The sequence below is a fragment of the Pollachius pollachius genome, assembly GCF_949987615.1.
Source record: "Pollachius pollachius genome assembly, chromosome: 5".
In the NCBI taxonomy this organism is placed as follows: Eukaryota; Metazoa; Chordata; class Actinopteri; order Gadiformes; family Gadidae; genus Pollachius; species Pollachius pollachius.
In genome coordinates, this window is record NC_136938.1 from 24,827,494 (window position 1) to 24,899,433 (window position 71,940).

The window sequence follows — 71,940 nt, forward strand, 5'->3', positions numbered from 1 at the left end:
AGGTAGGTAGGTAGGTAGGTAGGTAGATAGATAGATACGCCTATGGGAAGATGGATAAATGGAGATTGATTAATAGATAGACTTGTTACCTAAACGAAAAAATAAAAAAAAATCCCAAGAAAAATAAGCAGCCTTGGAACATTTACATCAGTTAAGAATGCGTGCATTTATTAATGTGGTTATTTGTACATCCCCTTCGATCGGTTCATCGATTTTTGGATTATTCTTGGTTATAGTTGCATTTGCTCCAAAATAAGGCTATTTTGGAGAGATCTGCCTGCACAAGAGTCTGAGATGAGGTCTCGACTGTCCAATAGCATGACAATCGACTCAGAGAATAAAAGGAGACTGACACTGCAAACAAGGTCGGTTACTTTTATTATATATGCATCAAAGTCGTTTGACTCAAGTAAACTTGGAAAGCTTACATGTTTTAACAATCAATTATTCAAATAATAAATACAATTAGGCCTATAAGATAAATCCCAATAAGTTATTATTCAATTCAAAATTTATTTCCGGTCTGCTATGGTCCAACGGGTCTATCGAGTATTTAATGTAGGCTATTTTAAATCAATGCTGATGGCTGAATGAATAATGAAAATACTGACTTATATTGTACTTAACCAACAGCCTGCCAAGGAGGGCATAGCCTATAAATGTTAACAGCACCACCTGATCACCGCATAAAGTAAAGTCATATAAATTATCACACAGAAATTAATAGAGCACTTATGTGCACTTATATATTAAGACGAGATATTATACATCTCGTCTTAATATATAAGTGCACAGTAGCCTATGACACATTAAGTATTAAAGTTGTCACCATCTACTCCACATTTTATAATTTGGATAAAACCACTGCTGGAACGCAGCGAGTGTTGCGTCGTCGTCCCCGCCCCCCTTGACGCTATTGGCTGAGAGGAACAGCTACTCCGATTATATTGGCTGAACCGGACGCTCCTCAAACAAATGACGCTATTGCTGCCTTGGACCAGCTGATGCTGAGGCTGTACTGAGCGCGGAGCGATGGGCAGAACTGTTGATGTCGCGGGGACGATGTAGACCCTTATTCCCCCTGTATTCCCGCGGAACTGCTTAAACCCCCCCAAACTGAGGATCCCGGTGAGTAATTGGGTTTCGCTGTGTGAGCAGGCCTCGGTGCCGTGCGGGCCTGCCATTGCACGTATACGCGGCGTTTGACGCTCCAGATGAGCGTGCCTGGTTTGCACATCTTCATTTTCTCGGGCATGATGTTTCGCGTTTCACGGATCCGGGATCTCACGTAAGTCACGTATTCAAGCGATGAATCAGATCGCCAGGTAGAGGGGGGGAGGGGGGGAGGGAGGGAGGTTGTGGGGGTGTCGGGGGGAGGGGGGCGGGAGGTGAAAGCTTCAAGGTGCGAATGTACACTCTTCCATTCCACCGAGGGACGTATGGCGATTCATTTTCTTCGTGCAGGGCTGTCTTGGCCGTGGACGAGCTAATGCGTTGTGGCGTCTGCACGGGGTACTGTGTAGGATGGGAGAGCGTGGACAGCAGCCGTGGAATGGTGGTGTGTTGCTCTGCGCGTCGCATCGCTCCGGTGCAGATAGCAGCATTTACTACCACATCTCTCTCTCTCTCCTTTTTTCTATCTCTCTTTTTCATTCTATCCGTCTGTCTTTGACAACCACACACACACATACACACACACACACACACACACACACACACACACACACACTCATCCGCGTTCACACACGCCTCTGCCACCCTCTGCATCTATCTATATATCTCACACATACACATACACACGCATCGCACTTACACGCACGTACACGCACATACATACTCATACACACCCACACATGAAGACGCACACACACACATACACACACCCACCACCACCAACAAACATGCACAGGAACCAGGCAGCTCACACGCACTCTCACACAAACACACACGCACACACACATACAAACACACCCACAACATGCACCAGCAAACACACACACATGCCACACAAACGCACCTATCCATGCATGCATATCATAACCGTGTCCCATAAAGAGTGCATGGTAATAATTACAGGCTTTATTGCAGAATATATATATATATATATATATATATATATATATATATATATATATAGAGGGAGAGAGAGAGAGAGAGAGAGAGAGAGAGCGAGAGATATCGATGCATATCATAGTAAATATAGTCATATTTTCCCACTCTGTTTAAACATTCTCGGAATAAATGTACCACTAGGAACGTACATTTGCTGTGAGGGGCTGCTTCCATCTCTACTGATGGTGTCATTTGGGGACTGAGCCCTGTTGTGGACTGGCTAGTACTCAGTCAGGACAGTCTACGTATCACACGGGCTGTACCATACAAACCATCCTTTTGTGTTAGCATTCCAGTTCACTCCAGCTTTCAGCCGCTTTTTCTGGGCTTCAACAAGTGGAATGCCAACTGTTTTCCTGTTCATGGCACAAGAAACAAAATGAGACCGCTGAGATAGCAGTAGCTCTGGAGTTAGAATGGGTTGACTTTCACCCAGAAGGTTGCTAGTTCGATCCCCGGCTCTGTTGAGGTGTCCCTGAGCGAGACACCTGCTCCTGACGTGCTGGCTGTCGCCTTGCACGGTTGACCCTGCGTTGGTGTTTGAATGTGTATGAATACATGTACGTTTCTTTGGATAAAAGCGTCTGCTAAATGCCCTCAATGTAAATGTAGAAACATCTATCTACCCATATTCAATGTTTGAGAAGAGAACCTGGTGGACGTCATACGTACAGTGAGAGTTTATGGTGCCTTATACATTCATGACTGTTTGAGTCCTTTCATCAACACTTTTATCCCAAAAGACTCACCAGGAATTCTGATGTTATTAAGGAGCAGCTAAAGGTGGTTGGGGCATCTTGCTCATGGATGCCTGCAGTTTTTATTGGGAACACTGGGCATCAAACCCAGACCCTTTCAGCTGGAGATTGAGCACTGTACTATCCCGATGGCTGTGTGGGTTAAAACAGTGTAGACTACATCCCTACCCAGCCAGGATTCTGTCACCAACACGCAAACACTTGACAGAATCCCAACAACCGTGGGCAGTCCTCCTAATGTAGCTCGTAACAGCAACCTGTTCCACTTTGAATCAACACGTAACATGGTATTTCTTACATTTGTATTCAAAGCTATTAATCTCCGATTCATATCATCGATAAATTGAACAATTCGTATCAGGCTCAAGCTTTTTCCTAAACGGCTAGCTAACACCGCAACCCCCCTCCTCCCACCCTCTCTGCTGCTCCAGCACTCAGCCGTGTGCTTCCTGCATAGGAAAACGCCCACACACGCACACGAGAGAAATCTACAGCAGGCCCGCTCTCGGAATAGTTCAAAGAAGGATGTTTTAACCTGTGAGGAAAGTCATCAAGTTTTCTACAATGAAGGCAGTCAGGGTACAGGAGGGACCGTCCACAACACCCCTGGACTTCTCTCCTCTGGCGCTGTCCTTTAGATCGACTGTGTGTGGCGTACAGGAAGTACGGTCGCACGGACCAACAGCGCATCTCACATATCTAAGAGACACGGGCAGCTGTAATACTGTACAAGAGCACAGTAGTGTTTTGAGAACGGAGCAACGTGTTGCTATGTATGACTGTACTTCCTCTCTGTACTGGATCCGTTGTCAAAACGCTTTTTTGCTGTTTTACAATATCACAGCAGTCCATTTCTCTTTGATGTGTGAGATGTGTTTATCTACAACGTGTGTATCGCCTAGAGATGGGTCGATGTAATGTTGTTCATACGTGCAAACCTCATCAACAGCTACTATAAGTGAATGAACAGGCAATATTGTTCTACCCTCATCGATTGAAAATATCCTGGGCTGATGACAACAACAGTGAGGTTAACACGACAAGCCAGCCTTGTATTTACGAATGATTCTAACATTGATTTGGACAGGTGCTGGATATTTACAGAGGATAGCGTGACCTGTCTATGAATCTAAATCTACAATGGAATCCTCCTTAAAAACAGTGAATAATAAATGGCCTGATACATGTTTTATGTTGTCAGCGCCTGTTCCACAGTGGTCAGAAGTGTCTCTGTGTGCTCTAGATAGACGCTGGTGTGAGAGCATCTCTCTGCAGCACGCCGGGAGAGCGTGGGGGTGGCGTGATGATGGCTGATTGGACAGGACGGCTTCATGAACGTCATGCTTAAATCATCCATCATTTATCACAAGCCTCTTGAAGGAAATGTTGACTTACTCCACGTTTACTTGACCCAGTTAGCCGCCATCTGTGCCGGGAGCACCCCGATGCCCCAGCTATGAATTATGGGAAATTGGACCTGGGGATGACCCACTCGTGAATATATATGATGTATTATTCCTCAAGTTCATCCTATTCATTATTGTTTCTTTGCTTGAATTGTTCTGTGTGTGTGTGTGTCTCTCTCCCCCTTCCAGGTTCCACGATGGGGATGACTTCTGAGCACCCTAGCGAGCGAGTAAGGAGGCCCGGGCAGGACAAAAGGGTATGAGTGTAGCGATCGGTTGGAAGTGGCAGCAGTGGCAGCAGCAGCAGGCTCCGTTGGACCCCAGCGAGAGCGGCGAAGTGAGTCAGAGCTAATAAAAGCAAGGAGGTGGCAGACACACAGCGGACGGACGGCGAGGAAAACCGACACGAGAACCGCAAGGAACAAACGCAAGGGCTCGAGAAGAACTGGAGAAGAACAAGAGCCGAGGAGGAGCTGGTGTACAGGAGCATGGTGGAGGTGGCGATGGGACGGGCTGAGGCTGCGACGGCCGTACCTCCTCTCCTGGACGCCGGCCTGCGGCGTGGGCGGGTGTGTTGACCAATCGGGGGCCGTTGTCGTGTGCGTTGCCCGGACGGAGCCGCTCATTACCCCCCGCTGGACGAGACCCCCCCCCCCTGTGATGTGATGAATAAGTTTGAGGTCCTTGGCATCGTCGGGGAAGGTGGGTGGCTTACCCTTTTACCCTGGAAGTTAACAACAATGAGTGCGTGTGCGTGTTTGTGTGGGGGTGGATGGGTGGTGTGGCTCCCTTTGGAACAGGTGGTGTGCCCGGCAAATACCATAACCCGGCTGTAGAGTGTGGGCCGATGCATAGCGCGCCGACAGATGGCAATACGGCATATTTGTTAACCACCGACAAGCACCGACAGATCTGGCCCACGGGGCCGGATGTTGGTGTGTTTCGGTGGTTGTCAGGTCGGTGCGCGGCTTCGCCTTAAAACAAACACAGTGATTAAAGGTCTGATGTACCGACAAGCGTGGCCCTTGTCGTAGCCGTGGCCCCAGGCCCCTTGTTCCTAGAAACTTGCGGAACAAACCCTGGACCCCACTCTGATGCTTCGTTGGACAGACTGCTAGCCATATGTTGTGTCCCCTACCATACCAGGTCTGACCTCCCCAGCGGCCCACTGTCTATGTTCTGCTGTCAACCTATGTTATCCCACAGTTGAACCAAACAAACAAATTGCATTCATCCTCAAAACACTGTCTTTTGCCTGTCTTGAACCATATAGTTCCCTTAGCCTTATACAGACATATATGTATCCTAACCCTATATGGTCATGTACTGTAGGTTTCTTAAATATATGGTCATTTAGCTCTCTTAACCTTATCTAACCAAATAGGTATCTCAACCATGCATCGTGATATACTCTGGTTTCATAACCCTATAAGGCGATATACTGTAAGTCTCGTAACCATATATGGTCATATAATGCAAGTCTCGTTACCATATATGGTCATATAATGCAAGTCTCTTAACCATAGATGGTCATATTCTGTAGGTCTCTTGATCATGTGTGGTCAAATATTATTTAGGTCTGATAACCAAATATGGGCATGTGGTCTGTAAGCTGTATATGGTCGTTTTAAGTGGAATTGATAATTGCCGGGATGCGCTTTTAGGGAGTGGGCAGACAGTTTATAGATGCTGTTTTGCAATAACCATCTCTATGATGAATAATGGATGGAAGATTACATTTTTTATGGACCAATTTATTTTATGGGCTTTTTGTGCATTTATTGACTGGACAGTGAAGAGGGACAGGGAAATTATTTGAGAAAGGGGGAGAATGACATGTAGTATAAGACAACAGGTGGGAATGAGCTTTTCAAGCTCGGCTAGTATCCATCTCCTACCCAGTCATCTTGACTCCCCAGTCACCCAAGCTCGTGTGTAGCTGAGCCCAGTCACACCAACGTTCAAACCACTCCTAGGCCAGAAGAAAGTCGCTGAGTCAGAATGTTTTCATTTTAACTTTTAGAATTCATGCAACCAGACAACAAGCTAAAGACCAAAACCAGACAACAAGCTAGACAAAGCAGACAACAAACTAAAGACAAAACCAGACAACAAGCTAAAGGCAAAACCACACAAGCTAAAGACAAAACCAGACAACAAACTAAAGACAAAACCAGACAACAAACTAAAGACAAAACCAGACAACAAGCTAGACAAAACCCGACAACAACCTAAAGACAAAACCAGGCAACAAGCTAGACAAAACCACACAACAAGCTAAAGACAAAACCAGGCAACAAACGAAAGACAAAACCAGACAACAAACTAAATACTAAACCAAACAAACAAACACACATTTGTATTTATCTTTTATTCATCTCGTTAATTATTTCTTTATTTGGCTACTCTTCAAGAACAAAAGGTTATCTTTAACATTACCATTCTAGCATCAGCATGGGGGGAGGGGAAAAGTGCTCTCGTCGTAGGAAAGACATGAAGGGATGTTTTATTCATGGCGTTGGTGGAGATAAGCACATTTACACTTAACCATGGTCTGCTTACCCAGAATCTACCTAGTCAGGACTTCCTCCCAGCAACTTAAACACTTGAAGATAATGAAAGGCATTGCTGCGGGTCCCCTGGGTGTAACTGAGCATCAGGGGGAATGGAGAACTTTGTTTTAAACAATTAAAAACCAAATCAATGGGGAACATGATGTACAGTAAACAGTGCACAGGCTGACGTGCTAGTGTTAGTGTATAGACAGAAGTAGTGTTAGAATATGGCTTAGAGATGCTTTGAAGCTTAGACACTATCACTATTAAAGTTATGGACAACAGGATCTAAAAACATAAATCATAAAATAACCAAGCCATATCACAGAGCGTCGGCGATGTATCAACTACACACCTCCCCAATTCCTTCTCAGGAAAATCAAAAGAGAAAGTATATTAATATTAATCTCAAAGACAGCCGATACATTTGTTGGATATTGTTGGAAAAACGCAGGATTGTAGGGGATGTCGTCTAAATCCCTGTTGTGTGTAGATTGTACTTTCTCGGAGTCTGAATCGCTGTTAGGTCTGAAATGCTGCACCGACGCCATTATGTGAGGGCCACGTTATTGGGCTGTAATTGGTGACTCGCTTGGCTATGTAACCAGGAGGGAGAATAGACTCCACCCATTAAATCAGCGTGAAGAAATAGAAAGAAATCAATAGACTGGAATTACGTGAGATTGCAATGGATTTAACCCTGGTGGAACATCATGTTCTGCTGCTTAATGCACACCTTGATAGCCCTTAATGACATCAATAGTGGTGGTAGAGACGGATTTCAGCTGTCAATCTCGTCAAGTGTAGTTTACCTATTCAGCCCTACTAATACATTAGTCAGATAAGTAACGATGTGTACAGTCAGGGGCGTAGGAATGAGTTTAACATTGGGGGGGACACATATCGGAAACCTGACAGATCCGGTATAATTTTAGGGTGGGACAAATGCGCCTGTCTCCGATATTGGAGGGGACACGTCCCCTCCGTCCCCCCCGGTTCCTACGCCCTTGTGTACAGTTATTTGAAAATGACACGCAATTGTTATTTTTGTAGAGAAATCATTAGAAAATATGCAGCCATAATCCGTCTTAAAATAAAATTCACACATGCATATGAAAAGGTGCTACCCGACCATACTATATTTGCATTGAGTCATGAAATCGGATGACATGACTCGGGGGGAGAGGGGGGCGGGGGCAGGGTAGTCTAGTGGTTTGGGTGTTCGACTCCTGAAAGCTGAAAGGTTCTGGGTTTGATTCCTGTCTCCCTGATGCTATCCCAAACCTTATCCCTCCCTTCTAATTAATGACAAAAGTAAGTATTTAAAAACCAGATCACTGTGATTGGCATTGGAAACAGCCATCTGCTTACTTAGGGTTAGCTGTATTAACCCTATCAGCATTGCATTGTATCAGAAATGTGTTCTTGAGGATTTGGATCTAGGCTGGTATATACCACTCATGTGTTGGATGGGGGGATAGAAGGGGGGTATACACAGTAAAGGCCGGCCAGCATCTGAAATATGAATGAAGAACTTATGGAACACCATGTGCTAAACAGAAAGCAACAGAGTAACTGTGTGTGTGTGTGTGTGTGTGTGTGTGTGTGTGTGTGTGCTTGTGTGTGTGTGCGTGCGTGTGTGCTTGTGTGTGTGTGTGTTTGTGCAGGAGCATATGCAAGCCCATATGCTGGGTTGTGTTTACTGTGTCATTCCTGCATAGATTTCTGAATTCGTTAAGTAATTGATTCATTCCTTTCCAATGTTATGGCAAACATCCCTCCTGCTGTGTCCCAAATAATGAATACATAAACATATCTCAATCTAACGTCAAATGTTGATCCTGTTCCACTCTAATTTTCTCCCTCCCCCCCCCCCCCCCCCCCCCCACCCTCTCTCCCTGGTTTCAGGGGCGTATGGAGTGGTGCTTAAGTGCCGGCATAAGGTAAGAACCGTGTTCCCAGGGCTGCTGTATAAAACATGATCACGCTGTTTGTTTTTAGAGGGGGAGGCTGAATAAAGTGACAAAGTGAGAGGCAGGACACTACCTCCTGACATGTACACACCTGGGCAAGACTCCTAGCGCTTACCTACTCCTTACAAACCTCTTTGTGAGGTCTTGCGGTAGAGCAAGGCATGAATACTCCCAGGGTTAGGGGTTGAATTCCTACCGGGGCCACCCATCCGAGCACATTTATTTTTGTATTGGTAGACTCCTTCGACAACGGTGTCTATAAGACAGTGTCTTTACAGCAGTATCAATGTTAACAAATCCTTTATTTAACCATTATAGGACAGGGGGTTGCAGTCAGGATATCATGGAGAGTGATAATGACCGGCATGTCCTGCTTATTACATGGCTACAAAAGAGTCAATCTAGGGATACACTTCACTCTCTCAAAGCGTACCTATCTCTCTCTCTCTCGCTCTCTCTCTCAATCTCTCTCTATATCTGGATTTCTGCGGCCACAGAAATCCATTTGATTTGATTCACCTGTCTTAATAGAACAACATGGCATTTAAATCACTAGAGATTTAACTGCTGCCAGTTTCTAAATTCTGAACATAACTGAGTACAGCAAAAAGAGCTGTAGTTCATAAAATATTTTACTTTTACCACTACAACTTTTTTAAATTTTAATTTAATCTATGCTACTATAGAAGTAACAGCAGCTGTGATACAATGGAGATCGTACTGTAACCAGGAACTAAAGGATTCACCTAGCTCATATGAGATGTAGCTGCTACCCAGTAAGATGAAGAGAATAACCAAAAGGATGGAATTTGCTCTGAATTATTTACTTTAATAAGAATATTAATTTCAAACATAAACATTGACGTTTTAAACGTGTAAACTTAACTTCAAATATCTAATAGAGATCCTAAAAGCAGTGCCAAGGAGTTATTGTGTGTTTTATTTTTTATACCGAACACTTTAGTTGTATAGCACGTTTTGAACTCGATAACTGCAGCTTAACATGCCTTACAGAATAATTCAGAATAACCTACAAATTAATAATGTCATTTCCGGATTAAGCCCATGTCTAATTGAGTCTTCCATGCCCACTTCCCCAACCAACGTTCAAACCACACATTCGGCAGCCCGGTCTTCTCCATGTCTAAATCATTCAGTACCAAGCCAAGGTGGAACCCCTTTATGGTTCATGTCTGTCAGAAGTATGGAACGCCTCACACATTTATAGCATTGAAAATGATCCTTGCACGCACGATACCTTTCCCAATTTATTATTGAATTATCTCCCAACCTAAAAGTACCTTATCGTGTAGAAAATGGACAGATTGGGGTGTAAGGCTTCAGAATAGTCCAGAAGAGGTTAGGGTACTATAGGTTCTGGGATAAACCCCAGAGTTCCCATTCTACCTTTTGACTTCCCTGAGCAAGATCCCTGAATCCCTACCTACTCCTTACAGTTTTTCTTGATTGTATACACACAAAAAATGGAACTATGCACACAATTCTGAAAACTTGAAGCTCATGTATCAACTACAACACTCCAGACTGCTAAACTCTACGCACAACTCCACTGTTAAAAAAGGTTTAAAAAGAAAGCTATTTCTAAACAATTTTAAAAAGTGAAAAAGTGTTTTGAATTGATCACACCAGTGTTTAATTGATGCTCTCTAAGAGATATTAATTTGACAGCTGTGTTTACTGTTTGGTGGAAAAAAAACAGTTTTGAGAAGAATTTGTGTAGTTTTGACAAAATGATTAACTCTTCTCAGGTTTGTGTTTAGAGTTTTGAGAAATTGAGCTATAGTTTCAGAAAACGTGTTTAAACGATTGAGAAAAACTGTGATTACATCCTAATTCACAATAATTTGATTGGGATAGAAGCATGGACAGAAATGCTAATTAGTAAGCAAACCTAATTAAATAGGGAATATAGAATATGAGCAACTGTGTTTCAAATGGTGGGATTCAACAACATGACCTTAGAGAGAGAGAAAGAGAGAGAGAGGGAGAGAGAGGGAGAGAGAGAGAGAGAGAAAGAGAGAGAGAAAGCGAATGAAAGAGAAAGAGAGAGAGAGAGGTAGAGAGAGAGGGAGAGAGAAAGAGAAGGAGAGAGAGAGAGAGAGCGCGAGAGAGAGCGCGAGAGAGAGAGAAAGCGAGTGAAAGAGAGAGAAAAAAGAAAGAGAAAGAGAGAGAGGGAGAGAGGTAGAGAGAGAGGGAGAGAGAGAAAGAGAGAGAGGGAGAGAGAGAGAGAGAGAGAGAGAGCGAGTGAAAGAGAGAGAGAAAGAGAGAGAAAGAGAGAGAGAGAGAGAGAGAGGTGCAGGAGCTAATGAACTGGTAGCTAGGCAACATTCCTCAGGGCTAGCTAGCTGGAGCAGCCAGCGGGACAGCCAGGAGATCAGTGGAGTCAACGTTGGAGGAGTAGGCAGGAGAAGGAAGGAACTTTGAAATGTTTATTAGGCCAGCCTGTTCTAAGCGGTTCCAAGCTGTTCTGATGCAGATTTTCTTTTTGTTTACATCTATAAATATAACGGTTGCAGTACAGTGTATGAGATCGTTTTTACAAACATTAGGGTACAAACAGTTTTCTGAATAAGTTGCAATGCAACCTAGAGCAGAAAGGAAGTAAAGTAACATTTTGACATTGTTTGGCAACAAACTGTTTTGAAACATGTGCTTGTTCACTTTTGAAATCAGCATTTACTTTACCTGCATGAGGAAAAGCTGTTAAAGGAATAAGTAAGATTTGTGATACATGCTATTGTTTTGGTTCCCACATTCAAATGTATACACTAATCCAACCCTAGTTAAGAAAGAAAGCCTATATCCAGAAATGTTGGCATATTCCTTTAAAACTTGTATGTTTCAACTGTTCAGTGCAAAACAGGCTTTTCAGAACTGCAATGCTTTTTATAAATTACCTTGTGTTTAAAATAAATATGGGACATCGCACGACATAGAGAGAGAGGGAGAATGTTGAAATATATTAAACTATTATAGAGAGCTGCTGCAGCTGAACTTGTCCCCCCTAGCTTCTCACTTCCTTTCATTTTGAACAATTTCACATCACTTCCTGTGTGATTAGTTGACATCTACATCATCTCGCAATGTCACTTTGCATCAGTGTTTCCCAACAATTGTCTAGGGAGTTGGGAGCCATTGTCGTGTCGCCAGAAATGCAAATGGTGAGATAAAATCATACGTTTGGTCATTTAATAGAGAACTTTGTTATTATAAATGACACAGTTTTCAAAATAGAAAACAACAGTAATGATTAGAGTTTTGAAAGGTGTCATAGAAGTCTAAATAGCATATTACAGTCAGTTAACCAACTCATGATAAACATCATCAGTTGGTTCCCAATTAACGGTGGGATTAGGACGCTGATCAAGGGAAGAAGTTGACTGGTTTAATATTTTGTTCCAGGTTTACTTAATTAAATGTTAGCGGGTTGGAGTGACAGTTATCCGAGGTTAAGTCCATTTAGAAAATCCCAAAAGGTTGGGAATCAGATGGGGTCTGGGCCCACAAAGGTTTGGAACCCCTGCCTTATTTGTTCAACTTTCACTTTCATTTCCTTGAGCCAGTGTGTCGTTTCATTTCAAACATTTCTCCATGCAGCCCGCCTGCAAACAATAGGACAGCATAGACCCTAGCTGCCAAGGCAAGGCGGCCACGGTGCCGGGTGATTGGTGGAGTACAGGACTGGTGTAGGACGTGCTTGCACTGCGCTACAAGGACCACTCTGTTTCAGAGCACCCAGTCGCACTGTGCTGGAGATTTGTAGCTGTTTGAATTCAATGCTGCTGTGACAAAGACAGAGCTGTTCCTTTCAAAGTAAAAGCGTGTGGTTGACAGAACTTTTTGAAGAAATTTGGAAAATGATACACCTTTGTTAAACTGTATGGTCAGCTTATTGTTTAACCATATTATTGGATCATTATTTCAAAACAGAGATAATCATTAATGATTTATGTTGTGTAGTTTTTGATGTTAGTTAAGTAATGTCTCGGTTTGTCATATTACTTAACATAAAATTAGGAATCTTGATCAGCACTAAAATACGAATGGGTTAAATACAGATCCATATATGGTTTTGTAGCAGTTAATAAACGGAACGGGGTGGAGCCACAATAAATGACAATCAGGGGCGACATTCATATGAATAAATCCCACCATTGTAAATTGTTTTGTAAGGATAACAATTATTGTTATTGTCAAGCAAATTCACTCAGAAGTATAAAAAGTAAAAACTGTAAATCAAAACAACAGATGTGTTGCTCTCACACGAAGGGTAATCATATATAATTGCCATAATTCCAGAGAGCGAGCGAATGCGTCTCTCGTTGGCTACAAGGCTATCTCTGTGCTTCCCTGTTGTTCTGATGTAGCACGACCTTGCCATTGATGGACGTCCCTGACAATGGATTGATGGCATGTGTTCCTCTTACATAACAACTCATTTCCTCAAGGGGGGAGAGAGAAGGAGAGACAGACAGAAAGAGCGAGAGAGAGAGCGTGAGAGAGAGAGAGAGAGAGAGAGAGAGAGATAGTGTGAGAGAGAGTGAAGGAGAGACACAGCAGTAGGAGCTCTTTAGCTGGTCTCCTGAATCTGAATGGTTATTTATACTGTCTAAAAACAGGCCAGAGGAGTGAGAGGAAGGGTGTCAGAGAGAGAGAGAGAGTGAAGGAGATAGAGAGAGAGAGAGAGAGAGAGAGAGAGAGAGAGAGAGAGAGAGGGAGAGAGGGAGAGAGAGAGGGAGAGTGAGAGAGAGAGAGAGAGAGAAGGAGAGGGAGAGGGGGAGAGAGTGAAGGAGATAGAGCGGGAGAGAGAGAGAGAGAGAGAGAAGGATAGAGACAGAAAGAGAGAGGTTTTCCTGAAGAGAGAGAGCAAGATAAAGCATTTCAGGGAAATAGGCTGTAAGGATGATGTCAGAGAGAGATGAAAAAGGGGGACAATTTGTGAGGGTACAGCTGATAGATACACTCAAAGCGGGAAGAAAGGGAGGGCGAGAGACAGACATAGAAAGTGTGTGAGAGAGAGAGAGAGAGTTGTATTCATATATTAACCTATTCTGTGGTTAACTGGGTCATGCCGAGGTCTGGAAGAGAGGTGCACGGATGTAGAGGAGACCTCGGAATAAATGGGCTTGCACGCCGCCAGCAGAGCTCTCCACGGAGACCCTCCTGGGTGCTCCAGTGTGTCGCTCCCTTCAACGCTCCCCTTTACTTTGGTTCTGCTTTTGACATGAATGCATCACCTCTGAACCCTTCACGGTGTAAAGTGTAACCTGCGTGCTGAATAAGAGGGACCTATGCTGGCTTGTTCAACGTCTGGGTGCAGGTATTGCTGCGTTGCGTTGCGTTAGTTATTAACACGTAGGGTTTAGAACACACCTGTTTAGCGTCTCGCCACCTCAGGCCCATTACGTGCCCCCCCCCCCCAGCACAACACCAGCCCATTGCCAACAAGCTGTCGGAGCAAGCTGACCCTCAATCAGTTCACCAATCTTAAGCCAACGTACAAAACTGTTTTCAAGTCCTCTACTCGGTAGAGGACTTAAAGAGGCATGGTAAACTCCCATCAACCTCCCACGCTCCACCTGTTTGCAGTTTATAGTATTTAACCTGGATAAGCTAATTCTAAAATGAATGTAAATGCCTCCAGGGTACTGATAACTCTGATATCAGGCTGAGGGCCGATTCTGTGCCATTACCCTGGAGGGCTCTAGCTGCTGCTCAATGAACACAGCAGACCATGTTACTACAAGACAAAGGTTCGGAGTTCACATTCAATTATTTAACGTACAATGTTTTTGAATCGTGGACCCACTCGTCCTCAATTGAATGTCAGGGAACTAACTATGAGCATGATCATGGAAAGCAGGCACCATTGAACCTGGGATTAGTATGTTTGTGCAGTGCTGCCATGCTTAAAGGCGCCTCCATCAGCAGGATATTAGCATATAGCTCTGGGCTATTTATAGCAGCGTCTTCTCCAGCGCCAGCATCAATCGATGGGGGTCACAGCGCCGCACCCTTCTGACGGGTGACGCAAGGCCAGGGCGAGACCACCACTACAACCGCGGCCTCTGTTGACGGCCAAATCAGACAGAACCCCCACAGTGAGAAGAGGGTGCCTGTGAAGGAACAGTCACACCATAGAGAGACGCCAAACAACGGAGAGGAGGGGACACCGCGTCGTGTTTAACCCCTCCCGGGGATGTTTGGAGACTGATATTCTGTCTTTGTATTGATAGAATATCATACGATCAGGTTATGTAATATCGTTCAACATCATGTCTTATTTAATACGCTTTAATTACTTTGATGAGTCGTCTAATAACAATATCTTTAAATTAAACTCTGCTCTTGTCTAGCTTGACATGGCCTCACAGGACAACACCAGACTTCGATGAATCCATCGTTACCGCCTCTGCTGGCTTCACTGAAACATCCATTACCAATATCATTTGTCAAAATGACCTCCTTGTACCTTGTGCCTGTCAAAAAACATAAATAATAGCAATATAGTGCGTGAGTCTTTAAGGAGAACAGAGTTTGTGGACAAAACCAGCAAATTGACATATGAGTACTTTCAAAAACGTCTTTCCACAAAGAAGAAAGTGCTACTGCTATTGTTTACCTTCGTGCCTGTCTCTCAGTAAATGCTCTTCGGCAAGCTCAGCACATATTAAGAAATTATGTTGGTGACTGATGTTTTAGCGCCGCCAGGAGAGGCAGTTAAGACGGTCTCATCAAAGACCGGTATTGTTCTTTAAAGGACAGAATGTCTTTTCAAATGTCCCTCGCAAAAGTGTAAACAATATATAACATTGAGCCTTCTAAGTGGTATATTTGTAAAGCATTGTGGTTTAACACAGGACTTCTATTCCAGTAGTGCTATTGAGTTTCACTTATTGCTTTAATGTTATTTAGTCAATACTCAGTCAACCCAGAACCAATTGTGCCCACTAGACTATCCTGACCACAATGCTTATGGATGTCCTGGCATTCAGTGTTCATCTGCACATCTGATCCTGTTAACTGATGTGTCTGTTCTCTCAAACCTATCGTGTAACACTACCCTGTAATTACACAAGCAAGGGCTGAGCTAACCTTTAACGGACAGCATTTGGATGGCATTTATATAGCACTTTTCCCAGCCAACTTGACCGCTGAAAGCGCTTTTGCAATCACACACTCGACACCCGAACATCAACCGCGAGAGGCGGCTTTGCGACGGAGCCAGAGCTCAGGTCTTCAGATCTGAGTTCCAGGACACATTGAGTAAACAGCGTTCCGCCCGGCACGGGATCACACCTGCGATCCCACAGGTGTCGTGATAACACTGCACCACTTCAGAAGGAGCTGCAGAAAGCACAGTCATGAAACGTATCCTCAGCCTGTTAGATGGGGCTATAGATTGGGCTGAAACCACATTTTTCCCGCTTTTTATGTGTAATAGATTATTATGTTTTCCTTATTTGTTAATTGGTCCGGAAATCTATTTGATCCCCAGCAGTGGGGAAGTTGTTAATGTAGAACACCCACCTGACAAAGTCCCAACAAGGTCGATCAAACTACAAGCAGACGAAGGGAACACGATTGCATATTAAAGATGCCAGCATGTTCAGCTGTGTGTGTGTGTGTGTGCGTGTGTGTGTTTGTCTTTGTGAGTGATGTGTGCGTGTGTGTGTGTTTGTGAGAGTTTGCCTTTGTATGTGTGTCTTTGTGTGTGTGTGTGTGTGTTTATATGTGTTTGTGACAGTCCTTTGTGTGTGTGTTGTGTGTTTGTGTGTTTGTGTGTGTGTGTGTGTGTGTGTGTGTGTGTGTGTGTGTGTGTGTGTGTGTCTGTGAATTGGCTTGGTTTTCCTCTTGGCAGTGGCTGGAAACTTGGGCAGGAATCCACAGCAAATATTTTATGTTTAGAGTGGGCAAGAAATGCATTTCAATATCTCTTGCCTCTCTTTTTCTTATTCTCTCTCACTCTCACACACACCTCCTCTGTTATTCCACTGAATCTTTCGCCATTTCTCTCTATCTTTTATCTATCTATCTAAAAATCTATCTATATATATATACATATATATATATCCACCCATCTTACAATGCACCGACCCACACATCTTTTTATCCATCCATCCATCAATCAATCAATCAATCAATCAATCAATCAATCAATCTCTCTCTCTCTCTCTGTCTCTCTCTCTCTCTGCGTATCTCTCTCTCTCTCTCTCTCTCTCCCACTGACTCACTCTATCCGTCCATCTATCTAATGTCTACTCCTGCTCTCATCTTGACAGGAAACCAATGAACTGGTGGCCATCAAGAAGTTCAAGGACAGCGAAGGTGAGCGCTACAACGTATTCCGACAACACCGCTCAAAGCTCCACTATGTAACTTCAAACTGTTTAGGCTTTAGTTCAAAGTAAGTTACCGCAAGTCTACAAAATAAAACATTCCAATCACGACATCATGGCCCCAGGTAATCCTACCCTACGATTCAATTTGGTCTGTGCCCCCAAATGACAGGAAAACAAAATGAGAGTACGTGACGTCAAAACTAATATTAAGTCACACATAGAACCAAGTTCGTTTTTTGGTTCAATAACTTCCATTTTAATTAATTTAGGTCGATTTCACTCTCCCCTTGCTTGAAGACACAGTTGCTACGTGTGTCGTCGTTTTTTGTCGCCCTTTGTGACAACTATGATGACGACAACGTCACAGACCCTCTGCATAGCCCCCCCACACACACACACACCTCTCTTATGCACTTATTGTACTGTATGTTGTACGTCCTTGCACTTAAAAATAGTACTTAGCATTGTGTAGCATCTTACCCTAGCTATCATTGTTGTGTACGGGGAATGGGTTAACCTAGCGATTGTTAGTGCTTGGCGCTTGGTTCGGTGAACATCCTCACTGTTCCGTCAGCGACGTATTGTTGTTTCTCTTTCTCCTGACAAGTGTACTTATTGTAAGTCGCTTCGGATAAAAGCATCTGCTAAACGCCCTAAATGTACATGTCCCAATAGTCTCAACAGCTTCTCGTTAACTCCCCCCCCTCCTGGTGTTCTCTCACAGAGAATGAGGAGGTCAAGGAGACAACGCTGCGGGAGCTCAAGATGCTCCGCACCCTGAAGCAGGACAACATCGTGGAGCTGAAGGAGGCCTTCCGCCGCCGCGGGAAACTCTACCTCGTCTTCGAATATGTGGAGAGGGTGAGCTGAAACGGCGGAGGGACGCTCACTGGCCGGGGTTCTGTGGGTTCAGCTGTTTCTGTTTGTTCTGTTGGTCTGTTGGTCTGTGGTCTGTTGGTCTGTTGGTCTGTGGTCAGTTGGTCTGTTGGTCTGTTGGTCTGTTGGTCGGTTGGTCTGTTGGTCTGTTGGTCTGTTGGTCTGTTGGTCGGTTGGTCTGTTGGTCGGTTGGTCTGTTGGTCTGTTGGTCTGTTGGTCTGTTGGTCTGTTGGTCTGTGGTCTGTTGGTCTGTTGGTCTGTTGGTCGGTTGGTCTGTTGGTCTGTTGATCTGTCGGTCTGTCGGTCTGTCGGTCGGTTGGTCAGTTGGTCTGTTGGTCAGTTGGTCTGTGGTCTGTTGGTCTGTTGGTCTGTTGGTCTGTTGGTCTGTTGGTCTGTTGGTCGGTTGGTCAGTTGGTCTGTTGGTCAGTTGGTCTGTGGTCTGTTGGTCTGTTGGTCTGTTGGTCAGTTGGTCTGTTGGTCGGTTGGTCGGTTGGTCTGTGGTCTGTTGGTCTGTTGGTCGGTTGGTTCAGTTGGTCGGTTGGTCGGTTGGTCTGTTGGTCTGTTGGTCGGTTGGTTCAGTTGGTTCTGATGATTCTGATGGTTCTGTTGGTTCTGTTGGTTCTGTTGTTTTAGTTAGTCTGTGGTTCTGTGAAACACACTTTCCCATCCTTCTTCACGGTCTCTCCACAAAGGCACCAACGCCTTTAAAATATGTAGACTGCATACTGCATGCAAAAATGATCAGCTGTAACTTCATTGTCATGGAACTGGGACAGGGTACAGAGATAGAGTACGGGAACAGAGTACAGTAGCTAGTACAGGAAACGGTACAGGGACTAGTACAGGGACTAATACAGGGACTAGTACAGTGACTAGTTAAGGGACTAGTACAGGAACGAGTACAGGAAACAGTACAGGGACTAGTACAGTGACTAGTTAAGGGATTAGTACAGGAACTAGTACAGGAACTAGTACAAGGACTAGATAAGAGCCTAGTACAGGGACTAGTGCAGGGACTAGTACAGGAACTAGTACAAGGACGAGTTAAGAGCCTAGTACAGAGACTAGTGCAGGGACTAGTTAAGGGACAGAGACCAGGGACAGAGTACAGATACTAGTGCAGCAGTAATTGTCATGGAGCAAGAGAGTGCCAGTGAGTGACAGATAATGACCACTGGGAGGAAGACGTACAAAGCAGTCCAACGCCACGGCTCATTGCTCCCTGGGTCGCACCATTGATTAACACCACCTGTTAATTTATTATTACAATTACCTGTTAATTAATTACATCACCTGTTGGTTTGACAACCGAGATGTCAGGTTGGAGGGGGGGGGGGGGGGGGGGGGGTGCTTCCGGTTAGTGTGTTAAAATTACTCACATCCTCTGTGTGGTTGTGTGTTTGTGTGTGTGTGTGCGCCGCCGCAGTGTTGACTAATAACTCCATTCCACCGTGTCTAGTTTTCCTGCTGTCAGAATGTCCGTTTAGTCATAAATAGCATCACCAAGGCAACGTGACACGTTGAACTCCACTGCTGCTAAATAATGGTATTTCCTACTGTGCTGCCAAGGTATCTGGACAGGCCATGTGTGTGTGTGTGTGTGTGTGTGTGTGTGTGTGTGTGTGTGTGTAAGTGAGGGTGTGTAAGTTTGTGAGGATGTAGACGTGTGTGTGTGTGTCTGTTTGCGTGTGCATGTGTGTGTATGTGAGGGTGTGTTAAGTGTTTGTGGATGTGTGTCTGTGTGTGTGTGTTTTCCCATCATGCACTTGACAATGTTGGAGAGTGGCTGCAGCTAGGAGACATCTTCTCAGGGTCACTGTAACATAGAGAGTGCCCTATGCTCCGTCCATTCAGGTTGAAGAACTACATTGGTTTTCTTCTTACTTTAAAGATGCTGTTGGTAAGATTTAAGAGCGATCATTGAATGTAGTTTGCTAGAAATGACAGAGCAATTATCGAGGTCAATTTGTACCACTCTCGCCTCACTTCTAAACAATCAGGGCATCTTTTCCCTGATCGTTTCGGAGAATTGTCTTTCCTGTCAATACAGGTTTGTTTTTGTAACACAACTCAATGGCTGAGAAACATAGTGAAAGAGGGAGGAGAGAGGGAGGGGAAGTTTTGTGAGGGTTGTTTCATTTCAAAAGCTTGCAATCTTGCTACTAGCGGCTCTCTTTTTTCACCACTTCTGAATCTTAACTACGGCTGTTTTAAACTGTTTGGATGAGGCTGAACGTTAACGATGTCATTGGGCCATACACAAACCAATCAAAGCACGTTCCTCCACGGGGCTGGTACAGGCCCCGCCTACTCAAGACGAAGCGGTCATGTAAAACTGTTGTCCTCCGTTAGGCTCACCTGGGAAAGCCTGGCTAACAGCCGTCTCATGTGTTAGCTGTGGACAGTTCCAACAGCTTTCACATTGCAGGCCTGTACGGCGTGGACCATGGAGTTGCCATAGCAGACCTGCAGACATAAAGCCAACAAACTTCAACGTTTGTGCCCTCAGCGACAAGTCATTTCTGCTGCGTTATATATGACATTAAGATGCGTATGTTGACATTTCTGTTCCTCCAGAACATGCTAGAACTCCTAGAGGAGCTGCCCAATGGCGCGCCCCCTGACAAGGTCAGAAGCTATATCTACCAGCTCATCAAAGCCATCCACTGGTGTCACAAGAACGAGATTGTCCACAGAGGTATGTTTCGGTCCCCTCCAGAAATCCATGAATCGTAATACATGTAAATATGAACTGGCTTCATAGGTTTGTCAACCAGCGTAAGCATTTAAACGTAAAGTGAGTCAACTTATATAGACGGCAACGTTTACTGAGCTCATAGTGGGTCATGATTTAGTTTCTAGCATTTTCTTTTGCATAAAAGCATCAAAAGAGGATTGCCCTAGTTTTTATTTGAGATTATATACAAGTTATTACAGATAACAGTTACATGCAGTGAATCAGGGAATCTACAAAATAAAATGAGTCAAATAATAGCCCCTTTATTATTAGTAGTAGTAGTATAAAACGTATTACTATTATTATCATTGTTATAATTATCATTGTTAATATTATTATTAAAATATTTTAATTTCGTTATTTTTCTGTCATTGTTGTTGTACTTATTTGATTATCCTACATGCATACTTTATCTATTTTGTTCTATGGATGTTGAGTTGGTGGTTAAAAGAGGATAATGGTGAACTGTATTAGGCCTATATCCGTATCCGTATATTTGAATTATTTAGCTCAGAATAGTAGAACAATATAATGTGATGGAATTTACGCGTGTTGTCTCTGGTTCCTCCCAAGATATCAAGCCTGAGAACCTGCTCATCAGCTCTGAGGACGTCCTCAAACTCTGTGATTTTGGTGAGATCTGTCGGTTTCTTACACACGGCAGGGTTGGGTTCCTACACACACTGCATGCGTATAGTACTGTACTTAAAAGTGTGTACAGAACACACTGTATACCAGTCCCTCCAGAAAAATGCGGCGTTTTTTTGCGATTGCTGAAAATCCTTGATTATGCGGCACGTTTTCTTAAAAAAAAGCGATGAAATATGCGGCATTTCTATGCAATTTTATGCGATGAAATTGCGGGAACTTGCAAAAATTGCGTGAACTTGCGAAAAATGCAGCTTTTCGATGACGTTCACGTCGCGTAATTACGTCACTTCATAACGTTCCCATGGCAACAGGGGGAAATGGCTGCTCTTGTGTGACGTAAACGCAACATTTTTCAACTTTCTGCTAAGATATATGTGACTTTTTGGCAACGAAAATGCGGGAATTATGAAATCATGCAAGCCCCGCATATTTTGCGCGGAAATCGGCAATTTATGCAGTGAAAGTGCGGCATATTTGAAAAAATGCGGCCCCGCATGAATATGCAGACCACAGCTGATTATGCGTTGAATTATGCGATCGCATAATCGCGTTTTTCTGGAGGGACTGGTATACACACTGCGTGTATATAGTACTGTACTTACAGGGCATAAAGTATGTACAGAACACACTGTATACACGCTGCGTGTATATAGTACTGTACACACTTATAGTAATGCCCCATCTCTGAGACCGCCTCCCTTTGGAAACATAGGAGTATAGGAATGTATTGGAAGTAATCATCTTTTGGCCATTGTTTAGTAATTCATTGTGAGGTAATTTGTTATTATGGGAGACATTGTTGTGTTTGAAGCTGCCGTAGCGGTTCTCGTGTGAGACGTGGCAAAACATAGTTTTCATTAGCAAAATGCAATTTGTGAACTCAAAATGGCTGTGTTCACAAATAGTGTCGCTAACCAAAAGCCCCATGATGTGTTCCGATGTACACGCACTGTTGACGTATATGCATGTTATATAAATACATTGTCTGGTTGTTTAATTGTATATTGAGATATTTCCACATATTGGTGGAGTTTTATAAGCTGTTTAGCTATCTATGCGTCGTCATAGCACCCATGTCAGTACTGAGTCAGTGAGATGTGGTTGTTATTCACTGTCAGAGCTGGCCTTGGCTTTATTGTGATATCTACACCCTTAAAATGGACCCACACTTCATTAATTATTTAAGTCCTCTTCTCATATACCAAAATCTCGTAAAAACCTCCGTATCAGAATTGGATGATTGCTCAAAGTAGGCTTCATTGCCGTATTGTGCGAACGTAGTTGTTCTCTTGTTGATGATACAGTATCTATTATTTGGAGATATGGTTTATTTTTCTGTATCATAAAGACAAAAGTGTGCTTGCTTTGGCAGTACATGCATAATATTCTCATCCTAAAAAATATTCTTTACACTTTTGGGACCTTATCTTTATTGTCTCTTGGAGCAGCAAAAAATAATTAAAATGATTATTGACCAATAATGCACTTATCAACAATACCTTCATCTACTTTAAAATATAGAGAGCGACCAAAAAGCTGCAACAATTAGGGCTAAACTCAATGGAAACATTTGTAAGAATGCCATTGAAACATTGTTTAATTCATGGACTTTCTTCTAAAGATTCAAGTTTTGACATATGCACTGGTTGCCATTCAAAATGCCCTCCAGTTGAGAATCACTGTCCTAGCGCACTTTGTAAAAATAAATTGTTTTTTTTGGTAACCATTTAACTTTTTAAAAGGTGCTATATTCATACAAACTTATTAATATTCATATTTCTGCTGTGGTACATCAAACCCTGAATCGATACGATGTGCCAGTCCAATCACTCTCTTGAGGGGGGATTGTCCTGTCAATAGCACAGATCAGACACCTTTCACTTCACCTGGTGATGTGAGGGCGGATTGCACTGTCAATGGCATAGATCAGACACCTTTCACTACTTACCTTGACAAAGCTCATACACAGCCGCCGTGTCTACGATAAACTGAAAGCAAAGGACGGTTGTTGTTTTTGTTATGATGCAAAACCTTTTGTTACTTCTTCCTTCCCTTGAACATCGAACTGTTCTTTACGAGTCATGCTACTATATTCTATAAAGTAAAAGATCTATCTTGTCTCTGTGACTCAGGCTTTGCTCGTAACCTGTCAGAAGGGACAGACGCCAACTACACTGAGTATGTTGCAACAAGATGGTACCGTTCTCCTGAACTGCTGCTCGGGTGAGTGTGTGTGTGTGTGTCTTGATCTGTTAAAGCCTGGCATTGTTTGATTGTGACATGAAGCATAAATTGCATAAATCTTACTAGGAGTATGATTCAGATGCTTTTATTCAAAGCAAAATGTAGCGGCTGTCATTCTAGGGCAGGTAGGGGTCAGGGCAGCTCAAGGACAACCTACAGGGAGACTGCGCACGTGGGGGATCGAACCCAGAACCTTTTGGCTGGAAGTCAACACCTATACTGCTCTTTCCATACTGAGTGTCCTGTAGCTGGCCAGCTGCATCCGGATTAAGAAGAAGCTATGGAAGGTTTACATAGGCAGTGTTCAAATAGGGCCTGATCCATACACTCACACACACGCACGCACACACACACACACACACACACTCAGCCTGCTCCTCCTGTTAGCACTTCCAGGCCAAGATGCGCCTCTCTCTTCAACTCCGTCTTCATCGCTGTCACGGTCGTCTCCTCGGCATCAGACTCCGCTGTGATTAATGTTATTATCTGCATTCACATTGGAACCGCTAGCATTAGCATTATACAGTTATTATCTGCACTGAAGTATAAGTGATTACACCCTGTTTCAGCTTGAATACGAACACTAAGATCCATACTATTATTACAATTAATATGGTTGTTATCTGCAATCACTTTGGTTCTTGTATTACCAATTTAAGTCCCTGAGCAAGACACCTCGAGCTATCTGCTCCTGACCAGCTGCTTGTTACCTTGCACCGCACTCAGTGTATGAATGGGTGAATGAATGTGAATGAATGGGAGACAATATTGTAAAGCACTTTGAGTGGTCACTATCTGTCTATGTATGTATGTATGTATGTACGTATGTATGTATGTATGTATGTATGTATGTATGTATGTATGTATGTATGTATGTATGTATGTATGTATGTATGTATGTATCTTTCTATCTATCTGTCTGTCTGTCTGTCTGTCTGTCTGTCTGTCTGTCTGTCTGTCTGTCTGTCTGTCTGTCTGTCTGTCTGTCTGTCTGTCTGTCTGTCTATCTATCTTGCTATCTATCTAACTGTTACTCAGTCAGTCTCTGTCTGCCTGTCCGTCCGTGTGTTGGCCTACCAATGGCTATGAGTAATTAAGGTTATTGTCCTCTCTCTCTCTCTCTCTCTCTCTCTCTCTCTCTCTCTCTCTCCCAGCGCTCCGTATGGGAAGGCGGTGGACATGTGGTCGGTGGGGTGCATTCTGGGGGAGCTGAGCGACGGCCAGCCCCTGTTCCCTGGGGAGAGTGAGATAGACCAGGTCAGTGAGAAGAACCAGACCCCCCCACCCACCAGGGCTCCCTGCCCAGCGATCCTCCACAGGCTCTCTTACACCTGTTCAGACAGTGGCCACTAGGGGGTGCTGGATCACCAGACTCACGCACACAACACGGATGTATTTTCAGCATTTTTAGCTCTCTTTTATTTCCTGTGATGGATAGACTGCTGAAAGGTCAATGTTACACAATGTATGGATTTCAAGGAGGAGATACCTTTATCCTAGTCTAACAAACCAGACTTTATACTAGAGGAGGAATATGAAACAAATATACATTACCTAATCATAAAATTAGCATTATATGTCATCAGAGATTAAGGAATCATGCTCAGTGAAAATACTAACCCTAACTCCTCAAACATCAACGCTAGAATGCTCTCCATTGAAATGTCCATTCCGGATCGGAGCGTTTCACTGGTCACAATTTCTGGAACAGATCTTATCAAAAACACATCTTGCTGCAGCCATGTGACAAGCAATTGTCTGGATGAACTGAGATTGTCCCTGATTATACCCGACCCTAAAAGCCTCATCATCTTTTTGTTAAACAGTGGTTAATATTGGAGTTGCATTAGAAAGATAGAGACAGCTTTGAGCCCTGAAAGATTTCGAGACAGATGCAGCATGAGCTGGTCTATAATTTGCTAAAAATATTGGGGGACACACACAACTCTCCAATATTGGGAATTTGGACTGCACTACAAACTGAACAATCAGTGTCAGTGTCAATGATTGTCCCTTAAAGATCTAGGACAGGGTTCCTTAGACACATGGCCTTAGAAGCAGGTGTAGGGGTGGGGCCACTTGTGTTACTATGTAGTATTCTTCCATTGTAAATAATGAACTAGTACTGTACTATACAGATACTATACACAATAGCAAACATCTGACATGTGCTGCACCGTATTGCTGTTTTCTGTTCTGTGAACTGTGTGCTTACCATTCCAACTAGTTCTTCATGTCTGTTTGGGTCTTCTGTTCTGGTTCTATATGTTTTGTTTCTCCGGGTTTCTCATGTTCTACATGGTTCTCATGGATCTTCGTTGATCTTCATGTCTGGTTCTTCGAGGTTCCCATTGGTTCTCCTCTGTGTGCTCTCAGCTCTTTACCATCCAGAAGGTTCTTGGGCCACTCCCGGCTGAGCAGATGAAACTCTTCTACAACAACCCACGCTTCCATGGAATCAGGGTAGGACTGGCCCTTAGCCCTCTCTCTATGTCTCCTCTCTTTCTCCTTCACTCTCTCTCCCTCTCTCTCTCTCTCTCTCTCTCTCTCCCTCCCTCTCTCTCTCTCTACCTCTCTCTCTCTCTCTCTCTCTCTCTCTCTCTCTCTCTCTCTCTCTCTCTGCCCTTGATCTCTCCTTCAGATCTCTCTGTGTCTCTTGTTATTGCTCTTATTTATTCCAGTCCCTTACTCTCTTCTCGCTGGACCCCCCCCCCCCCCCCCCCCCCTCTTTCACTATTAAGTCCTGTCACTCCCCCATTCTCTCGTTCTCTGTCTCCCCTCTCCCCCTCTCCCCCTCGCCCCCTCCCTCCCTTCTGATTGCCCTGCTGGCTGCTCCGTGACCGAGAGGATTTCTGTGACTCATGATTGGCTGATGTGAACTAAAGCAGCCAGGAAACACGTCCCCAAAGGACCCAACACGTGTGTGTGTGTGTGTGTGTGAGTGGATGAATGCATGTATGTATGCATGCTCGTGTGGGTTAGTATCTTTATGAGTGGGTTTGTGTGCCATGCATATATGTGTTTTTGCGTGGGTAAGTACGTGTGTATGTGTGTGTGCCCGTAGGTTTCTGTGTGTGTGTCCATGAATGTAATCGTGTGTGTGTGGGGGTTTGTGTTCATGCACGGCTATGTCGTGGAGTGGGATCTGAGGAGCTGGATCACCAGCCAGGTGTTTAGTGGATTAGCACATATTGCTAAACCACATTGAATCGGAACACACCAAAAATAAAAACATGCTTTCGCCTCTCTTCCTCTCGATCTGTCTTTGCCTTACTGCCTCTGTCTCTTCATCCCTCTCTCTATCTCTCGCTCTTCATCTCTCTCTCTCTCTCTCTCTCTCTCGCTCTCTCTCTTCATCTCTCTCTGTCTCAATCTCTATTTCTCACAATCTCTCACTCTTCCTCTCCCTTGCTTTTTCCTCTCTTTGCTGTTAATTTCTCCTCTCTCTCTCTCTGTCTTTATCCTATATTTTCTCTATATAACTCTCCCTCCCTCTCTCTCTCTCTTTCTTTATCCTAGATTTTCTCTACATAACTCTCCCTCCCTCTCTCCCTCCAGTTCCCCTCGGTGTCTCACCCCCAGACGTTGGAGAGAAGGTACCTAGCCATCCTGAGTGGCCTCATGTTGGACCTGATGAAGGTGAGACCACATACTTATCCTTTCCTCTCTCTATTTATAGTCATCACAAATAGAGAGGGAGGTGAGAAATGGAGCCATATGTTCAGGCTCCATCGCTGGTAAGGTTGTCTGTATCGTTTTGGTTCAACCAAACCTTTTCAAAGATCAGACTAGACTCAGTTTGACCTCAAGCCCGTTCAAAGCATCGCCCCCCCCCCCACGATGAAAAAGGAAAGTGTAGCATTCAAAGCAGTTTTATCATAAATAGACTTAATAAAGACGTTCAAAGATTAACAGAGTCTGCACAGAATACTTTTCACAGAAGAGATTAGGTTTTTGCTTTACTTCCAACCGGGTATGGCAAGAGTAAAGATAGTCACTCTCTGATTGGCTGCAGCTTTGTGAACAACATAAGGCTGCATCCATATTTGGGAATCATTATCAGTCTGGCCTCCAAACCAGTTGAGGCCAGACTGATATTTATTATGAGCGCAAACTTGTGTTACACAGCTAGAAACGCTAGTATGGACAGAACACTCAAACTCCTTCTCTTTCGCTTTCTCCTCCTCCTCCTCCTCCTCTTCCTCCTCCAGAACTTGTTACTGCTGACTCCGCCTGAGCGCTACCTGACGGAGCAGAGTCTGAACCACCCGGCCTTCCAGCCCCTCAGGCAGACGGAGAGACCTCCCCCCACCTCCCCTGTCCCTCCTCGCTCCTCCAAGAGGAAGACGCACCACCACGGGGAGAACACCGTCCCCACCAGGTAGGTCGGACCGCCCCCACCCTCACCACTACCACCTCCACCACCTCCACCTCCACCACGGGGGGAACCCCGCCCCTACCAGGTAGGTCGGACCGCCCCCACCCTCACCACTTCCACCTCCACCACCTCCACCTCTACCTTGGGGAGAACTAACCCTACCAGGTAGGTCTGTCCTGAGATGTGTGTGCTGAGTGTTGTTAGAAGATCATTGGATCATTGGAAGCTCATTGGAAAACCTAGAAGTCTTCTTTCTATTTCACCAATATATTCGCTCAGTGGTCGATGTACTTGTACACTTATTTAAGACTTGGGCGTACCACAGAACAGCCTGAATGATGGGTGGCATGAAACAGGCGTACAGATTCTGGTCCAACATATTCATCATCTTGCAGGTTCTGAGCATTTGTTGGCTGCACATTCATGAATCTCCTGTTTCACCAAATCCCACAGCTTCTCCATTGCGTTGGAGATCTGTACTGTTGAGCTCATTTAAGTAGAAACTGTAATGTTCCTGGGACCGCAAAAACATCTTTTGGCTTTCAGACTTTCTTTCTCTCTTGGGTTTGGAGTTTTTCTTTTTACACCTGCTTTTGAGGCACTAATTTGGGTTCAACTGTTTTCCTGTCCAATTATCTGTGACATGAAAGACTTAACAGCATTAATAGAACCTGAGGGGACTTGAATAACAATAAAAAAACTGTATGTTAAGATACATTAACATCATGAGCGGTAAATGCTTTTCCCAGGGAAACTCAGTCAAACAGGATATCAGACCTGAGGACATTTTGCTTTGAGACTCTTCAAGGATTCTTCGCCACTTCATGAGAAACCTGGTCGTTTTTTAGTTCTTGCTTAGAGTAGCATGTTCAACAGGCCAACCAACAGATTGTTGTTGTAATTAGTTATTAATTATAGTTTATTGTTCCTGTTCACCCAGGAGTCACGCTAAGAGCACCAGCCACCGCCACTCCAACAGTAAAGAATGTTCCAGCCTCCCGCGCCACGGTGACCTGCACCACCTCAGCAACAGCAGCTTCCTGAACGGCAACAAGCCCGCCCCCTCCAGCCTCAGCCCCACCCTCCACCCCAAGAGCCAGTACATGTCCCAGACGCTGAACCGCTCGCCGGCCAGGAGCAAAGACCTGGCCAACAACAACCTGCCCCACCTCCTCAGCCCCAAGGAGCTCAAGGGGAAGATCGAGTTCGACTTCAACCTGGGGCCCTCTTCCAAGCTCCCCGACCAGGGGCCCGGGGCCAAGTACGGCCACGGGAAGTCCGGCTCCTCCCGGACTCAGCCGCCGCCCCAGCCACAGCAGCCGCCGCCGCAGCTCCCTCAGCCGCCCACCAACCGCAACCCCTTCCTGGAGGGCAAGACCAACACGCTGCAGGGCTCCGGGGCCGACAAGCAGCACGGCCGCGTCCCCCACAACATGGCCGACTCGGCCCACGGATCCATGTCTTCCTCGTCCAAGAGCTCCGCGTCCTATCTCAGCCTGTCCAAGAGCCACAGCGCCCTGAGCGACGCCAAGTCGGTGGGGAACCTCAGCGAGGGCCGGCTCCACCCGGACGACACGGGCTCCAACGCCGCCGCCGCCGCCGCCGCCGCCGTCGGGGTGGGGGTGGCCGTGCCGGGCGCCCGCTACTTCCCCTCCAGCTGCCTGGACCTGAACGCCCCCGTGGGACCCCCGGCCCAGGGAACCCTGCCCGGGAGCCCCTCGGCGCGGCACAGCGACCGGTCGGGACACAGCCCCGCCTCTCGCAGCGGGGGCAACGGGCGCCTGGAGAGCAGCACGCTGGACTCCTCGTCCAGACACAAGTCCAGACACAAAGCCATGGCTCCAGGTCGGTCCGCGGCACGGGGGGGGGTGGTCTAGGGTTCAGAGTGTTGGGCTGAAGGCCGAATGGTGTTGAGTTTTGTTCCCCAATGTCTACAGCCTTAGCTGCAGGCATCATTTAGCAAGATGCCCCCTTACCCCAACCTGTAGGCATCATTTAGCAAGATGCCCCCTTACCCCAACCTGTAGGCATCATTTAGCAAGATGCCCCCTTACCCCAACCTGTAGGCATCATATAGCAAGATGCCCCCTTACCCCAACCTGTAGGCATCATTTAGCAAGATGCTCCCTAACCAATACCTGTAGGCCTCCTAGAGCTAGATGCCCCCTAACCCCAACCTAAATCAAGAATTTTAATTTGACCCAATCAGGGAAAGCTATTTGCCGCATCATCTGGATTGTCATTGAATTCGGTTTCTCTGAAAAGATTTCTGAATACATTTAATAGATTACACTGAATACACTCAAAAGTCTTCATTTTCAGACTTTTGACTCTTTCGGGCCTTGCATAAAGACTTTTGTTTTGACCCCTGCCTCTGACACAATTCAACCACTTCCTGTCTCAGCATCTGGGGCAGGAAGTGCTACAGAAGGACCAAAGTCTAAAAAAGTACTCTACCTACCTCCTGTGCATGTACAATACCTGCACTATGTCAGCATATTTCATGAGGCACTTTCTAGCTATGTATATTTAATGCATATGCATACATAATGTACGTTTTCTATAAATGCACTTTTTATTTATTTAGATACATGCACTTTTTGTACCTTTTTACCGTATTTCTGTGCCTTACTCTACTATTCGTGTTTGTTGTATTTCTTCCTTTTTTTTTTTAACTCCCTCCGAGTTATTTTTGGTCTATAAGCTCGAGCAGAGAAAGTGTAAAGCCGACATTTCCCTCCCGCAAACCTCCGTGTCCCCCCACCCACAGAGGAGGCCGTCACCCCGGAGCTGCTGGACCCAGGAGGAGGAGGAGGAGGAGGAGGAGGAGGAGGAGGAGGAGGAGGTGCGGCGGGGATGCCCCCCAACCACACCCTGCCGTCCCCTCACGAGTCCTACCACTACGGGCTGGGCTACACCTCGCCCTTCTCCTCCCAGCAGCGGCCCCACCGCCACTCCATGTACGTGCGGCGGGAACGCCAGCGGCCCCACGCGGCCGAGCCCACCATGGGTACGCTGCCCCCACCGGGCCAGGGCCTGGCCACCCGGGCCAGCAGCCTGCAGCTGCTGTCCCCCCAGCTGCACCACCGGGCCGCGCTGGCCGGCCACTCCGTCAGCTCCTCCCGGGAGGACTGCAACGACGACACCATGGCCCGGGTGAGTGCTGTGGCGCGTGTGGGTGTGTGTGTGTGTGTGCGGGTGTGTGGGTGTGTGTGGGTGGTTGTGTGTGGTTGTGTGTGTTTGTGTGTGTGTGTGTGTGTGTGTGTGTGTGTGTGTGTGTGGTTGTGTGTGTGTGTGTGTGTACATGGGTGTGTGTGTGTGTGCGTGGGTGTGCGTGCGTGTGGTTGTGTATGTCTGGGTGTGTGTGTGTGAGTGTCGGTTTGTGCGTGTGTGTGTGAGTGTTTTTGTGTGTGTCTGTGTGTGTGTGGAATGCGTGATTGTGGTGTGTTAGTACAGGTGTGTTAATGTGTTTATGTGTATAGGCGTATGTGTGTGTGCTAGTGCATTCGTGAATTTAGAACAGGAGTTTGTGACGGTCTGGGACTGTGTTCGAGCAGGAGTGTACGCCCTTGTGTACAATGTTTTGAGCGTGCTATACAGCTGCAAAAGACGCACTTGGATGTGTTTGTATGTGTGTATGCGTAGCTAACTGCGTGAACCACTGTTACCGTTGCATGATATAAATGTGTGTGTGTTTATAACGCCACGCACTTCTCACCTCAGCTCCATGACGTAGTACCACTGTGAGGGAAGTCTTCCAGGTGTGACATCTTCACTGCCATCGCTCCCATCTTTCACTCCCTGTTTCCAACACACCCCCCCCACCCCCCACCCCCCACCTCCCACCCAACCCCCACAGACTCAGCAGTCCCCTAAAGACATGAGCCGCACTTGTGCGCCTCTCAAAGATTCGGCGAGGGACAACGCAGTCACTGCTTTTCATGTTCAGCGACCAATAAACGAGGTCCGAGCGCCCCCGATCCCACTCGCACCTCCTCCTCCTCCTCCTCCTCCTCCTCCTCCTCCTCCTCCTCCTGCTTGTTCAGCTCGAACAGCTGTCCTCACCTTTATCTGTTCTGTTCTCTCAGGCTAGACGTTGTGTGTACACTGCATGACGCTCACACACTGTCTAACTAAATGTCTCGTATACAGGATAAGGGTTTGGGTTGCCTGGAGTCTAAAGGGTTTCTATCGTAAACTACGGGCTGTGCTGTTGGTTTATGGAAGTCATCTACCGGGTTGGGCAGTTGTGTTAAATTGGGTTTAATTATCCGATAGAGTGATTGAGATAGGAATAATCGTTTCTGTTAAATGTTCAATAGCATGTGTGTCTACGTGTGTGTGTGTTCCTTGGTATTTGTGTGTGTTAGGGGGGGATGTATCATGACTACCACGGAGATGACGGAGGTTCCTCCAAGGAGAACCGTATGATCTTCAGTGAGTCCATGCCGCGCAGAGTCGGCAGCTTCTACAGAGGTAAGAACCCAAGAACAATATATCGTTGTTCGGGCCCGAACGCCCTAAATACAGGAACATGCAGTGTTAACAAAAAGGGGTTTTATTTGACCCAAATACATATAGAACAGGCTGTGGACACAAATAACCAAAAAGATTATCAAGGTCAGAATAATATCAAGATGAAGGCAAGGCAAGGCGACTTTATTTAGCACAGCACTTTTCATACACAAGGCAGACTCAAAGTCCATCACATAGAAACATTGTCATAAAATAATAGAATGGACGAAACATAGGCAAAGTTTAAAAATGAATAGAATAGATAGAAAATAAAGGCAATGAAGGAAAGAGCCCAGCATAAAATGTACCATCAACTAAGAAGCAGTCACTGAAACTCAACAGTGACCTTCTGCCATGGAGACATGAGGGAGACTTTACACTGGATGGGTTAGACCAACTGGAGCAGGAGGGGAGGAACGCAAACAACAAAATCGATTTATAACATATAATAAGTTACAAATATGAATATTATCTCTATATATTATTATAATTATTATAAAAATATCATGTATTTTAAATTGAAGATAATATACATTCCATTTCCCCTACAATAACAATTAAATAGACTCCCAATTAGCTTAATTATACACACCTGTAAGTTAACCCAGCTGCTGTTATATATATCACAAGCAAAAGTGATGTCCCCTTTTCCCTCTAAATAAGCACCCACCGACGACAGAACCGTGTTAGTGGTTAGGGTCAGTGGTCCTGCTGGGTATCGAACCGGCAACGTCGGGTTCCTCGGCGAACTCTCTGTTGATGGAGTGGGCTTTGGAGTCGTGAGCAGAGCGCTGCAGGTGGCGTCTCAGGTTTCCTCTCAGGAGCTGCGAGAGCTCAGTGTTTCCTCTCAGCCGCTCGCCACTCCACGGCTGATCTCAGTAATTACCACACTCCAGGCCCGTGGAGGAGGGGCGGATCAGCGCGCAGTTTACCCACTTTACAACCCCCTTGTGCGTTACACACACACACACACACGCACGCGCACCCCGACACACACACACACACACACACACACACACACACACACACACACACACACACACACACACACACACACACACACACACACACACACACACACACACGCACACACAGCTTAAACTGAATATCCCAAAATGCTGAAAGGCGGATATGCTGACAGACTGCGGTTTCTATAAATGCCTGATTTCGTTAATTAGTTTAATTGATTTTTTCGAATCTTGTTTGTATTTGATCGGCCTTCTCAAGTCTTCACCGTGCCACAACCGACACTTCCATCATACACCCAGGCATGGGCGAGTCGACCTGGTCCACAGACCCCCCAACCCCACACCACTGTGACCCTGAGAAGCAGATAGGCCACCATGCAGATTTTAGTTGTATGATAGATAGATAGAATCGCTTTGTTTAGTCTTGTTCTATAGACCGGACATTGGACAACATTTCACACTATTAGTTTGCTGATATTCCAGGCCATTTTTTTTCCTAATATCAAGGACATGGTATGTGACACTCGCGGATCTATGTGTGAAACATTGTACAATGTGTACTCTTCAAAACAAGACTATTCTAAAATACATGGAGAATAAATCGTAATGTCTATTAAGTCTGGTCAGACGCAAGCCAGTGGATAAATGATCAATTAGGATTATTCAGGATATGATGTAATAATTCTCCCTACTTCCTGTCTCTACCCCTTAGTGCCCTCCCCCAGACCGGATAACTCCTCCTCCTTCCACGATGCCGTTGCCCAGGGTCGGGGTCCGGTCGTACCAGTTGTACCTGGGGACCCGGTTGCCATGGTGAACCACTCTAAACGCCAGACCGCTTTTGACTGGTGAGCTGACTCACTGTAACTTATCCTGATAAATGATCTTCCTACCCTGATAGCCCATAATGATCTGTACTATTAACGTAGTAGATGGAATAAGGTGTGTGTGTGTGTGTGTGTGTGTGTGTGTGTGTGTGTGTGTGTGTGTTTCAAGTGTATTTGTCATATCAGCATTACATATGTAGTACAATGATAACAATGGTAGGAGTCGTTAATGGCCATTAAAGGCCTGGACTTCAGGGTATCCTCAACTGTGGAGTGCAAAGTGCTGGAATATATACATGAGCCAAGTTGAGAGGGAGCCCACAGAACGGCAGCCCTAACCCCAGCGCCATCTTGTGTGTGTTGATGTATTCACCTGCTGCACTTTCACTTTCACTCCTGGAAACCCCTTCCCGTAGGTCTACGGCTGAAGCCATGGTCATGAATCCCCCAGAGCCCGTCAAGGAGAAGGAGAAACAGGGCTTCTTCAGGGCCATGAAGAAGAAAAAGAAGAAGACACAAATGGTAAGGAACTTCTGACGTAGCTTTATGTCGATCTGGCTCACAGGGGGTTGTGGGAGATGGAGTTCTGGGAAGATTATGTTTTTATTATCTTTCCCTCATACCTGACAATGTATTGATCTTCTTTTCTGCAATGGTTTTAGGGTTAATATATTGATGCCTATTTGACCCACACTATTTGATTCATGGAGGTTTTAAAGACGGTCAAGTAACAGCAGTTTCGAAAGCCAGGTGGCAGGTTCTGGTGTCATTTTTCGTTTTTTCACATTTTGTTTTTTGTTTCTTGATTGAAAGTTATATTTTTTTGCACCCGTTTTCCCGTTACCTTTGACCAGTGTGCGAAACACCCGCTGGCGACAGGGGGATTCCCTGGTGTTCCAGTGGGTGGTGTTTGGAGAGGATTTCTGCGAGCACCCTAAGGGTGCAATCGTTAAAGAAAATAACAGCGTGATTGAGAGAAAACAGGTGTAAATTCAACGTTCTACTTAGCTCCGGACTCAAGTTGCCTCGCTAAAATAGGTATATTCTTGACGATTGAAAGTGACAATCTTTTAAGATTTTCCCATTCCCACCCCCCCCCTTGCTGTTGAGGCATTCAGGGGGTCTCAATTGTCAATCAAGGGTTTCGGACCCTCAGACACCGCCTGATTTTACACCCTCCCTTAACCATATATTGCTACCATATCAAAACCATACAACAAAGTTGTAGAATTAGCAAACAAAGTTTGCTAATTCAAGCAAAAAAGTCAAACATGTGGGCCAGCTGTGTGAGTTCTCAGTGAAAAGGTCAACCAGTTGTACCAGTTGGGTAAGTCCTCAGTGAGCCAGGACTACCAGTTGTGCCAGTTGGGTAAGTCCTCTGTGAGCCTGGACTACCAGTTGTACCAGTTGGGTAAGTCTTCAGTGAACCAGGAGTACCAGGAGTACCGGTGTGGTAAGTCCTCAGTGAGCCAGTAGAACCAGGTGTACCAGTTGGGTAAGTCTTCAGTGAACCAGGGGTACCAGGAGATCCGGTGTGGTAAGTCCTCAGTGAACCAGGGGTACCAGGTGTGGGTGACCTTGTGTTGAGCGTGTGGGCTTGTTCCTCTTGTGCCCCACAGACGGACATGGAAGAAGGGAGGAACCCCAGCATCAGGAAGAGCCTGTTCCCCCTCTTTAGCTCTAAGAATAGCCTAAAGCACAGCGCGGCGGCCAAAGCGCTGCCCGTAGTGGCGTCGCCCATGGTACAACACCAGCCCAACGCGGCCTACCCTGCCTCTCCAGTAATCTAACCATCACCTTACCTCTGCATGCCTCCTCTGCCAGTCCCATCCTCTCACACCGCATCGGTGCCATCGAAAGCGTTGAAATACTCTCAGAAAAAGTCCTCTCAGGGCAAGGCACAACTTTTCTGAAAGTGATTTTGGATCCCTGATCTGATTCTGCAGCGGGCGTTGGCGTCCAACCATCCATCAAACCAGCATCCAGCCATCCATCAAACCAGCATCCAGCCATCCATCAAGCCAGCATCCAGCCATCCATCCATCCAACCCACCCTCCATCCACCAATTCATCGGTCGGTCCATCCATCGATCCACCAATCATCCATCCACCACCCAACCATCCACCCACTACCCATCTACCCATTCATCGGTCCGTCCATGCATCCATCCACACACCGTCCATCCACTATCCATCCGCCCATTCATTGGTCCATCCATCCATCCACCATCCATCCACCTTGTGTTTGTAGTGGCTGCACTGGGCTGCACAGAATGTACGGTGAACGATTCAACACACAGGCGAATGCTTCCATGCGTGTGTTGCTCTGCAGTACGTCTAACGGCCTGATGTCGGACACCACAGCCTGAACTTAGAAATCACCACAACCGCCTCACCGTGTTCTGGCTTCATTAGCATATTCAAACATAGATGCATACACACATGAATGTACAGTATAAAATGAACTATGCTGTAAATTATTATAACTTGCTGCTTGAGGTCTGCATGAAGTATTTTTGCAAGCTTTTCAGATGTCATGATTTCTTTCCACAATGCTTGTTGATGGTTGTGTTGTTGTTGTTTTTCGATGGCTTCCTGATCTCTTCCAGTTCATTATAATCTCAAATGCTGAAGTCCGAAGCTAGGAATTGTCCTATTCCCATGTTCAAAGATATCTGCCACTTCACCAAAGTGGCAGTTTATTCTCCATCTTGTGATCTGAGGCTGAATGAAAGAGATCAGTTGGTTGGGTCAACTGGCTTTCAACCAAACCGTGTCAATGTTATAACAGTAATAATGACACTCATAGTAACCACATTGTTAACTCTGCCGTCTGTCCGTCCGCACCGTTAGGTCAGCGGTAACGGCCAGGAACACCTCTCCCTCCAGCGGGGCAGCAAGTCCTCGTCACACCACAGCGGCCGCAGGAAAACCCGCGAGCGCTCCAGAGACCGCGACCGCGAACAGAGTCGAGATCGCGACCGGGAGAGGGAGAGGGACAGCAGGGGGAGAGAGAGAGAGCGGGTCGGGGAGTGGCCAGCCGAGAAGCCCGTGGACTCCCACTCCCAGGTCAGAACCTCCCGACATGAGTTTCCGTTGGGCTGAAGGTCCCATGACACGCCACCGGGTGTGGGTGTGATTGGCCGTCACAAGCCCTTTTGAAAATCTGCCCCTTATGACATCACAGGAGGGCGTGTCCACCTAGATGTGCGCCGGATAGGTAAGTCTACCGGCCTACCCGGTGGACTGTGGCAAACGTTGCTCGTCTATCCGTCACACATCTAGGTGGACACGCCGACTTGTGATGTCATAAGGGGCCGATTTTTGTAAGGCTAATCACACTCACACCTTTAAAGGGCCCTCATTGTACCACCAGGCATGAGGGTTGATTGGTCATCACAAGAGTTCACAGAGTTCATCTCGACTCTGCATAGAAACCAATGCACAGCCACCATTGAATGTTGTACGTCCTGGCACTTGTACATTGCACTTATTCAAGGTACTTAATTGTGTAGCATCTACAGTAGCTGCTATCGCTGCTTTACACGGGGAATGGGTTAGCCTAGCGATTGTAATACTTGCACTTGGTTCTATGAACGTCTTTACTGTACCGACAGCGATATATTGTTTCACTTCTTATGACAAATGTACTTATTGTAACAAATGCACTTATTATAAGTCGCTTTGGATAAAAGCGTCTGCTAAATGCCCTAAATGTAAATGTAAATGTAAATCACAACATTGTCATACATCTGGAAATGTATGTTGTCGTGGTCTAGGATGTTCCGTTCGAATGCACTATTTTTTTGTTATTTGACAGCACGTTACCTTGCGTTCATACCTTGTGAACATCACGTCTGTCTGCTTGTGCTTGTTTCCCAGAGCCAACCGCTGAGGTCCCTCCGCCGGCTGCTCCACCTCTCACCCTCCTCCACCCAGCCCCAGGTGCCTCCACCTCCTCCCCCCGACCTGCGCTTCCAGCAGACCCTCCCCAACCTCCCTGCCTCCTCCAAAGGGGGGTACCCCTCCGATGGCAGGGGCCACACAGACAGCAGGGGCCACCAGGACAGCAGGGGTCTTCAAGATAACAGGGGCCACACAGAACCCAGGGGCCACACCGACCTTAGGGGTCACACAGACCTTAGGGGCCACACAGATCCTAGAGGCCACCCCGACCCTAGGGGAAACCCTGACCCTAGGAGCCACCCTGACCCTAGGAGCCACCCTGACAACAGGGGCCACAAAGACCCTCGAGGCCTTCAAGATAACAGAGGCCTTCAAGATAACAGAGCCCACACTGAGCCTAGGGGCCACTCTGACCCTAGGAGCCATTCTGACTCCAGAGTCCTCCAAGATAACAGGGGCCACCAAGATAACCGGGGTCTTCAAGATAACAGAGGTCATCAAGATAACAGGGGCCACACTGAGCCTAGGGCCCACACAGACAGCAGAGCCCACACAGACCTCAGGGCCCACACAGATAACAGATCCAACACTGAGCCTAGGGGCCACTCTGACCCAAGGGCCCACTCTGACCCCAGGGCCCACACGGATCCCAGGACCCACACAGACCCCCGATCCCACACAGACCCGAGGGCCCACACAGACCCCCGATCCCACACAGACCCCAGAGCCCACACAGACCCCCGGTCCCACACCGACAGCAGGGGCCACACAGACAGCAGGGGCCACACAGAGAGCAGGGGCCATCCAGAGAGCAGGGGCCACTCTGGAGTCAGCAACTCTTCCCAGGCCAAGAGCCGCAAGCCCAGCTACCCCATGCCGGGGCAGATCGAGTCCAACTGGCACGCGTCGGCCCTGCAACGGGCCGACGGGGCACAGTACACGGCGGAGCAGCTGGGCATCAAACCCGGACAGAACGGACCCACCTTTACGCGCGCCTCACGTCCCAGGATGCCGAACCTCAACGACCTGAAAGAGACGGCACTGTGAAACGGCCGGACATCCTCACACTTCGCTCCCTCTCCCGATATTTGACTGTCTGTAGACCGCCAGAGACCTAGCTCGCTACGGCTAGCGTTTACACCACAGTGAACCTTGAAATCCCTCAAGTCAACCGCTCAGAGAAGACAAATATCTCCAAATATTGTATCGCCGCACTTCATTGTTTGATGAGGGAGTAGTCCAGTGGGACTCTTAAGGTAAGGTATGAATGACAGTTTATTCACCTCAGTGGTGCAGCAGTTTGTATGTACTTAACTCTCTACAGATATTTAATGGTGTTACATCAGAGGACAAGGACAAGATGGCGTGGGATCTGCCCGTCTTCAGTCGCAGACACTGCCCATTCTGGACTCTATGCTGCCGCCTGCTGGTTCATAGCAGCTACTGCAGCGCATCAGAGCTAATGGTCTGAAGTGACCCAGAAAGTTGTGTGCGTGTGTGTGTGACTGTGTGTGCGAGCGTGCGTGTGTATATGTTTTTCAAAGTCAAATATTTGCTAATAAGAAAGAAAAATATATATATATCAACATAATTTATGAAATATTTATTTGTTTTCAACTTAAGGATATAAGCTATAAATGACACAGTATGTAGGCTACATGGAAAAAAATTAAAAGGTATTATAGAGTTATTGTGTAATTGCAAGAGCTATAGACACAAAAAGATATGCATAGATATTCATGTGTTTATAATTCAATATGTCACAAGAGAAATATAATGGTGAATGGCTTTTTTTGATTACCACAATTTAATATTATTATAACAGTATCAATGTTATTTTTCAGTTGGTTAATATGTACAAAAATATCAAGAACATTTTTCTAAGTGGATGAGATTTGTTCCCTGTGAGAATCACTCCCCACTTTCTAAGATACTGTAATATTCCTTTTATTATAACAGTGAAGATACTGTATTAGTCCTTTATTATTACAGTGAATCTGACTTTTTTGTTATGCTATCATTGTCACATGTTTACACTTCATAGCTTTCCTACCTATCTTTTGCCTTCAAAATACTTTTTTTTTTTTATTCCATTCATCTATCGGTCTATCGAGGGTCTATCGGGATGTGTTGGGCATGAACAGGGCATTATAATGGAAATAATCATAAAAGTGACCCCTCAAACATACACATGTGCTCATGCAAGGTAACACACACACACACACACACGCACAAACACACACACACCGAAACTCACACGCCGACACACAAACACACCTATATGAGTTTGTTGCTTCTGCAACAATCTGCATCTATATCAAGCATTCAAGGGGTAATTTCTGTATAAAATGGAAATGGTAAAGTTCAGGTATAAGCTCAACGAACGCAGGACTTTTGGGTTAGAGTTGGTCAAGGTCGGGTAAGGACGGTTTGGACAGTGTGGGTTAGAGGTGAGATGGTAAAGTTCAGATTTTGGATCTTGAACGGTTTGGTGGGTATGTGTATTTGGTTAGAGATGGTTATGTATTAGTTGAAGGATGGTTAGAGATCCAAGCATTGGGTTGAACATTACAAAAGTTCAGTGGCAGATTGTTATGATGAGCTGTGATTAAGGTCAAGCCTAGGTATTGGGTAGAGATTGTTGAACGGTGATTAAGATCAGGTTAAGGATCTGTAGGAGAGTGATGTATCATGGGAATAAATACCAGAAAAGTATGCATATCCTATTTCAGCTGCTAGCATACAAGCTATCAACAATGTGAAAGACACAAAGTGTTACAACATTCAAATGTATTAGTTCCACTGATTAATTCTAAAGGTTATGTATTGAAACACCCAAGTTGTTACAGTATGCAACTATCCCAGTCGTTTACTACATCATCTTAACTTTGACATTGGCTGAGAAATTCTTCAAAGGTGTTTTCTGGAAAAATAGAATCGCACAATTATCCACATAAAAATAAATATAAATAAAAGCCTAAATGACAGGAACGGTCTGGCAGATGTAAACAATTGCGATATAGAACTTTGGTCTTTGTGATGAGAAATTTTGTGAAGTAGTTGTGTTGTGATGCACTGTTACGTTGTCCACACACTCTATACTGGCCGACGCACATTGATCCCAAGGGACCAAAGTGCCACATGGCTGTTGTTTACAATGAAGCAGGCGCGCAAACGATCAAACGCGCACCGCTATTGGGCAGAATCGGTAAAACCAGGAGGGGCGTTGTGGTGATTTGATCACCTACAACGGCACGGTCCTTTAAAGCTTATTCTTTGTTTATTTCTTGCGTGATTGCCTCTGTTCTCTGGTTTGAATTCAACACAGTGCCAGTGTGCCCTTCACCAGGGAGCCGAAATGAAGACCAGTAATATTGTGACAGGGAGGAGAGAGCAACAGATCCTGCGTTAGCAGATGTCTCCTGAAGTTATACAAACATTGGTATTATTATTGTCAATAATATAATCCTACAAAACAAAGATAACTACGTGTGGGAAACTGAAAGCAATAACCTTCCTACTAACGATGCGAGTTCTGTTTTAACGCCGACGTTGAAGAAAATGTTTTGGGCTGCGACTACCAAGTTGTTAACAAAGTGGTTTGATTCTCTCCACGTATCGTCAAACTCACTATAACACTACACACACAGGCTAATGGAAACTAATAATGTGATATTGAGGGTGAAGGGCCGCAATCAGCAGAGCGCGTGATCATTGAGGTTCAAGACGGGAACGAGATGAAATAAGCCTGAGTTCAACTAACTGCTAAGAAGATAGAAGGGGCTCAGCTTCGTACACAAGAGGTGAATGTGTTTAAAAAAGCATACATTTATTATTTTATTTTATTTTTTCATTTAAACTGTTCCCCACTTTTTACAGGATGTACATAAAGTGTATCTTATCCAACCGCCCTACCGTCAATAATAAGAGTATCAAAATAAAAGCCCACTGTACATTTTTAAACGGTTCCGATGGTTGATTTATTTGGATCTCAGAATTTGTACAATAAAGAGACAGCGCAGGGTCCACCATGTGTGTTTTTTTGTTTTATAGAGGAGAGGTTTTAAAACACAAGAATTTCCAGAGAATGAAATTTGAAGCAAATTCCAAAGCACCATAGAAATATAAATGGAGGTATTACTGTCACTGCCTTGACACGCAATGACCCCAACACAACACAAACATCCAAGTACAACACAGCTGAGAACGATCACTATACTGTAATATCAACTGACAAAAAAAATCTCGATTGCATTTTAACGATATAAATTAAAAAAGTTCACAAAAAAAAGATAGAGAGATAGAAAGAAAAAGAAACAAACCAGAACATTGCTCAATAGGTCATAATTTAAGACAAGAAGAAAGAACAGAAATTAAAGAAGAAGGAAGAAAGTTACTACAAAAGAGGTGTGAAAGAGTTTGTATTAAAACAAATAATGAAATAGCTAACAGTTAAAATAGCTAACGACCATTGCATATTCCTAGTCCGACTCATGGAATAACAGCCTGGAGTATCGTTTTAATTGAACTGAAAAAAGTTTTGACAGTGGTTCCAAAGAGTTGCACTAGAAAAAACATGTTAATGTATGTTGGTGGTGCTAATTATAAATAAAAACAAAAGAAACTAACAGAGTGAGTCAATAAACTAACATACCACAAGATGTACTTTACAAATCCATGACATGAGTTGACGAATATGTCAATCTATCTCAAGAGAAATAACAAACACACACACACGACGTGACGACATACAGAAGGATCTCAACTGAATACATGAACAATAATACTGATGAATAATTAATGATAATGCCTCGGAATGGAGGGATGAGGAAAAGAGAGATTTTAGGCTGGAGGGGTGAGGGATGAAGGTTAGAGGGATGAGGTGGTGGACAGATGAAGGGATGAGGGATGAAGGTTAGAGGGATGAGGTGGTGGACAGATGAAGGGGTGAGGGATGAAGGTTAGAGGGATGAAGAATGATGGGATGAGGGATGAAGGGTGGAGGTAGGAGGGATGAAGGTTGGAGGGATGAAGTGATGAGGGATGAATAGCGGAGGTATGAAGGGTGGAGGGATGAGGTGGTGGACAGATGAAGGGGTGAAGGGATGAGGGGAGGAGGGATGGAGGGTGGAGGGGTGAGGGGTCAGACAGATGAAGGGTGGAGTGATGAAAGGTGGAGTGATGAAGGATGGATTAATGAAGGGTGGAGGGACGAGGGGGAGGAGAGATGGAGGGCGGAGGGGTGAGGGGGAGGAGAGATGGAGGGTGGAGGGACGAGGGGGAGGAGAGATGGAGGGTGGAGGGACGAGGGGGAGGAGAGATGGAGGGTGGAGGGACGAGGGGGAGGAGAGATGAGGGGGAGGAGAGATGAAGGGTGGAGGGACGAGGGGGAGGAGAGATGGAGGGTGGAGGGACGAGGGGGAGGAGAGATGAAGGGCGGAGGGGTGAGGGGGAGGAGAGATGGAGGGTGGAGGGATGAGGGGGAGGAGAGATGGAGGGTGGAGGGATGAGGGGGAGGAGAGATGGAGGGCGGAGGGACGAGGGGGAGGAGCCTCAGACACACTTGCTCATGCAGAGCAGCAGCTCTATGCGCAGGGCGATGCGCGTGTGCCAGCCCAGCGGCAGGATGCGCAGGTAGCGCGCCACGATGGGCGGCCGCAGCAGGTTCTGCACTGAGGAGGAGCGGTCCGAGTTACCGTAGAACACCTGCAGGGGGAGGGGGGGGAGAGAGACAGGGGGGGGGGGGGGGGGAGAGAGACAGGAGGGGGGGAGAGAGACAGGAGGGGGTGATGGGGGGAGGGGGAGGGGGGGAGAGAGAGACAGGAGGGGGAGAGAGAGACAGGGGGGGGAGATGGGGGGAGGGGGAGGGGGGGAGAGAGACAGGAGGGGGAGAGGGGGGGAGACAGGAGGGGGAGGGGGGAGGGGGAGAGGGGGGGAGAGACAGGAGGGGGAGAGGGGGGGGAGAGACAGGAGGGGGAGAGTGGGGGGAGAGACAGGAGGGGGAGAGGGGGGGGGAGAGAGACAGGAGGGGGAGAGGGGGGGAGAGACAGGAGGGGGAGAGGGGGGAGAGAGAGAGGAGGGGGAGGGGGGAGAGACAGGAGGGGGAGGGGGGAGAGACAGGAGGGGGAGAGGGGGGGAGAGAGAGACAGGAGGGGGGGAGAGAGGAGGGGGAGAGGGGGGAGAGAGAGGAGGGGGAGAGAGACAGGAGGGGGGGAGACATAGGGAGAGAAGATGGGGAGAGAGACATCGACAGAGTGAGGCAGGAGTGAGAGAGCGAGACAAAGAAACATTGAGAGGGAAGAGTGGTAGGGAAAGAGGGGGGAGGGACATAAAGAGAGAGGGGGAGAGGAGGGAACGAGGTACAGAGAGAGAGAGCACATTAAACACTATGAATTATGAATTCACGTTATGAATCACTGGTTATTCCAAGGATATCATGAAACATTGATTCTCCAATCGCGTAACATACAATGTCCTCTGCACACCCAATCCCGGGATGTAATCTATGTCCGCCACTGCGCCCCACTGTCCAGCAAACACGGTCATCAAAACAACGGTTCCCTAGACGTATTCCCCCGCCCCACTGACCCTGTTGTTGCCGGTCTGGTCCTTGTAGTAGATCCAGTTGAGCTTCTCGTCGGTGCGGTACTGGACGCTGTACTTGGTGACCCACTCGTCCGCGTCGCAGCGGCCCTGTGTCAGCAGGCCTGACACCACCATCACCTCTCGCAGGTCCACCTGCAGCCACTGGCTGTTGTCCTGGAACTTGGAGAGCCACGCACACCTGCAGACGTGCAGACGGGTTAGGGGGGGAGAAGACGTGCACATGAACCCCCAAGGGCTTTTTTTTTAAAATAATAATTCCTGATTTATGATTCTTTTTAGGGAATAATCTGGTGCTATTCACAAGCTAGAAGAGTGGCAAGATTGAGCAAAATAAAGTCAATAAAGTCACTAATTTTACTTGTAATTGTGATTAGTAGTCTAATGAGTATTAATGGCAGTTTGTAGGATCGTTTTTTATTCCGTTATTCTCATTACATCCATTCATATGAAAGGTAAGGTCATCTTTATTATCCCAGAGGGGAGTTATTGCAGAGACAGCAGTAATACAATCATCATCAACACACACCAATCAAACAATCAATCAAAGTAGGCCATTGATTGGTGTTTATTATCGCATCATCTTAGACTGAATAACGGTTATTCCTTATGGTGTATGTTAATTAATTTATTGTATTGACATCAAACTACTTTGTTTATTGTTCCTTCCCCGTTGGGTTCATTTGGGCGTATCAGAACACAGAAATGGCACTCGGATGCCGACCCAAACAGCCGGTCAGAGGCCCCCTGCTTTGGGCGGTCTTGGACCATTTCAAAGGGAACCGTAGTGAGGTTTGATTGCAGTGAGAATGCACAACGGACCAAGAAAAGCCTACAGCTACCTCTATGTGTTTGTGTTCGCGTCTCGGGGCAGCGCATCACACAGATAACAGACTACCTACATTGTTTTAGAGCAGAATGTGCTGATCATAGTACAACAACCAGAGACTTGCGACAACTGTCTAACTAAAGTGATGTTACCACCACCACCACAAGCGCTACAAACATGACGTTTTGAGCAACAGAAATTCAATGTTCTATCATTTCTCAAATCTTGAGCATAGACTTGATCGTTATCAGCCTTGCTTGTGAGTCTCTGGGTACAGAGGTATGCTTGCTAAATGTGGGTGTAGAATCTAGCTCATGCTCTCTCACCCGAAGCCCTGGTTGTTGAGTCGGGCCCTGTTAGGGACCCAGGATGAGAACCAGCCCGTATACTGCTCCTGGTTAGAGCAGGTGATCTGGTCCGGACTCACAGAACCGGCCTCGAATCCCAGTTGACGATGATAGGGGCATTCTGCAGAGAAACAACCGAAAAAACCTTTTATAAAGCATAGTTATGAAAGAGATAGGGCACATAGAGTATAGACTAGACTGTATATTCATCTAAAACATTGTTTCTAATACACTACTGCACATTTAGAGTATAGACTAGACTATTAATATAAAACATTGTTTATAATATACTACTGCACATTTAGAGTATAGACTAGACTGTATATTCACATAAAACATTGTTTATATTAATATTTATATATATATAGTTACAAATATAATCATATTAGTCTCGTAGTTCTACTATGCCACAAATCCTATCCATGTATGTTTTATAATCCTTTTTTCCCAGATAAGAGGTTTAGTTTGGACATTAATCTTGTTCACAAAGCATTCATTGAGATCTTTCTGGGTACTTCCGGGATTAATCAGAGTCAGAGTCAAGTAGGCTTAACACACCACACACACACACACACACACACACACACACACACACACACACACACACACACACTCACACCAACATCTGTCTATGGCTTGGCTGTAAACATCCCAGAATTGCGATCTGTCTGTGATGTTTACCATCCCTCCCTCTCTCCAAACTCTCCATAAGCGCCCGGCGATGTCTGGATGGAGCTCAGGGGAGGCGGGGGTCATGAGCATGACAGATGGCAGGCGTCTACCATGACATCCCCAGATTTGTCTATTTCTGGTGTCAACCTGTCCCTCTGCTTCTTAGCCCACGATGACGAGGGATGAAATCAGCCCCAGTGGTCAATAACGCCATCATCAACGTGTGATCATAAAGGCTGCCTTCAGCGGTCCCATATTAGGCTAACCTCAGGTGAAAGATCATTGCAGAGAATTCAATGAATAGACGCAGTGAGGTTCGTCTCCAAAGTGCAACAATTCTGTTGTTTACCAGCTCAGCTGTCTGCAGCTGATCTCAGACCAGACTCGGCCACCAACAGGGATGATAATCCCTCGCAACCAGCAAGGCTCACATTCATGGGCTAACAATGTGTTGATGTACAGTAACTAGCAGCTAACAATGTGTGGATGTACAGTAACTAGCAGCTAACAATGTGTTGATGTACAGTAACTAGCAGCCAACAATGTGTGGATGTACAGTAACTAGCCGATAACAAGGTGTTCACGAACATTCAACACATTGACAAACTACACACGCTCGCACACACACGCATTCAACGTTCGACAGGCTCAACTGCTCTGTGGTGACCCAAGAAGAAAAACCATGAAACGATTGGATAATTATACAGCACTAAATTATGTGAATAACTGAGGGCTCTATTCCGGGCGCTGTAATCTCGCATGCGTGTAGAAAGTGATTATCTTCGATGCCCTCTCTCTCTGTGGAGGACTCTTAAATCGAGAAGGTCACTCTGGCGTCTCACCGTGTCTCACTAACACCTCAGGGTTCCAGCGTGACAGTGTTCTTTGGAGACACAACCCATCGCTCCACACTCCACATGTTTCGCTTGTAGTTGGACTCAGTCAACCTCTGGCAATCTATTCTTGTCTCAATCTCTCTGACAGTCTCTCTCTCTCTCTCTCTCTCTCTCTCTCTCTCTCTCTCACACACTAAAAGTCTATCTCTCTCGCTCTCCCACGCTCTCTATCCCAGTCTGTCTCACTCTCTCTGAGACTCTTTCCCACTCTCTTTTTCTCTCTCTCTCTCTCTCTCTCTCTCTCTCTCTCTCTCACACTCAAACTAAACAAGAATATAATCTCTAGTTTAAAGCCAATTTCTCTCTCTCCTCCTCCTCTCTACCTCCATCTTCCTCCCTAGCTCGCCTTCTCTCTCACTTGCTCATTTTCTTCCATTCTCTCTATTTATCTCGTTCTGCATCTTCTTCCGAAACATGAAATCAGTTTGGTTGAATATGTTTGGTTTCGATCTAACCTCACTTGGCCGTGTCAAACCTCACACACACACACACACACACACACATTCACACACACACACACACACACACACGCGCGCACACACGCGCGCACACACACACACACACACACACACACACACACACACACACACACACACACACACACACACACAGACACACCAAAACTGTGTTTGGGTGTAAAACAATTGTCTAAGAACAATATTGAGCCTGTCAAAAAGTACAGTATTCAAATTCAGATTCTGACTGTGATTATCACCGACTGAAACCTCAGGTTTATGAACTGGATTCCTCAGCCGTTTGCATTCAACACATATTTACATCCTTTTACTGCACTGCACACACAGGTCCCTCTTGATTAAACTGTTCCTGCTACCAACATACACACACACACACACACACAAACAGGTTTCTGACTTACATGGTGAGACGCACCCAGTCAACCCTACCTGGCATGCAGTCCACTCCTCGGACCATGGGGGGTCTGGACAGCAGGCTGGAGAACTCTGTCGGGGGGGAGCCTCCCTCACAGTCGCATTTACACGCCCTGTTGCTCCAGGTCTCCGGTGCACCCAGCTGGCGCACACACAGACACACACACACATACACACACACATACACACACACGAACAAATACACAGAAAAACTCATACATTGCCATAAATAGACCGTACATCACAAATGCATCACAAAATCTCTGCCGTATGTGCATGTGTGTGTGTGCATGTGTTCATGTTTGTATGTGTGTATGTATAAACTAAATATATGTATGTGTGTATGCATGCATATATGTGTGTGTGTGCGTGGCGTGCGTCTGTGTGTTTGTCTGTGTGTGTGTGTATGTACGTGTATTTGTAGAGATGTATCTGGTGTGTATGTATGTCTTTATGTCTGTATGTATGTGTGTATGTATGTATGTATGTATGTATGTATGTATGTATGTATGTATGTATGTATGTATGTATGTATGTATCTATGTATGTATCTATGTATGTATCTATGTATGTATCTATTTATTTAGGTAGGAAGAGGGAGGAATGTAGAATGATGTGTATTTGAATGTCTCTCTGTGTTCCTATTTCTTAGTCTAGAAACAGGCCAGTGTCTGGCCTGTTTGAAGGTGTTATTTCCAAGGTGTTATTTCCAACATTCCGCCATTTGTAATGTCTCAACAAGGACGAACCAACCTGGACGTCTGGGACATAGCAAGGGCCATATACCTTATCAAGGGAGAGACTGCTTGTGTTCTCTTGTTATTCGCGTTTCCTTTATTATAATACTCGCCCCAACCCTTTGGCTCGGTGAGAAGAGGGATCGACAGCCAAGGAGCACTATTCCACCTAAGTCTGTACCTGTGCTGTATGACATCCTTGAATACACCATCTATTCGACCCTCTGACCCAACCTGCCAAGTTGCCTGTATTTCCACTTCAAGAGTTACTACTACAACGAAAAAATACACAACTCAGTGTCTATGCGAACAGTTTAGAAATAAGCTGAAATCGAACAAAGGTTTATGTGTATGTATCTATGTATTCCTATGTGTGTGTGTGTACAACACAACAGATGGAGGGTGTGTGGGTCAGAGTCGTACCTCCTGAGCCTGAGAGCAGAGCAGGACTGGGAACAGATGGAAAGCCAGGCAGGAGAGCGCCATCAAGCGTGTAGAGAAACAGGATGAGGACACGTTACGACACACTACAAAAAACTAGAACAGCCATCTGAGTAGTACAGTACGGCAAGCTTAATCATAAAACACCCTTCAAACACCGTTCTGGTGCGTCAAGGACATCTTTAAAACATTAAACAGACTATCAGAGAAATACAATTAAGGTATTGTATATATTTTTAGTTATTAAAAAAAATCGAAATCAAAACCCAAATTACGTTCAATAATTTTGGAACAATTTATAAAAGGAAACAAGGCAGAAACAAATTAATGTTCTAAAAAATATTAAAATAGTATAACCCTAAAATTAAGGATGCAGTTATTTTTAGTCATTAGCAGACCGGCGATAATTCAAACGTGCTTCATTCTGAGCTCCTTCCCATGGACAACACTACCTACTACACCACACTCCAACCTGACCAAGAACCAGCGGGGGCCATCCAGGTAGAGGGGACCTACCTTCGAAGCCCAGCACCAGCAGAGGGGACGCCCAGCGAGCAAAAGAAGCCATCTTCACCAGAGCAAACTGAGGACTGAGCAGCCGTGTCTACCGTATGGAGGACAAGCTGGATTACTCTAATCCACACAGAGCTTCCAGGGTTTTACTTAATGCCCTCCTCATCCCCGCAGGCCCCGCCTACTGCTGCCCGTGGGTCCTCAGACGAGCCCGGGGACAAAGGGCTGCGTGGACGAGCTTGAATGAGCTGCTGGAATATTATAATATTATCTGTGCATGTGCTGAATGGGTTCATGTGTACAAGGCATGCAAAGTTGTGCATGGGTATGCCTTTTTGTGTCGGTGTGTCTGTGTGTTGAACTGTTTGTGTGTCTGTGTGTGTGTGTGTGTGTGTTTGCGTGTGTGTGTGTGTGTGTGTCTGTGTGTGTGTCTGTTTCTGTGCACGCCTGCGTGTGTTTGTGCGTGTGTGTGATTTAGAGAATGAGTAGCCAAGTGTCAAGTGAGGAGCTTCCCTGATAGATTTATAAATAGTGTGTGGTTATTTAGTCTCTAGAGCCGTATGTCCATTCTGGGCTTCTGTATAAACATGGCGGTTCAACATGGTGGGCTCTGTGGAAGAGCACCCACTCCCTCCCTATGTAGATTTAAAAGGCTTATTTTTAGGAGTCAAAAACACGACGATTCTCCTTTTCATGGGCTTATACACTAAATAAAACATACTTATGAATATTATATTCCATTTCTGCCATGACCGTTCCGCTAAATCCTGGTACATTTTAAAACACTGCACCATGTTAAAGCGTAATCTTGCAGAGAATTCTCTGTGAGAATATACGTTTTGATTTGATAATGTCTGCCTTTGCCTTTCTTCCCTGATTGATTAGGAATCCATCTTTCCTGTCAATTACAGGTCCTTTAATGCAACACTTCTCAATGGGCAGAATTAGCGAGGGAGCTTAGAGAGAGTGGGTGTTTTATGGGGTTGTTGAGTTTAAAAATCTCGCTCTCTTCTGCACTCTCTTTACAACTCTTGAATTTATCTTGAATCTTTTGAAATGTGGTTGTTATGAATGCCAATTATTTGATTGACTGATGGAAAATAATGTTTAAATAGTTGTTAAAAAAAAAGTATATATTTAAAAAAGAATTGTGCTACGGAATCCGTATGAAGGTGCCCAAACATATTTCCTTCCCTGGGGCCCCTCATTTCTTCCTACGTCCCTGGCTCGATAATATGGGCCCAGGTGAAAGCAATCAGTTCTAAACGCTTATGGGTGTGTTCTACTCTCTCTAAACCATATAAAACCTGGTGTGGTTTCAACTGGACTGTATTGATCGACATCCAGAACAAAAATGAAGGCACCGGTTAAACTCACGACCATCAAAACCAAAGTGGCACAGAAGAAACGGAAAGACGCTTACCGCGACTTCATCAACCGAGCTCACCAAGAGGTGAAGAGCTTTGTATTCACACCGGTGCTGGATAAAGAAACAAAATCATGCCTTTGTCACGGAATGTGCTGCAAAAACGTGCATTGGTTCAAAGGCTGCGACCGGGGCAAACTTGGACAAGACGGTGAAGTTCGACAGGCTCAACGTTCTAACGTTTGTGAATCACTGTCCCAGGGACCTGATGTTGTTCCAGGCGCCAGCAGTGCGCTCAAGACCGACCACCCCAGGTGTCCCAGGCGGGTTCTTTTGGGACTGGTAGCCCTGGAGGCAAGCCGGATTTCAAAGACTTCCAGGAGACGTCGCATCACGCCGCATGAGTTGAACGCTGCCCTGGCCCTGGTCCTAGGGAGGACCCCAGCCGCTGCTTGATGGGCAACATAATATATACATCTATATATTTTTAAGATGTAAATTATTTTTAAGAGTTGTATCTGTGCTGTATTAAAGATTTTTTTTAAACCCTGCCCATCGTGTGCGTTGCGTCTTTCAGATTATAGTGTCATTTAATTTGCCAAACTGTGCGTGCTAGTTTTTGAGCGCTGTAATATCAGATGTCAACGTCCATCCATTTGGCGTCTAAAAAAAACCTGCTCTGGTAGGACAACGCGGTGTGACGCACGCTGTTTGTTTACGCGCACACCTGGTGCTTCCCCTCCACACCTCCATCCCAGCGCGGTCCTTGGCGACGAGAAACTCCGCATCCCTTCCTTATTGGGCATCAGCAAGCATCTGGACCGGAGAGCACGGTGGATTATAGGTGGGTTTACCTCCCAGGCGTATGGAGCTCCATTTAAAGACTGCAGGTAGGAATCGTTATCTCGGGCTAAACGTTGAGGAAACGGAAGATCTCTTTGATTTTCAGATTTTGATGCTTTTATTTAGCAATAACTCATTTCTCTCAATTTGTGCATTTTGAACAAAATGTAGGCTATATAATTTGTAATTAGTTTGCGAACCCTATGTTGAATGTTTTTATTTTAAAAGCAGCAGGCAGCGTATCATTCTGACAATTTTGTACATAATTCAGTAGTACCTCACGACCAGGTAGATTTAACCGTCCTCGCTATGACATGACTAGATATCAATATGACTGTTAGTAATCAGTGATTCAATGCTCAAACTTTATTTCAGATACCATGGCTGCAGACGAATGTCTCCCACAACGTATTCCCAACCACTGCCAGCACATTTTAAAACACTGGCCCAAGTGACGACTCATCTCTTCCACTGTCTATCATGGGCTGCGGGACCTCGATCTCCACCGAACCTCAGGGGAGGGCCATGGAGCCAGGCAAGCGTGATGACTGTTTATTATTTTTAAATGAAGCAACTGCTTTCATCCCTTACTGTGAAATTGAATTGAGACGCATTTCATAAAGGACCAGGTAGGGGTTGGACGGTACAGAGACAGGTCATTATGGATATGTTAGACAGTACATAGAGGACTCATTATGGATGCAGTAGGGGCTAGACAGACGCATGGAAGGGTCATTATGGAGCAGGTAGGGGTTAGACGGTGCAGAGACATAATTAAGGGGAAGGGAGGTGTTTGGGGGTATCTTGCTCTAGGATGCCTACAGGTTGACTGCAGATATTGGGTTCCTAAATCTAGACTATCCTAATATTTTTTTGGTAAAGATGTGAAAACTGTATACTGCTCGTATTTCTTAACCGATATGGGTAACCTCCTGACGGCGCACAAATTGGAACTGGCGATCGCTTGTTGTGCGGTTGGTTCCAAAAGACAAACTGAAATAGTTGGGCTGAAAAGTTTCCCAAACCCCTGCTCTGCTAAAATAACCATAAAAAAGCAGTCTTCATACTATACTACTGCTCCTGTTCTCTACTACCGTAGCCTACTGTTGCTTCTCGTCTCCATGGCGATGTCAGAAGCTTCACAGACGGCGCTGCTCTGAGTCCCCCCCCGATCTTCTGCGTAATGATTTGTTTCTTCCCAAAGCTTTATTAATGTGTCGTGTTTCCCAGTCCTCCCCAGCCGAGCCCTCCCTCTCCTCCCCTGAGTCTTGTTAACACTTAGCTTAGCCTCGTTATGCTGCCTTGCACTTCCATCTAAATGTATTATTTATTTATTTTTCAATTAAATGCTGCTTTTGCTTATCCTCACACAGAAGAGGCTGCCAGCCCTGTTACCCCCAGCCCTGCTCTGAGTAAGGCCTACCTCTTGTCTCTGCACACTAGTCTAGTACTGGCCAAGTTAATATTCATTAAACACATATAATGCTAGGGTGGACCAAAGCACGGTTTTAGTAAACATAAAAAACAATTGACCTCATAGAATAAGACACATGTGATAGTCAAAGATCTAACAGTAAAAATACATGATATGCAAAATAGCCTCAATTTGATTAAAACGGAAGGGAGTAAAGGGAAGTCTAACAAGTAGAAAGTAGAAGTAGAGTAGTGTGTTGTCTAATGAGTAGAAAGACCCAGACCCCAAGGTGTCTTGTCCCCTAGCTATGAAGGCAGCCATCCTGATCCAGGGCTGGTACCGGCGCTACATGGCCCGCCTGGAGATGAGACGCAGGTATACCTGGAGCATCTTTCAGTCCATCGAGTACGCAGGGGAGCAGGACCAGCTGCAGGTGAGCTGCTCCTCGGGGTGGAGGGATCCCCAACACTGAGATACCCTGACCCCTTCCCTTGCTCCTTAAGGACCTGTGTCTGACGTCGACGTAGAGCACGTTGGATGTAGAGTCTGCTGAAGCAAATTTATTCTGGACAACATGAAACTAAAACGGATGATTGCCGGTTTGTGTAAAGAAATAGATTGTTTCAAGTCTCTCTCTCTCGCTATCAGCAAGAAGGGATGTCAACCTGTGATCACAGGTTAACATCCCTTTTCAGCAGGAAATGAGGTCACTCCATGCTTCATACACACTGGCAATTTTGATCCAGATTTATGGAAAGAATAAATGCTCACAATAACTGTACTTATGTACTTATTGTAACAGTCATTTCAAGATGAATTCCCAAAGTTAGAACCGTATACACGCAAGACCCATAGCATAAACAACGTCATGTGACTCACTAGTTATCTGACTCCTGTCCACAGCTCTCCAGTTTCTTCAGCTTCATGCTGGACAACTTCACCCATCTTAACGGCAGCGGGCCAGGTAAGAATACCTCTCATACCCTCTGTCATTCAGCGCCATGCAGGAGCAGGTAGGGGTTAGACAGCACAGAGACAGGTCATTAAGGAGAAGGTAGGGGTTAGACAGTACAGAGACAGGTCATTAAGGAGCAGGTAGGGGTTAGACAGTACAGAGACAGGTCATTAAGGAGAAGGTAGGGCTTAGACAGTACAGAGACAGGTCATTAAGGAGCAGGTAGGGGTTAGACAGTACAGAGACAGGTCATTAAGGAGCAGGTAGGGGTTAGACAGTACAGAGACAGGTCATTAAGGAGCAGGTAGGGGTTAGACAGTACAGAGACAGGTCATTAAGGAGAAGGTAGGGGACAGGTGACATCTTGTTCTAGGATGCCTACAGGTAGATTGCAGACACAGGGGATGTAACTCAGATTCATTGAGTGTCGGAACGACCTAGCCAAACTTTTCATTTTCGAAAGGCTCTGGGGTCATTCTTAATTATCTTTTGTAAGGCGCCTTATCAATAATTGAATGTTTCATATTCATTAATTGTCACTGTGAAATGCCTTTGCTGCTGTATATGTGTAGGGGGTTAGGAAGGGGCTTCAGCTGTCTAGGGGCGGTCCGCCCCTAGACAAGTATGCTTATTTCATGTTTCAACGCAGTGCATTGTGTTTTCATCAAATGAACACTGGTTTTGTTCGTCAAGCATTATGGTCCACAATGCCCAGTGCATAAAAGGCGTTGCCTAGCAACAGCTCTGGATGTCGAGTTCCATTTGTTTGGTTGTGTTCTGTCTGTGACAGCTGTGGGCAAAAGATAGCCGAACGTTGATCGGTGTTCCAGTAACAAAAAGCACACACACAGCGCTGCCTCTCGTTCCAAACAAGGTTCCATTAGTTCAGTCGAGGTGCGAAAGGAACTGTTGCGTGTATCAATGTACGGAGACGTTTGTGTTTCTATTCAACATTAAGGGCTGTGAACGAGCAAAGCAGAGAGACTGCCCACTATTGTCATGGGTTTACGGGCACGCCTGAAAAAGGAGGACAATGAGGAAGAGAGAAATGGGTTTGATTGTGACGTCCAGTTCCCGTGCGGCTTTGTTTACCCGCATAAATTAGAGGACTGGCCGGCTCATTAGCATAGTGGAGTGGGTCTCGCGGCCACAGCAGTGTTTAATGACGACATGAAACGGAACCGGGGTACTCTACTCTAGTCGGTCGGTGTCCTCTATAACCTGGTCGGTTTCTCCTGCTGTTGACACCTCAATGCTTTCTAAATGCTACCTGGTTGGGGATATGGTAGTCAGATACAAATAATGCAATTGAGAGGTCATGGTTTTTAAAAATATTCTAAAAGGTTTCCATACCCAGCTCACCAATATGGCCGCTAGGTGAATAAGGGCTATTGCTAATCAGTTATGATGATGAGGATGATGATATTGTGAAAGGTCAATTCAAATTTGTCTGGTCCACTAGCATGTTTAGTCCGACCCTAGTGCCCCGTTCCATCTGGAGTATCGGACCACGAACCCCGGCTCGAGCGCTCCACTTAACCACCTCAGCTGGACGCCTGCTACAGGTCACACAACAGGCAACGAAGTGGTGGAACGTGCTCCATGCCGATGTCGCTCACTAGCTTCTGCAACTCTCTCTCTCTCTCTCTCACTCACTCACTCACTCACTCACTCACTCACTCACTCACTCACTCACACACACTTATTGTATGTTTTACGTCCTTGCACTTAAAAACAGTACTCATCATTGGGTAGGGTATTATCCTAGCTATCGTATGCATGTATGTTGTACGTCCTTACACTTAAAAATAGAATTTAGCACTTTCCCCTTGTCTGTGGTGCCAGACCTGATCTCCCAGCTGCTAGACCCCGTGGTGGACCCCTGGCTGGGCAGGGAGACGTGCTACGAGCTGATCCCCGTCGCAGAGTCCTACAGGGGCCCACGCATCTCCTTCCCGCTCTCCGTCTCCCACACCAACAGCCTCGTCAACGCCTTCAAGGAGCACCAGGTGAGACGCCCCCGGCAGCTCCACCAGACCAAATCAGCCCCAGGGCCAACAGAGAGCGTGCTGCTGTCCTGGCAGTCATCCCTAGGCCCTAGAGGTACAAGAGTCGAGGGTACAGTCAGTATCACGCTGCGCATGGAATGAACAATTAATACATAGTTCATCACTGGTACTTTCTTCCTTTTTATAATACTTATTCATAATTTCCTTTTCTCAAATGTACTTTCATGTTTATATTGCAGGAGGCAAACATTTACCATTAGTTACATTTCTTAACCACTTCGGCAATATAAATGCTTATTTTCCATGCCAATAAAGCCCTTTGGACTGAATTTATTTGAATATTTAATAGGAATTTGCAGCCTTTGTGACATTCAAAATCTTGCTCAAGTCAATTGATGAAGGTTAGTCATTCAGTCAAGGTTCTATCATGAAAATCCTTGTTTGCTTGTTATCTCCCCCTCCCAGACTCTCCATGCCAGGTATGCTCTGCAGTTGCTGTGGGAGACCAAAAAGCTGCTCAAGCAGATGCCAAACATCGTCCACATGTCTACGTCCTATGCCAAGGAAATCACCATATGTGGTACGCAGTGAACACATCAATAGGTGTATTGATAACTGCTGTCGACTATCTTGTCGCATGTTTATTTGTGATGTGATGGTCAACGTGGGACACTGTGATGTCATTTTTGCTTGTCCACAGCCCGATTAACTATCTACGGATGAATAAACAAATGGCCAGCTGAAGAGTTAAAATGTTGGCTGAACACCCTGCTTGACATAGCAGACGTAATTGACTTCATGTGGAGGAGAGATCAAAGAAAGGAGGTGTCGTTAATTAGCTCTTGACTCCGCCTCCTGGTCCTTTCTGTCCGTTCGCTGGTCATTAAATTCAAGGATACTTACAGAAACCCACATGTTGGATCAGCCGGAGAGTGACGGAATAATGCCCTCTTTGTTGCTATAGACCCTGGTTCCATTTAACAGGCTTTAATTAACCTCAACACTTCCACATGGGCTAATTGTTCATATCTGTGTGGCGATGTATGCTTGCTTACAGGAAGTTCGATTCAGAAAGGAAGCTGTTGAGACCGAACCGTCTTTGCTAGAGCAGGATCTAGCAAAGTCATTTTATCAGCTACAGCTGATAAAATAAGACAAATATGCGACCCAAAGTACCGCTTCATTTGAACCAGTGCTAACAATGCTAATACGTCCCATTCGTAGAGGCTCAGGAACTGGGGCCCTTGGGAAACAGACCGGCTGTTCTCTAAAGTATTGATTTTCATTCACGTGCTGACGAACAGTGTCCCTTTTGAATTCTATTAAAAGACGCTGTGTTCTGGTTTCTGGTTCCAAGGTGATTTGCACGGACACCTGGATGACCTCCTCCTCATATTTTATAAGGTAGCACCCGTCTGTTTATGATTGATATGTGATAATAACGCCAAAATTCGTTATCAACAGTCCTTGATATTGGAAAGTAAATATCTATTATTTCTAAAAAATATGAAAAACTAATGGTATTCAGAATGCCATTATGAGCTTCCATACAATTCTGGCTCTGAAAGTTTTATTTAAATTGTGACGTCACATCCTGTTGTAGAACGGCCTTCCTTCTGCTGAAACGCCGTACGTGTTCAACGGGGACTTTGTGGACCGGGGGAAGCAGTCGACAGAGGTGGTCTTGATCCTGTTTGCGTACCTTCTGCTCTACCCCAACCACATGCACCTGAACCGGGGCAACCATGAAGACCACATCATGAACCTCAGGTTGGTAACAGACCCACAGACTACATCATGAACCTCAGGTTGGTAACAGACCTACAGACTACATCCTGATCCTCAGGTTGGTAACAGACCCACAGACTACATCATGAACCTGAGGTTGGTAACAAACCCACAGACTACATCATGAACCTCAGGTTGGTAACAGACCAACAGACCACATGATGACCCTCAGACTGGTAGTAGACCAACAGACCACATGATGACCCTCAGACTGGTAGTAGACCAACCGACCACATGATGACCCTCAGACTGGTAGGGTGGTTGCAGACTGACAGACGACATCATGAGCCTAAAGTTGCTAAAAGACCAACAGTTGATTCAAGATTCAAGGGTTACCTGACAATGTGTGCTTTTGAACCTAATCATTGAGTGATGGATCTGACATGAGCCTGTTCTTTCAGATATGGATTCACCAAAGAAGTTATGCAGAAGTACAAGGTACAGTCAGTATCATGCTGCTCATCATTTCTTTTCATTTTTTTCCTAATTTGTTTTTTAGAATATATATTTCTTTATATTGCAGTAGGCTACTATTTTCCATCTGCTAAATTTTTTAACCACTTTGGCAATGTTAATGCTTATTTTCCATGCCAATAAAGCCATTTAGGCTTTATTTGAATAATCCGTATGGCATCTGGTGGTGACGAAAGTGAAAACAAATACTCTTTAGGCTGCCTGAGTAGGATCAATAGCTTAACTACCCTGGAATTCACACAACGCTGCCGTCCTGTGTCTAGACCCACGGCCGAGAGATTCTCCAGCTCTTCCAGGACGTGTTCAGCCTTCTGCCCATCGCTACAGTGATCGACAGCAAGGTTCTGATTGTTCACGGAGGAATCTCAGACCAAACGGACCTGGACTTCCTCAACTCCATAGAGAGACAGAAGGTACGCAGGACAAACATTGGTCCTCCTCAGCCATGAAACATTCAAGAGAAAGGTTCTAGATTCAGAGAGTGAAAATCGACTTGCCACGATTCCAGTCTCCCATCTCCTCTCCATGTCTCCTCTCTATGTCCCCTGTCTCCTTACTCCTCACAATGTCCTCTCTCTCCTTACTCCTCACCATGTATCCTCTCTATGTTCCCTGTCTCCTTACTCCTCACCATGTCTCCTCTCTATGTCCCCTGTCTCCCATCTCCTCACCATGTATCCTCTCTACGTCCCCTGTCTCCTTACTCCTCACCATGTCTGCTCTCTATGTCTCCTTACTCCTCACCATGTCTCCTCTCTATGTCCCCTGTCTCCTTACTCCTCACCATGTCTCCTCTCTGTCTCATTACTCCTCACCATGTCTCCTCACCGTGTCTCCTCTCTATGTCCCTCTGTCTCCTCACTCCTCACCGTGTCTCCTCTCTATGTCCCCTGTCTCCTCACCGTGTCTCCTCTCTATGTCCCTCTGTCTCCTCACTCCTCACCGTGTCTCCTCTCTATGTCCCCTGTCTCCTTACTCCTCACCATGTCTGCTCTCTATGTCTCCTTACTCCTCACCATGTCTCCTCTCTATGTCCCCTGTCTCCTTACTCCTCACCATGTCTCCTCTCTGTCTCCTTACTCCTCACCATGTCTCCTCACCGTGTCTCCTCTCTATGTCCCCTGTCTCCTCACCGTGTCTCCTCTCTATGTCCCCCTGTCTCCTCACTCCTCACCGTGTCTCCTCTCTATGTCCCTCTGTCTCCTCACTCCTCACCGTGTCTCCTCTCTATGTCCCTCTGTCTCCTCACTCCTCACCGTGTCTCCTCTCTATGTCCCCTGTCTCCTCACCGTGTCTCCTCTCTATGTCCCCTGTCTCCTCACCGTGTCTCCTCTCTATGTCCCTCTGTCTCCTCACTCCTCACCGTGTCTCCTCTCTATGTCCCTCTGTCTCCTCACTCCTCACCGTGTCTCCTCTCTATGTCCCTCTGTCTCCTCACTCCTCACCGTGTCTCCTCTCTATGTCCCTCTGTCTCCTCACTCCTCACCGTGTCTCCTCTCTATGTCCCTCTGTCTCCTCACTCCTCACCGTGTCTCCTCTCTATGTCCCCTGTCTCCTTACTCCTCACCATGTCTCCTCTCTGTCTCCTTACTCCTCACCATGTCTCCTCACCGTGTCTCCTCTCTATGTCCCTCTGTCTCCTCACTCCTCACCGTGTCTCCTCTCTATGTCCCTCTGTCTCCTCACTCCTCACCGTGTCTCCTCTCTATGTCCCCTGTCTCCTCACCGTGTCTCCTCTCTATGTCCCCTGTCTCCTCACCGTGTCTCCTCTCTATGTCCCCTGTCTCCTCACCGTGTCTCCTCTCTATGTCCCCTGTCTCCTCCAGGTGAAGTCGGCCCTGCGGCTGCCCAGACGCAGCCTGGAGGAGCCGGACGTCAGCCGGCCCTACAGGCAGGCACACAGCCCTCGTCCCGGCAGCAGCCACAGCCGCCGGCAGCGGGCCCCGGCCCAGACCAAGAGGTGAGGGGCCCGGGTATGTTGTGGTTCTAAAGGAGAACCACAACTCATGGTTCTCCTCTTAGGAGAACCCGTCGTTTATTTTGCCCGCTCCCCTGCTAACTCGCCCCTTCTGGCGTGACGGCGTCATGAATACGGTTGTCATAGCTACCGCCGTGCGTCCCCAGGAAGCGGCCCCGTGGACTCAGCCACCAGGACAACGGCTCCACCTCCTCCTCCTCCTCCTCCTCCTCCTCCTCTTCCTCCTCCTCGCTGTGCTCCTCGAGGACCCCCTCCTGCCTCTCCCCGCGGCCCTGCTCCTCGCCCCCCCCCACCGTGCCCTTCTCCGCCGACGGCCTCCAGGTTCCCTTCCTGGACTCCCTGGCCTCCCTGCCTCCCCCCTCTCCCCCCCGGGTGGAGCGGGAGTGGAAACAGGCCAGTGGCAGTTCCCCCGCACTTGTATACTTGTATTTATACATGTGTATCGTTGAATATTTATTTATGTGAATGGTTTTATAGTCACATATATTTGTCCTTTATTTGTCCTATTCTCTATGGTTTCATATTTCTATGTGAACATTTTTTAACTTGTATAGTTTAATATTTATGCATGTGTATAGTTTAATATTTATGTATGTGCATAGTTTAATACTTATATATGCGTGTATAGTTTGATATTTATGTATGCGTAATATTTATAAATCATGTCTGACAAATGTTGAAGAATTTAGCAATTGCTTTTATCCAAAGCGACTCACAGGGAATTCTGTATTCATGTCGTTAAGTAACAGGGGTAAGACCGTACAGAGACAGGTCGTTAAGGAGCAGGTAGGGGTTAGACAGTACAGAGACAGGTCATTAAGGAGCAGGTTGGGGTTAGACAGTACAGAGACAGGTCATTAAGGAGCAGGTTGGGGTTAGACAGTACAGAGACAGGTCATTAAGGAGCAGGTAGGGGTAAGACCGTAGAGGGACAGGTCGTTAAGGAGCAGGTAGGGGTTAGACAGTACAGAGACAGGTCATTAAGGAGCAGGTGGGGTTAGACAGTACAGAGACAGGTCATTAAGGAGCAGGTAGGGGTTAGACAGTACAGAGACGGGTCATTAAGGAGCAGGTAGGGGTAAGACCGTAGAGAGACAGGTCGTTAAGGAGCAGGTAGGGGTTAGACAGTACAGAGACAGGTCATTAAGGAGCAGGTAGGGGTTAGACAGTACAGAGACAGGTCATTAAGGAGCAGGTTGGGGTTAGACAGTACAGAGACAGGTCATTAAGGAGCAGGTAGGGGTTAGACAGTACAGAGACAGGTCATTAAGGAGCAGGTAGGGTTAAGACCGTAGAGAGACAGGTCGTTAAGGAGCAGGTAGGGGTTAGACAGTACAGAGACAGGTCGTTAAGGAGCAGGTAGGGGTTAGACAGTACAGAGACAGGTCATTAAGGTAGGGGTTAGACAGTACAGAGACAGGTCGTTAAGGAGCAGGTAGGGGTTAGACAGTACAGAGACGGGTCATTAAGGAGCAGGTAGGGGTAAGACCGTAGAGAGACAGGTCATTAAGGAGCAGGTAGGGGTTAGACAGTACAGAGACGGGTCATTAAGGAGCAGGTAGGGGTTAGACAGTACAGAGCCAGGTCATTAAGGAGCAGGTAGGGGTTAGACAGTACAGAGACGGGTCATTAAGGAGCAGGGAGGGGTTAGACAGTACAGAGCCGGGTCATTAAGGAGCAGGTAGGGGTTAGACAGTACAGAGACGGGTCATTAAGGAGCAGGTAGGGGTTAGACAGTACAGAGCCGGGTCATTAAGGAGCAGGTAGGGGTAAGACAGTACAGAGACGGGTCATTAAGGAGCAGGTAGGGGTTAGACAGTACAGAGACGGGTCATTAAGGAGCAGGTAGGGGTTAGACAGTACAGAGCCAGGTCATTAAGGAGCAGGTAGGGGTTAGACAGTACAGAGACGGGTCATTAAGGAGCAGGTAGGGGTTAGACAGTACAGAGCCAGGTCATTAAGGAGCAGGTAGGGGTAAGACAGTACAGAGACGGGTCATTAAGGAGCAGGTAGGGGTTAGACAGTACAGAGACAGGTCATTAAGGAGCAGGTAGGGGTTAGACAGTACAGAGACAGGTCATTAAGGAGCAGGTAGGGGTTAGACAGTACAGAGACAGGTCATTAAGGAGCAGGTAGGGGTTAGACAGTACAGAGACAGGTCATTAAGGAGCAGGTAGGGGTTAGACAGTACAGAGACAGGTCATTAAGGAGCAGGTAGGGGTTAGACAGTACAGAGACAGGTCATTAAGGAGCAGGTAGGGGTTAGACAGTACAGAGACGGGTCATTAAGGAGCAGGTAGGGGTTAGACAGTACAGAGACAGGTCATTAAGGAGCAGGTAGGGGTTAGACAGTACAGAGACAGGTCATTAAGGAGCAGGTAGGGGTTAGACAGTACAGAGACAGGTCATTAAGGAGCAGGTAGGGGTTAGACAGTACAGAGACAGGTCATTAAGGAGCAGGTAGGGGTTAGACAGTACAGAGCCAGGTCATTAAGGAGCAGGTAGGGGTTAGACAGTACAGAGACGGGTCGTTAAGGAGCAGGTAGGGGTTAGACAGTACAGAGCCAGGTCATTAAGGAGCAGGTAGGGGTAAGACAGTACAGAGACAGGTCATTAAGGAGCAGGTAGGGGTAAGACCGTACAGAGACAGGTCGTTAAGGAGAAGGTAGGGCTTAGACAGTACAGAGACAGGTCATTAAGGAGCAGGTAGGGCTTAGACAGTACAGAGACAGGTCGTTAAGGAGGAGGTAGGGGTTAGACAGTACAGAGACAGGTCGTTAAGGAGCAGGTAGGGGTTAGACAGTACAGAGACAGGTCATTAAGGAGCAGGTAGGGGTTAGACAGTACAGAGACGGGTCATTAAGGAGCAGGTAGGGGTTAGACAGTACAGAGACGGGTCATTAAGGAGCAGGTAGGGGTTAGACAGTACAGAGCCAGGTCATTAAGGAGCAGGTAGGGGTAAGACAGTACAGAGACAGGTCATTAAGGAGCAGGTAGGGGTAAGACCGTACAGAGACAGGTCGTTAAGGAGAAGGTAGGGCTTAGACAGTACAGAGACAGGTCATTAAGGAGCAGGTAGGGCTTAGACAGTACAGAGACAGGTCATTAAGGAGAAGGTAGGGGTTAGACAGTACAGAGACAGGTCATTAAGGAGCAGGTAGGGGTTAGACAGTACAGAGACAGGTCGTTAAGGAGCAGGTAGGGGTTAGACAGTACAGAGACAGGTCGTTAAGGAGCAGGTAGGGGTTAGACAGTACAGAGACAGGTCGTTAAGGAGCAGGTAGGGGTTAGACAGTACAGAGACGGGTCATTAAGGAGCAGGTAGGGGTTAGACAGTACAGAGACGGGTCATTAAGGGGCAGGTAGGGGTCGGACCGTACGTCTGCATCAGCGTAGTGAATCCTCCCCCCCGTCTCCTCGTCTCCAGATGGTGGACGTGCTGTGGAGCGACCCCAAGCCGCAGGACGGCTGCACCCCCAACACCTTCCGGGGCGGGGGCTGTTACTACGGCCCGGACGTCACCCAGCGCCTGCTGCGGCACCACGGCTACCAGCTGCTCATCCGCTCGCACGAGTGCAAGCAGGAGGGCTACGAAATCTGCCACGGCGGAAACGTAACCGCAGCCTGTTGATAAGGGTTCATGAGTGGGGTTTCGTTGTGTGGATGTGGAGGCTATCTCGGATAGGGAGGAGTCGTTAAAGTCCCAAGGACACAGCGCCACTAAAGCAGGGGTGTTGTTATAAAGTCTATTATACTTTGAATAGAAAGTTTGCAGCATCAGCTGAGCTCATGTTCTCGGTACGAAGTGACCTATCCCTCACTTGTCTTCTTAATATGCCATTCAAACCGTAAGCCGTTTCTCTATGCTCTGATAAATGGAGGTGTGTGTGTGTGTGTGTGCCCGTGTGTGTGTGTGTGTGTGTGTGCGCAGGTGATCACCATCTTCTCTGCCTCTAACTACTACGAGGAGGGCAGTAACCGGGGGGCCTACGTGAAGCTGGGCCAGGACCTGATGCCGCGGTTCTACCAGTACCAGGTCAGCCGGACCACCCGCAAGCTCACCCTCACCCAGAGGTAGGGCCAGGGAGGGGGGCTCACACTGAACACACTAACATGCTGTTTAGGGTAACAGTTATTGAAGCGGTGGAAATCAACAATATTATCGGTGTAGGTATCATCATCGTGTGTGTGTGTGTGTGTGTGTGTGTGTGTGTGTGTGTGTGTGTGTGTGTGTGTGTGTGTGTGTGTGTGTGTGCGTGCGTGCGTGCGCAGGGTGAGGGCAGCAGAAGGCTCAGCTCTGAGAGCTCTCCAGGAGAAGTTGTTCTCTCACCGCTCCGAGCTGCTCACGGGATTCCTGCCCTTTGACCACAACAACACAGGTCTGTCTGTCTGTCTATGTACACACACCACAACAACACAGGTCTGTCTGTCTGTCTATGTACACACACCACAACAACACAGGTCTGTCTGTCTGTCTATGTACACACAACACAGGTCTGTCAGTCTGTCTATGTACACACACCACAACAACACAGGTCCGTCTGTCTGTCTATGTACACACACCACAACAACACAGGTCTGTCTGTCTGTCTATGTACACAATCCACAACAACACAGGTCTGTCTGTCTGCCTTTGTACACACACAACAACACAGGTCTGTCTGTCTGTCTTTGTACACAGCACGACAACAAAGGCTTAGGCGTACGAAAAAACTCATAAATGATTGATGAACTCTATCAATGATTGATTTTATTTGTTATTATTGCATTATCCAATGCATCCTACATCACACATGTGCCGGGGCTCCCCCTGGTGGTCACTGCGCGACAGTACATGCTTACAGTACATTTACAGCATTACTATCATCCAATGCGACCTACAACCACACACCGACAGAGGTGTCACCCATGCAAGGCGACAGCCAGCAGACACACCTCGACACTCCACTAGGAGGAGCCGGGGATCGAACTGGCAACCTTCCGGTCACAAGTCGACCCGCTCCGCCTCCAGAGCTAAGCCGCCCTCTGTGTGCCCCCAGGCTTCGTGTCGGTCAGCGAGTGGGCCCAGGTCCTGGAGACGGTGCTGAGGCTGGACCTCCCCTGGAGGACCCTGCGGCCCCACCTGGCCCGCCTGGCCCTAGACGGCAGCGTGGAGTACCTGTCCTGCTTCGACTACATGGGCCCCGGGCTCCACCTGCCCCAGGTCAGGAGACACACCACGGCCTACGAGTCACTCAGCAGATGCCTGTAGCCCGAGAGAAGGACCATGAGTTCAGATGCATGTCACCCAAGGGGCTCAAGGAGGTCTGCAGGCAGGTTGCAGACAATGGGGGATCAAACCCAGTACCTTTTGATGCGCTAGACTCTCCTGTATCCTGTGTGACTGCTGCCTTCCAGAGAAAATCTGGCTGCACTGATGTGATGGGTCGGGATTGTAATGCCGCCCACACAGCTTTGGTGATGTCATTGTTCTTTGTGTTGTTTTTTTTTAACCTATTAAGTGTTTTATTGATGTATTGTATTGTCTTTGATGTAACTGTATGATCCAAACACATAAATAACCCTCCCGAAAACCCTTCCATCTGTAGGTGTCACCGAACCTGGCCGAGACTCTGGTCCGATACAGGACCGACCTGGAACTCATCTTCAACATCATAGACAAAGATCATTCAGGTCCGATGTGCACCCGCTCATCTCAAATACCAGGGTAGCCGGTATTACCAGTTCTTTAAGTGCGTCTCCGGATACTCATTGTTTGTTCATATCCACGTCCAGGTCTCATCTCCCTGGACGAGTTCCGCCACACCTGGCGTCTCTTCAGCGGTCACCTGGGCGTCGCCCTCGACGACGGCGCAATCGACGCCCTGGCGCGAAGCATCGACTTCAACAAGGACGGCAGCATCGACTTCACCGAGTTCCTGGAGGCCTTCAGAGTAGTGCACAAACTGGACAACAAGGACCACTAACCAGCCAGATACTAACTAGACAACATGGAGCGCTTACCAGCCAGAGACAGACTAACTAGGATACTAACTAGACCACAAGGACCACTAACCAGCCAGACAGAGAGTAACTACACAACAAGGACCACTTATAGTTGACAATTGTGCATGCGTGGTTAGAATGTGTACACCTTTAGAAATGTAGTATTGTTTTGTTAATATAACCATTCAAATTGAATAATTACCACCAAAGTATGTCATCTTGACAATGGTTCTTTCAAATCTCAGCCACACATTTGGACTGATGTTTTTATTCAATGACCAGACATAACCCCAGTACAAGGTGTTCATAAAAAAATATTAACCTATATATGGTAATGTTAAATACACATTTAATCTGCATTATCATAAATACTAGCATATGTCAGCACCTTATACGTATTACAGTATATCAAACAATTATATTCTGCATTGAAGGATAAAATATCAAACAAACATGGTCTATTGTTTTATCAAGTTTCCTTCAGGTTACAAAGGTACTACTTAAGATTCAGCCAGCCGGCACCTTGCTCATGAGCGATGGCAGTAGGATTAGCCCTAGATCTACGTTCTTTGACCACTGGCCAGAATAGTCATTCTCTGCTCTTATATGACCATGTACTTCCATGTTTCATTAACATGAAATCTATGTTTCGAGGTAGCCAGTGAAAGCTTATCACATGGATTAGAATTGTTTTTTATAGACATATATGACATTGTTCTTTATAGACATATATGAACAAACTGAAATGATTAAACATCATATGTAACCGTTTAAAGCACACTAGCAAACACTGTGAATACTTTATGTAGCACAAGCTGAACATTAAAAGGTATCAGGCATTCACATTGGGATCGATAGCTAAAAAGGTTGATTAATTTCCATACAGTGTACAGTAAACCAAATAGCTGACGTACATACATTTCAAGGTAGTGGTATATTTGGTTTCAACCAGTATAATAATGAAACACTTACAAACACAACTTATTAATTTACCAAACAAGCACATATTCTGCTTTAGTCACACCAACATACATTTTAGACAGTTGCTGTAATGTTATGTTGTTATTCAGGAGACAACCTTTATTAATATTCATAGAGGTAACGGTTTAAATAGGAATTCAACATTAACGAGGCTTCTCTAAAACAATGACTCCAGGCGGTCGCGCTCTTACTGCATCATGCAGCTGGAGCTGGGCAGGAAGTCCTGGATGTAGGCAACCGCTGCCTTGGAGAGGTAGGTCATGGAGCCGTAGCTGCCACTAGGGGCGCTGTCGTACAGGAAGTTACAGATCCCTGTGGCCGGGTCCTTCTCCAGGAAGTACTCGTTGGCACCCTGGGATTTCTGTGGGAATATTGTGACAAAAAAACCGAAAATGTGCGCGTCACAAAAAGTAAAGGGCTTTACTATTAAAACCCTTTACTATTTATAGTGCATATCATTGACGGTCTTCGCCATGCACTGTCAATGCTTGCGGACCTTAAACCAATCAGAGGCGAGCGACGTGCAAAAAGACCGCCGTAGGCAGCGTGAGCGTGGGCCACGATCGCCGTTCTCGGTTCACGCCGGCTCGTGAAAAGTCGGCGTGGTTTGAATCAGTATAATGACGTTAACTTAGGACCAAGCAAGCAGAAGCAGCGACCCCACCTGGTCTGTCAGGAAGAGGTCATTGGCCATGTGGAGGATGCTGTCCACGTGGATGATGCCCCCGATGCTGGCCACGCCCACGTCGGCCAGCAGCCCCAGGATCATCAGCGCCTCCACCAGCAGCTGCCGGTACTCCGGCTGGGGCACGTGGTTCAGCACCGACTCCACCTGCACCGCAAACTTGATCTCTCCCTCCGTCATCTGCTCCGTCAGCACAGAGAGGGAAGTCATGAGAACAACAAGCAAAAGGGATCCACGCACACACATGTTTTAACATCTGGGTCCACTTTGGAAGTATGTTAGAAGTGTTACCTGCTGGGATGTTTTATGTTTTGAGACATAAAACGTGAGAGCACGTTTTATGTGGACATAAAACCTGAGAGCACGTTTTATGTGCTCTCACGTTTTAGTGGCTGATAACGGTCCGGTACTAGGCTTCAAATCGGCTATTGTTTTGGAGAGGATGACTTAATACAATCGATGTGGATAACAGGATAAAAGAAAAGCAACATACTATTAAGTACGTGCTTTTATCGAAGCGACTCACAGCATCTTTTATCGACATGTTATGAGGAGTTATGGGTGATCTTGCAATAGGACGGTGTTTTTAAACCTGTGGTTTGCGTACCACTGGTGGTACACGTGGGTACTCAAGGTGGTACGATTTATTCTTGAAATGGATAACTTGGCACTAGGCTAGCACTCCGACTGAAAGTCAACCCGCTCTACCTCCTGAGCTAAGCCTCATAGCTAAGCTATTATCAATTTACGCATGCTTTGTTAAGCCGTTGCTTCTCTTTAGGGTTTTTGCTTGGCTATATTGTTATATTACTGTTGTAAAGCCCGCTGTGAGCCTGTGACTAAGCCATATGACTAAACAACGCTTGTTGGTAGTAAAGTCAGTCTGACCTCCCTGGTGGTGGAGGACGGCAGGACGTAGCCATCGATGGACAGGCCGTGGCACTTGTGCAGGATCTTCCACACCTTCTGGTAGAAGCCCATGGGCACCCTGTTGATGGCTCCGTCCAGCCTGCGCCGACGCAGCCACTGGCCCTGGGTCTCCTCCCAGCTCAGCTGCACGTCCCCGGGGTCACCCCCCGTCGGGGACATCATCCCACTGGGGGTGGAGGGGCTACTGCAGCGCTGGGAGGGGGCGAGAGAGAGAGAGAGACCAGAGAGAGAGAGAGACCAGAGAGAGAGAGACCAGAGAGAGAGAGACCAGAGAGAGAGAGAGACCAGAGAGAGAGAGAGAGACCAGAGAGAGAGAGAGACCAGAGAGAGAGAGAGACCAGAGAGAGAGAGACCAGAGAGAGAGACCAGAGAGAGAGACCAGAGAGAGACCAGAGAGAGAGACCAAAGAGAGAGAGACCAGAGAGAGAGACCAGAGAGAGAGAAAGACCAGAGAGAGAGAGAAAGAGACGAGAGAGAGAGATAGAGACCAGAGAGAGAGAGAGAGAGACCAGAGAGAGAGACCAGAGAGAGATAGAGAGAGAGACCAGAGAGAAAGGAAGGTAGAAAAAAAGAGAGGAAGTTAAGAAGAAAGAATGGGAGGAAGGAAGAGAGGATAGGAGGAAGAGATTTGAATGTTAAACATTTTAAGGTGTGTGGTTACCAGGCGTGAGGTTATGACTGATAAAGATCGTGCAAAACAAGAAGCCTTCCAGTTAAAGGTGCGGCAGGTATGAATTTTTGTTTGATTCACGTAGCAGTGATATTTTTGTTGTAAGTGTTATATCGTACCTACAGCACCTTCCTAGAACTACTAAAATAAATTATACTAGCAAACAAAAGGCACAGGTACTGTAATTAGTATATTAGCTAGAATATTATTCGTAAGTATGTTAAAAGCATGCTGCATGTTTGGGTCTGAGTCAGACCTGCATGGCTGGGTTAATGAATATAATCGGTAGGTCATTTCACATATGGAATGTTAGCAGAAGGTCATGTGATGCATTTCATGTATTGGGTGGGTCATGTGATACATAGATCAGTATGTCATGTGATGCATAGAATGTGTTCAGTAGATCATGTTTTATATAGCTCGGTAGGTCATGTGATGTATAGAATGTAATTAGCAGATCATGTGATGCATGGCATGTATCCACGTGATGGGATGAGGGATTTACCGTGGAGCCGTGAGACATGTAATTGCTACCAATGGAATGACCGCCGAAGCCCTGAGGATGAACAGAGTGAAGATGAAGATCGACAGACCGACCCAGAGTCAGGAAAGAGCAATCCCTTGTTTGCATTGCCCGATTTCCATGAACACCGCTGCCTTTACGATTGGTGCCACGCCACGAAATGCATCATTCCAATGTTGGCGTCGGAGATGGGGATGACGTGCCCGCGAGAGTTACCATGGCGACCGCATGCCCATTAGGGTTACCATGACGACCACACGACTACAAGAGCTACCATGATGAACACATGCCTACGAGAGTTACCGAACTGTACCCACACTGAGAGGTCGAGAGTCATCCAACTGTAGACAGAACCAGGCAGAGTGTTACTGGATAACAAATCATACACATTACACATAAACATGTTTACCTACAGACAACACACAATCACACAATTTACTAACTTTTTTCACAGCTTACTGCAGTCTAGTATAGGTTCCGGATCTTATACCCATTGCTTTAACCAAGTATGTGTGATATTAAACACACACAGAGTCCATTAGTAGTGTCTGAATCTCCCAATTCCCAATTATGTGAGGGGATCTCATCACATTTTACTTTTAGGGCATTTAGCAGACGCTTCATCCAAAGCAACCGTTCCTACACACAGTCACACACCGACGGCGTAGTCAACCACGCAAGGCGACAGCCAGCCTGCTGGGATCAGTTAGGGTGAGGTGTCTTGCTCAGGGACACCTCAACACCCAGCTCGGAGGAGCCGGGGATCGAAGTAGCAACCTTCCGGTCACGAGTCAACCCGCTACCTCCTGAGCTGAGCCGACCCCACACACCTGTTTGATGTCGCTCTTCAGCTTGCGGATCCCGCTGCGTTCCGTCTTGGTGGCACCCGTGTGGCCCAGCTCGTGGATGGAGATGGCCGGGCTGGTGGCCGTGGACTGGATGGGGCGCACTGGGGAGAGGGGAGGAGGGGAGAGGAGCAATGGTACTCAAAGCTCTGCTGCTGTTAACTAGAGGCTAGCCTCCAGACGGACGGACAAGCAGACAGTCGGACAAAAAAAACGGAGACGAGGCAACAGGTGAACAGACATGCAGTCATGCAAAGAGACGGACAGCAAGATATGCAGACAGGCAAAGAGAGAGTC

At 46.4% G+C, this 71,940-nt stretch overlaps 4 protein-coding genes across 5 annotated transcripts in view; 2 read left to right on the top strand and 2 right to left on the bottom strand.

Annotated features, from left to right (window-relative positions):
- The first annotated feature begins 4,938 nt into the window (after positions 1-4,938).
- On the top strand, positions 4,939-39,336 carry cdkl5 (cyclin dependent kinase like 5). Its single transcript, XM_079736111.1, has 20 exons — positions 4,939-4,978; positions 8,740-8,774; positions 17,108-17,153; positions 17,892-18,028; positions 20,621-20,741; positions 21,354-21,413; positions 23,564-23,654; positions 24,830-24,932; positions 26,052-26,138; positions 27,234-27,314; positions 27,887-28,056; positions 28,994-29,898; positions 30,824-31,209; positions 31,913-32,017; positions 32,424-32,529; positions 34,249-34,384; positions 34,780-34,885; positions 35,983-36,144; positions 37,217-37,432; positions 38,246-39,336. The coding sequence occupies exons 1-20, from the start codon at positions 4,942-4,944 to the stop codon at positions 39,314-39,316; spliced, it is 4,161 nt and encodes a 1,386-aa protein (XP_079592237.1). The 5' UTR covers positions 4,939-4,941; the 3' UTR covers positions 39,317-39,336.
- Positions 39,337-43,822: 4,486 nt separating this feature from the next.
- On the bottom strand, positions 43,823-50,252 carry rs1a (retinoschisin 1a; the record flags this gene model as incomplete). The annotated part of the gene is made up of 6 exons (XM_079737261.1): positions 43,823-43,975; positions 44,858-45,053; positions 46,028-46,169; positions 48,522-48,648; positions 49,667-49,692; positions 50,201-50,252. The coding sequence occupies 6 exons, from the start codon at positions 50,250-50,252 to the stop codon at positions 43,823-43,825; spliced, it is 696 nt and encodes a 231-aa protein (XP_079593387.1).
- Positions 50,253-54,127: 3,875 nt separating this feature from the next.
- On the top strand, positions 54,128-66,990 carry ppef1 (protein phosphatase, EF-hand calcium binding domain 1; the record flags this gene model as incomplete). Its single annotated transcript, XM_079737018.1, has 16 exons — positions 54,128-54,253; positions 54,724-54,784; positions 56,621-56,784; positions 57,250-57,364; positions 58,142-58,188; positions 58,388-58,554; positions 58,974-59,010; positions 59,310-59,459; positions 60,873-61,006; positions 61,171-61,417; positions 64,452-64,637; positions 64,956-65,098; positions 65,297-65,403; positions 66,064-66,227; positions 66,613-66,697; positions 66,800-66,990. 16 exons carry the CDS (start codon positions 54,128-54,130, stop codon positions 66,988-66,990), a joined length of 2,124 nt encoding a protein of 707 aa, XP_079593144.1.
- A 396-nt stretch (positions 66,991-67,386) lies between these two features.
- The window catches only part of phka2 (phosphorylase kinase, alpha 2 (liver)), a 20,873-nt gene continuing 16,319 nt past the window's right edge, over positions 67,387-71,940 (bottom strand). For both annotated transcript variants that reach the window (XM_079736324.1, XM_079736323.1), the window contains exons 28-32: positions 71,629-71,747; positions 70,781-70,831; positions 69,564-69,797; positions 68,655-68,855; positions 67,387-68,351 (exon numbers count right to left, since the gene is read on the bottom strand). In XM_079736324.1, coding sequence (XP_079592450.1) covers positions 68,178-68,351; positions 68,655-68,855; positions 69,564-69,797; positions 70,781-70,831; positions 71,629-71,747 — 779 coding nt within the window. In that variant the 3' untranslated portion in view covers positions 67,387-68,177. The remainder of the gene's footprint in view (positions 68,352-68,654; positions 68,856-69,563; positions 69,798-70,780; positions 70,832-71,628; positions 71,748-71,940) is intronic.

Bases quoted from the DNA above. Each gene is read 5' to 3' on its own strand.
- cdkl5 (XM_079736111.1), top strand. From the start codon at position 4,942: ATGAATAAGTTTGAGGTCCTTGGCATCGTCGGGGAAG. The intron at 20,742-21,353 runs GTATGTTTCGGT...GTTCCTCCCAAG, and splicing joins GAACGAGATTGTCCACAGAG to ATATCAAGCCTGAGAACCTG. The intron at 23,655-24,829 runs GTGAGTGTGTGT...TCTCTCTCCCAG, and splicing joins TCTCCTGAACTGCTGCTCGG to CGCTCCGTATGGGAAGGCGG.